The sequence below is a fragment of the Ammospiza nelsoni genome, chromosome 22, assembly GCF_027579445.1.
Source record: "Ammospiza nelsoni isolate bAmmNel1 chromosome 22, bAmmNel1.pri, whole genome shotgun sequence".
NCBI classification, from domain to species: Eukaryota; Metazoa; Chordata; class Aves; order Passeriformes; family Passerellidae; genus Ammospiza; species Ammospiza nelsoni.
This window is the reverse complement of record NC_080654.1, coordinates 2,475,687-2,546,324: the sequence shown is the minus strand read 5'-3', so window position 1 is coordinate 2,546,324 and position 70,638 is coordinate 2,475,687. Positions and strand designations below refer to the sequence as shown.

General features: G+C 44.3%; 3 protein-coding genes across 3 annotated transcripts; 2 read left to right on the top strand and 1 right to left on the bottom strand.

Annotated features, from left to right (window-relative positions):
• The first annotated feature begins 12,957 nt into the window (after positions 1–12,957).
• On the top strand, positions 12,958–26,059 carry TTC34 (tetratricopeptide repeat domain 34). The gene is made up of 8 exons (XM_059487715.1): positions 12,958–12,988; positions 13,079–14,558; positions 14,596–14,821; positions 16,428–16,620; positions 18,026–18,192; positions 18,625–18,889; positions 19,758–19,972; positions 25,541–26,059. The coding sequence occupies exons 1-8, from the start codon at positions 12,958–12,960 to the stop codon at positions 26,057–26,059; spliced, it is 3,096 nt and encodes a 1,031-aa protein (XP_059343698.1).
• A 12,041-nt stretch (positions 26,060–38,100) lies between these two features.
• On the top strand, positions 38,101–62,679 carry MMEL1 (membrane metalloendopeptidase like 1). The gene is made up of 25 exons (XM_059487429.1): positions 38,101–38,287; positions 38,329–38,430; positions 38,483–38,956; positions 39,082–39,245; positions 44,781–44,840; positions 46,148–46,309; positions 46,684–46,764; positions 47,581–47,676; positions 47,922–48,040; positions 48,605–48,670; positions 51,231–51,365; positions 51,939–52,028; positions 52,262–52,398; positions 52,858–52,951; positions 54,402–54,530; positions 55,453–55,551; positions 55,924–56,007; positions 56,260–56,363; positions 57,055–57,113; positions 57,689–57,808; positions 58,762–58,895; positions 59,355–59,420; positions 60,337–60,432; positions 60,688–60,764; positions 61,712–62,679. The coding sequence occupies exons 3-25, from the start codon at positions 38,907–38,909 to the stop codon at positions 61,809–61,811; spliced, it is 2,322 nt and encodes a 773-aa protein (XP_059343412.1). The 5' UTR covers positions 38,101–38,287; positions 38,329–38,430; positions 38,483–38,906; the 3' UTR covers positions 61,812–62,679.
• Positions 62,680–67,216: 4,537 nt separating this feature from the next.
• LOC132083075 (transcription factor HES-5-like) lies at positions 67,217–68,045 on the bottom strand. Its single transcript, XM_059487606.1, has 3 exons — positions 67,983–68,045; positions 67,588–67,768; positions 67,217–67,458 (listed from the first exon to the last, which is right to left on the bottom strand). Exons 1-3 carry the CDS (start codon positions 68,043–68,045, stop codon positions 67,217–67,219), a joined length of 486 nt encoding a protein of 161 aa, XP_059343589.1.
• Between the last annotated feature and the right edge of the window lie 2,593 nt (positions 68,046–70,638).

The window sequence follows — 70,638 nt, the reverse complement described above, 5'->3', positions numbered from 1 at the left end:
AAAAAGGGACGCACAGAACCAAACCTGCATGGAAATATTTGTTTCCCATGTTCTCTCCTCTAAGTGGATCTGAGGTTTTATGGCTTTGTCAGCCACACAGATATTTTGTCCCGACTTTCAGCACTTTGCATCAAGCCAGAGCTGTGTTTACAAGTTAATTGAATTTTCCTTTACAGCAAGTTGTGGACCACAGGTTGAACATAAGAAATACAAACCTTCAAAACCCCGAATTTTAAAACAATCTTTCAGCAGTAATTTGTGGGTTGAAGCCAATCCCATCAGCTGGGGGATGGATGATTCCCTTTTTAAGCCTCCTTGGTGAGGCTGGGCCATCTCTAGGAAGAGCAAAGCACAAAATTTTGAGATTTTGCTCCCTGCAGAAGCACAAGGAGAAAGGACACAAGGAAAAAGGTGAAAAAGATCTTTTTTTTTTCCATATTTCAGTCCTGCATGGAACCCCCACTCCCCCAGGGGCTGTCAGGACAGGTAACAGCCAAACTGTTGTGTGGGACAGTAAAATTTCCTTTTCTCTTCCTCAGTTATTTCTTTTTAGGGATGTCCAAACTTCTCCATCCTCCCCATGCCATGACTGAGCACAGACACCTCAGTAACAGCCTCCAAAACAGCTGCACCCTCTCTCTCATCTAAATTCCCTACAAATATGGGCTCAGAAGGAAAACTTTCCAGAACAGAAACAACCCCAGCAGACAAAATAAGAGGACACATTCCCTGCTTGCCATTTTTGCCACCTGCCAACAAAATTCCCAGCAACAAAAACACCTTTGCCACCCCCAATAGCCTGGGAAGAGTTAAATCCTCTCCTGTTCAAGCTCCTGGAGCTTTTGGAGTGCAGATATGTCCAGAATAATATTCAGGTTGCCATTAAGTATGTTATAATAATACTCAGTATTAAATTTTAATATAGTGATTATAGAGGAGAAAAATTGTCCTTCAGATTAGGAAGGTATTAAAGAGTTTGGAGGGAAAAAAAATCTTTCTTTTGAAAGAAACATTTATCAGGCAGCTCCCAGGACATTGGTTATTCCTCAGAGCACTTCACTGGGATGTTCAGAACCACATTAATAAAAATGGGAGATTCAGCAGCATCTCTTCACTTCAGTTCCTCTAACATGAACTGGAAGTGTGCTCCCAAACCCAAAAAAAATACCTAATTCCAAGGGCCTGGTGATGGTTCCTCCCAGTTTTAATTATCAGTAAAGCACAGTGAGCCCATTGATTGGAGATTTTCTTTACCTGACCCCATCCTTTCAGATACTGAGGAAAAATAAACAAACAAAATAAAAACCAAACCCAACTTTTGGCAAGTCCTCTGCAAATCAGACTCAAGGCAGAGTTCGGCTGGATCTCAAAATCTCAGCTCCTTTGCCTCCATGGGGATTTTTATGGTGTCCAGTTCTCCTCCAGACTACCTGGAAGGCTTCAAATTTTCCAAAGGGAGGAAAATGCTTGTGCAGGGACAGCACTGGAACCACTGATCCCAGAGGCCCAGATCCTCCAGCAGCAGGGGGAAACAATGGAGGCAGTGTTTTCTGGGAATGAAATGGAAGAAAAATAATTTTGGCTGAAGCAGCACTTAGCAATGAAAACCCTTTTTGTCAGAAAATTCCCAGCTAAATCTGCTGGTGGGAAAAATATAAATATCATGCTCCATTGCTGTGAATCACCCTGATCGAAGACACAGCTGATCACAGGTATCACAGGGAAGGTTTTTCCTTGGAAAGCCTCATGATATCAGCAGAAGAGTTTGTAAGGAAAAGCTCTTCCCAATTACCAACACCAGCAGAAGATTTTGTAAGGAAAAGCTCAAACACTAGCAGAAGAGTTTGTAAGGAAGAGCTCTTCACAATTACAAACACTGTTCCTTAGATATATTTCAGGAGAAGGAGAAGAGCAGATTACAATTTTTTTCTCAATTTACTTCTTGAGTTTTGTATGACCAGCATGAAGATGAAATGGAATGAAGCAGATTTTCAGCCTCACAGGAAGATGCAGGAGGCATCTGGATACTGAGCTTTGTTTCATGGAAAGTTTCACATTTTCTTTATCCTATTTTCAAACAGAAAAGACTGAACATTTCCCAAAGTGACAATTCCAAGCACTGCTCTGGCTTCCTTATATGCACAGGCATTGATAAAAGGCAGAAAATAATGGTCAGTGCTAATTGCCAAGAGTTGCCTTAACTTCTTGTTTCCTTCAGGTGCACCTTGAAGACACATCAAACACACCCAGAGCCAGCAGAGAGCCTGAATGAGTTCAGTGTCTCTGCACTTTCATTAGCAGAAAAGCCACAGTTCATTTCCTAAAGAAAAAAAAAAAAAAAAGGAAATTGAAGGGTTGGTTTTAATCTTGTCCCGGCCTGAGTGAATCCAAGAGCTGGAGCAAATGGGATCCCCGTAAATCTAACGGGTGAAACCTTATCCAGGCCTGCTTTAGGAAGTACTTAGTGTAAGAAGTAGCAGAACTGGTTAGTGGAAACAGACCCTCTCCTCCTGCTGCTGTGACCCTGCCAGATGTGGCACCAGGGCCAGGGAGGGACCCTGGCCATGGAATTAATCAGTTCCCATTTATTTAACCCCTCCCATGCCCGTGCTGGGCGACTCTCCACAAGCCTGGAGGTTTCTGTGGCCGCTCAAGGCTGAGAAAGGCACAGAAAAACCTTTGCTGGCCACTGAGAGAACAGAAATCTGAGATTCTGAGAAATTCCAGGTGGCCAAGGCTGGTGCTTGGAGCTGAGGAAAGGAGGAGGAGGAGAAGGAGGAGGAGGAGGAGGAGGAGGAGGAGGAGGAGGAGGAGGAGGAGGAGGAGGAGGAGAAGGAGAAGGAGAAGGAGAAGGAGAAGGAGAAGGAGAAGGAGAAGGAGAAGGAGAAGGAGAAGGAGAAGGAGAAGGAGAAGGAGAAGGAGAAGGAGAAGGAGAAGGAGAAGGAGAAGGAGAAGGAGAAGGAGAAGGAGAAGGAGAAGGAGAAGGAGAAGGAGAAGGAGAAGGAGAAGAAGGAGAAGGAGAAGGAGGAGGAGAAGAAGGAGGAGAAGGAGAAGGAGATCCTGGGCTGTGCCTTCACCTGGGCAGTGTTTGCAGAGCTCTGTAGCAGTTCCCAACCCCAGGACCCCTCTTAGATGTTCTTCACAGCCTGGAATTCATTTTACACGCACCCTCCTCCTGCTCTGCCCCTGGAATAACTCCTGCAGTGGCTCTAATTCCCTCTCCAAGCTGAATTCCCTGCCTGGCTTCTCCCAGACTCACACATGGGGATTTCAGGGCTTGGGCAGCACAGCCCTGCCGTGGCCTGGGCTGGTCCCCACACCTCCTGCTAACATTCCAGCCATGCCTGCTGATCCCAGAGATCCCAGAGATCCCAGTTATCCCAGAGATCCCAATGGTCCCCGTGCCTGAACTGGCCAGGAATCTCAGGGATACAGGCAAAAACTGCTGCCATGGATGGAGGCAGAGGGGAAATCTAACCCTGCAAAAAGGGCTGAGCTTACATGGGCAGCATGGTGGATGGGAAACTGGAAAACCAAGGGATGTCCTGGAAATGGAAATGAAATATTAAATTTAATTGAAAGGAAAGCTTAGGAAGCAAAAATGCACTTTTTGGGCGTAAGAGGAAGCTCTGGTATCTGCACTTATAGCAAGCAGGAAAACTGCTGTGCTGCCTCTTCCCACCTGTGCCTGAGCAGCGTTATTTCAAACTTCCTCATGTTGTGTTTTTTATTTAATTTTCCAGCGAACGCACTCTTTTATCATCCAGAACCGTGAAAGTAAATTAAGAAGAAATGGTTTTCTTTCAATTAGACTCACAGTTGCTTTGAGTAACTGCCTATAATTCTATTTAATGAAAAAATAAAATCATTATTCCAGCTCTCCCTGTGCCCTGACAAGCACACAGACGGGCCCCATTAGCAAGCACTGTAGATTTACTTAATTAGAAAAATATTTTGTTTTCTCCAATTTTTAAAAAAGGAGAAAGAAAGGGAAGAAAAAAAAAGAAGCAAAAAAGAAACCTCCAGGCTCAATATTAATCTAACCTGTTACCTGGTGCTTAATAACTTATAAACTAAAGGCATCTATCAATCTATAATTTAGTTTTGCCTTTGATCTGCTCCAGCCTTTGGCTCCCAGTCTGGCAGCTGCTGCTGTCTTATCCTTCCTGCTTTGCTTCCAAGCACGAGGTCCCACACCCTGCCTGGGCTTTAATGGGATTTTTGGACACAGAACCCTGAATTTGGAGGGTGCAGAAGAGCAGAATTTACACCTTGAGCTTGGGGAAATAAGAGAACAAAAGGAGGGAGCCCAGTGCCCACCCTGGACCAACCACCCACCCTCTGTGCCCTTCCCTTGGGGTGATGCTCCCATCCCACTCTTGGCTGAGGGGTGGGAGATTTTCAGAACGTGATCTGCAGTTGTCAGTGACTGCCTGGTCTGGTTTCAACACTTTGAGAACAAATATTCTGCTTTTGGTGAGCGTTTCCACAGCAGGACAATGAAATGACACAACCACGACTTGGGCCTGGCTGTGCCCAGCCCTGGTGCTCCCCAGGGAGTGACAATGCAAACGAGGGCATTCTCCAGGAGAAAAAGACCAAACCCCACATTTCTGACAACAAATCTCATGCAGCTTCTACTGCACTGCTGGTAAAATCCAACAGAAAGTCCAGTGGGCATTCTGGAGCTGGGCACTGAGTGCAAGAGTTTCCCTGGCACTTCTCCTGGGAACAATGCCCTCTCATTTTATCTGCATCTCCCTTTCTTTCCTGATGATTATTATTCCTCTGGAGCAGAATGAATGCCTCCAAGAAGAGGAAGTTTCAATTAGGACGCCGAAACCCTAAGCTGCAGTTTTATGGCTTTAAATTAACATATAGAGATTCGCTCCAGGTACCGTAACAAAATCAACATCCAGCCACGCTCTCTGATTACAGAGCTGATAAAGAATTTATGGAACATAGCACAGGAAGCTCTGTCTTTGCTGGCTGCCATTCCAGGGGCAGTGCCCCTCGCTAGGAAATGATGGGGGCAGTGGCAGAGCACATAAAACACACGGGGCTGCCCCTCAGCTGCTGTAAATCACCCCCTTCACCCCCTTCCCAGCCATGCAGGGCTCTGGGGCTGCCTGGAGCACTCCACCCTTGTCTCATGCAACAATTCCTTCCCCTTTCAGCGTTCGCTGTCTTTTCTTTGCTAAAATTACACATTAACCTCCAAGGATTGCAGCTTTGCACGGTACCCTTCATAGCCACTCTCTGCCTGCCTGAGCTGGGGGGATTTCAGATTTTCCCTTGCCCTTAAAGACACTCTTGAATTAATAAAGGCCAGTGATGTGCCAGCAGGTAAATTCAAAAATCAAAATCTTTCTGTCTAAGGGGAAAAAAAAAATTCAAAAAGGAAGAAGCAAAGACATTTAAGGCATTTGAGCCCCCCAGAATTAACTCCTTCATTCTGGATAGAAAAGTCAGAATTTTGCAAGCAGCCTTTTGGGGCGAGTTCCCTGCGCTGAACCCACACGGCAGCGGCAGCTTTCCTGCTCGTGTGTTAATAAAAAATAAAAATAAATAATAATTTAGGGGCGATTCCCAAACGGGCCCGTCGCTGCCCTTTCCGGCGGTGCGCTGGCCCCCCCTGCTGGCCAGGCCCCGCCATGGCAGCGGTGGCGCTGAGGGACCGGCGGCGACAATCGCGGCGGTGCCACCTCTGCAGCACAATTTGGGCACAAACCTCTGTTTATTTACGAGCCACGACCACGGGAATCGTCATCTTGCTGTAAAGAATCCCTGGGTTCCCGTGGAATGGGGATTCAGCCCTGGTTTGGGGTGAAAGCTGCGGTGAAAGGGGTTTTGTGGGATGCTCTGCTGCCGCATCCCAGGGAGTGTCTGCAGCCAGGCTCTAGGGTCACCCCGCTGTCAAAAATCAGCATCAAAAATGCCCAAACCTTCTCCTACAAATGTTTATCTGACCCATTCCCAAAATCCCCGGTGACAGACCCCACAACCTCCTCGGATAATGTGTTCCCATCCAAGGACAAAATTCCGGCTGCTTTCCATCAGATTATTGACTCCTGATCCAGTGAGAAGCGCTCTTGGCAGGGAAATGTGGGATAATTCCCAGAATTACATTTTATCTAAGGGATAAGAACAGAGTGAGCCTCACCTGCAGATTTTACTCATCCAGGATCTTGGGAAAATCTCCTGAATCCAAATCCACACAGGTGCCTGCACCTGACATCAGGCAGAGTGGGCAGCACCACCTACAAACCACAGCTTGCATTTCTCCTTCTTATTTGGAATTGTCTTCCTTTACTTATTATATCCTTAAGACAAAATTCCAGCTCCCTGTTTAACTTTTGACTGTAATTTTTAAAAATCTTAAAAACAAGAAAAAATTCTTTGAAATGCATGTGAGCTGGCTATTATTTATATTGGAATATAAATAAAATAATTATTATTTATAATGTAGTTGTGGGATGGAAGTATAACCACCTGCAAAAAAAACCCCAAAAAATGAACAAAAATACAAAATACAACCAAATAATCAAATTATATGTCAATAAACAAACTATATTTAAATTTTCCATTAAATCAACAGAAAATTTCTCACAAAAAGGAAACAAAATAGCGGTAAAACTAAAGTAAATTAGTTTTCATTAGGAAGTTCAGGATTTCTTAAGTAGATACCAGTCAAGAAGGCTGAGAGAGCCTTGTGCAAGGGTGCCCAGAGCCTCAGTGTGCACAGGGGTGTGTAAGGGCACATCTGGGGACCCCAAATTGCCCAAAACAAACCCAAAACAAGCCCAGCCCTGCAGCAGGACCAGCACAGGGAGAACTCCCTCGTCTGACTTCATTAATCCAACTCTTGCTCGTGTATCAAAGTGCAGCACGTTTTCTTGTAAAAATGATTAAGCTGCTAATTAAGCTGTTTATAACTTGTTTCCCTGGTTGCTAATGATAATTAACATGCAAATTAGCTGAGGGAAGAGAGGCACAGGGGTCCTCAGTTCATTACCAAGTTAATTACTGTTTGCATACTTAAACATAACAGTTATAAATGGTGGCATTTAATGTAATGGCCAGGATGATAATTATACCAACGACATTTTGAAAAGTCATTTCACTCTGTGCTATTTTTCTGGGTGATTGATGTTGCCATGGCTGCTTGATAAACTTACTGCAGGCCCAGATGACTTGGAAACAGCAGAACCAAACAAGTTATCCCTTAACAACATCCTCTTATCCCTGGTTGTTTGGAAAGCAGGGAAGGAATGAGGGGAAATAAAAGCAGAAAGATTCAATATGAACAGAGGAGGGATGAAGTGGGATGGTTAAAAGTGTTTAATTTCAGCTGGCAACATTAACAGCTTCCCATTTTTATCCCTCATTTATTCCAAGTTTTAGCGGTGCTGGGAGTCCCCTCTGAGGCTCAGCCCACCAAACTCATCACTGTCCTCAGCCTCAAATAAACATGGAAAATCACACATCACACCAGAAATGTGGTGACTTTGTCACTTTGCACAGGGAAGAACAGAAGCAGAGGGCACAGCTATTCTTTTGGAATGCCCCTTGCTTGGCACATGGAGGAATTTGTTCAAACCAACCTGTTCCAATGTCCCTCACTGGCCACAGAGGTGCTGAGCCAGCTGGAAAATCAGCCCGATTATGAGGGTGGGAAGTCTGGGATTTTGGAGTGTTTGGATATCCAGAGGTTGGTCTTGGTCCCCAGTCACACATGGCCCAACTGCTCCTGATTTCAGCACTTTCCATTTGGAAAATCCTGGATTTGCAAAGCCAGGCTGGGAAATTCCAGTGGAATAACAGAGCAGGAAAGGACAAGATTACAGGGGGTGAATTTTGAACTACTCAGCTAGATCCTGACTGACTGGGTCAGATTAGAAAATCATAAAGGATAAAACTTCTCTGGCCTGGGCCACCTCCCACCCACATGTTTGAGAGTTTTCCTAAACACCAATTTAATCACTGGACAAGGACTCAGAGCTCTGGTCTGGGTGACAAGGTGGTCACAGGTTGGATTTGATGATCTTGGAAGCCTTTTCCAACCTCACAATTCTCTGACTTCAGCTGGAAATTTCTACCCTCGAGCCTCTGTGTCAGAGGATGCAGCATCAGAGGGGAAGGCAGGTGTGTGACCATCCTAAGGGAACACCATGAACGTCAGAGGGGAACCTCCTTCATTCACCCCACAGATTTTTACTCCTGGTCAAGCACAACCATTGTGCCCGTGGAATAGGCAGAGCCACTTCCCTGCCTCACATGGAGCCTCTGCAGAGCTCCCAGCACAAAAAGAACAGATTAAATTAAATTCTGCAACTGCTGAATCACAGAGCCACTGCCCAGCCAGGCACTGAGACAGCAAAGTCTGTGTGTGGTGACCTCTGGGTGCTTTCTGCTGTCACTGCTTTAATCTCCAGAACATAAACAAAGGGATTATTCCTTTTTTCTAATGGAACAACCACGCTTTTCTTGTAATCTCACTCAAGTGCATCTTAATCCTGCTCCTTAAGGAGGATCCCTGCAATCCTTTGCCTTGTCATTCTTATTGGGTGGGCAGAGATGAAATAATCCAGTGCATGGAGAGATCATCTTGGCTTTCTGTGCCCACACACCTTCATGCACCCACGAGGTTGTGAATACCTGGTGAGCAGAAAAGTTCGACTGAGGATCTGTCTAACATATCCTATAACAGGATTTTAGTCCTATTATAGAATCTAGGACTGGAATATAGAATATAAGTCCTGGAGGAAAGGAGGTTCAAATGGGAGCTTCTATCTCCACAACTGCCTGACAGGAGGAGTGTGAGGCTCTGCTCTCAGGGAAAAAGGGTCAAGATGAGGGTAAACTGCCCCAAGGTGGCCAGGGCAGGCTCAGCTTGGACATCAGCAGGAATTTCTCCATGGAAAGGGTGGTCAGGCCTTGGCAGGGGCTCCCCAGGGAGGTTTGGAGTGCCCATCCCTGGAGATGTGCAAGGAAGGGCTGGACATGGCAATCAGTGCCCTGGGCTGGTGATAAGGTGGGGATAAAGCACAGGATGGGCTCTGATCCTGGAGATCTTTCCCAACCTCAATGATTCTGTGATAAAATCCACTCTTAAAAGACTGAAAACATCCTGAAAATGAATAATTCCTACCAGACTGCATTAGGAAGCAGATCTGTCACCAAGAACCCTTAAGAGGTCTCTATTAGACCTCTGCTGGGACCCAAAGGAACAGCAGCAGCTCTGGGGACATGGGGACGGACACAGTGCCAGGGCTGCAAATTCCCTCCACAGAAGAAGGAGATCCTGCTTCAGGATCTGACAACAGAGCTCCCAGCTCTCCCAACAGACTGAGGGCATGGAAATAAAGATGCCTTGGGATGAAATTTCATCCTGTGGCTTCACACACCAGCAGAGCTCCTCTGGCTTCTGTGGGGAGGGCACCCAGCCTGGACCATTTAGAAGAAACATCTTCATTCCCCAGCCTGAATGTTCACACCAGCCTAAAGAGAGCAGAATTTGGTGTTGTTTACACCATCCTAAAGAGAGAAGAATTTGCTGTCTGCTCTCCAGCCCAGGTACGGCTCAGAGTGAAAAATGGTCATCAGATAAATACAAGATTTTTTTACTTTATTAATACCGAACCCCATTATGCTCCTTTCTGTCAAAGAAAGGTCATCCTCCTTTTAAGGCAAATTTTCAGCCCCAAAGTGCTGGTTTCTCAGCCTCAGCCAGAGCTACACGTGGCATTTAACAGCTGTAAGAGAAGGGACTTGTTACACTGCAGGAATTGAGAGCCTTTAAAAGAAAGAAGTGCAGGATTTCTCAGCCCTGACTCTGAGCAGGGCTGTTGCAGATGTGTTTGTGCACCTCCTGCTCTGCAAAGCAAGAAAAACAAAGTTTACAAACTTGTTCTGTGTTTACTCCCTCCCCACCCACCTTCCTTTAAAAATTCATCAGTAATCGGAGACATCCCGAGGAGCTGTTGTAGTAGAGTTACTATTTAATGAGTGTGTGGCAGACTTAATATTTAATGTTTAGATAAACATCTCCACCATTTCCCTCCCCTGCCCTGTGTTTTTATGACCCTTTTAGGAAAGGAGCTGGTCTTATCTGCCCCACAGGCCACGCAGCAAATTGTCTGGGGGCTTGAGAAGAACCTGTAAGTCTTTAAGAGACATTGCTGGTTCCACCTCTTAGACAACAGGTTTAAACACTCACACTCTCAGGGATCACACCAGGGCACAGAGAAATATTCTCATTTCCCACTGAGCTCCTTAGATGTTGCTCCTCTTATTCCTTCAAGCTCCAAAGTTAGGAACCTAAATTGATTTAAGTTTATACACAACGTCAAATTTTGTGGACCTTAAGCCAACAAAACAACATTTCATGAGGCTGCTGCCTTTTTGGCCAAGCACATCATCCCCTAAACCATCCGTGTACAGCAGGGAGCACAGGGCATCCTTACCCAAACCAGCCTTTTCCAGCTGGAAATGATGGGTGGAGGACAATACCATCCTCACATTCTCTGTATCTACAGGGCAAAACATGGCTGGAAGCAACTTCCAGCCCACTCAGTCATGCAGCAAAGTCAGATGATGGGTAATGATTTCTGCAGCCTGGGCCAGGCTCTGTTGGAGGCTCCAGTCCCAATTTTATTCCCACAAGCTCTGCCTGAGCCTCCAAGGAGGGGCAGAGGCATTTGATCAAGCCAGCTCCCCTTAATGTGATTTCTATTTCGGAACTGCTTCTGTTGTGCCCTTGAGTCTTTTCCTGGCAATATCACCTGTGGCCCAATGTGACAGCAATGCTAAATTATATCTTGATGGCTAATTAGGGTAATTAAAGTGAAAGTAATCAAATCAACGTAATGGGCAAACTCTTAATAAAATGTCAAAAAATCTCTATTCATCATAGAGAGGTTTTTTTACTCTTTTGAATGTCAAAGAATGAGGAGAAAGAAAGAATTGGGCTTCAGAGTGGCCCTGGCTTAAAGGGGCACCATCAGGCTAAACACACCTAAAAACAGAGTTGATCTATTGCTAAAAACACTCTAATTGTTAAAAAATAAGGGCTATGATTTAAAAATAAGGGTTATTATTTAAAACATAAGGGTTACTATTTAAAAAGTAGGAGTAGTTATTTAAAAATGAGGATTACTATTAAAAATAATGTTTATTATGAAAATACAAGGCTTATTAATAAAAAATAAGGTTAAAAGTTTAGGCCGCATCACAGAGTTTGCTGTTTCATGTAATTCCCTGTATCGTGTCCTGCTGAGGGTCATGACCTGGATTAGTTTCCTGAAGATGATGGGGAACATTTCTCCAAAGTGAGGAGGATCTTTATCCCAAAGGTGAGGAGGATCCTTTCCCAAAAGTGATGGGGATCCTTTCCCCAAGGTGAGGAGAATCCTTTCCCTGAGGTGATAGGTATCCTTTCCCCAAAATGAGGAGGATTCTTTCCCCAAGGTGAGATGGATCCTTTCCCTAAAGCGATGGAGGATCCTTGCCCCAGGGTGAGGAGGATCCTATCCCAAAAGTGACGAAGATCCTTTCCCCCAAGTGAGTGGAATCCTTTCCCTGAGGTGAGTGGGATCCTTTCCCCAAAGCAGTGGAGATTCTTTCCCCGAGGTGCGGGGTATCATTTCTGTCAGATGAAGGGGATCATGCCCTGGCCATGCCCTGAGCATCCCTCCCGGTCCCTCGGGATAAGGAGGGAGAAGCCCTGGCTGGGTTCCCCCCGCCCCGCAGGACACCGGGGCCGGGCAGTGTTTGCTGTCTCCAGGCAACACAGCTCCTGCCCTGTGCTCCCTCCCTCCTTTCTCCTTCCTTTCCTCCATCCCTCCCGTCCTAGCCCCGTCTCATCCCCTCTCAGGTATCTGCAGGGACAGGCTCAGGTGTGCGGGATGAGGGGCAGGAGCCTCCTCCTGTCCGCTGGCTGGAAAAAAACCCAAATTTGTCCTCCTTCCTCCAGGCCAAGAGAAAAGGTAAGGGGTGGGTGATGCATCGAGGTGTGGCTCTGTCTCCTCCGTGTCCCCACCAGCGGCGACATTGATGATTAAAAATTTATCAAATGGTTGTCCCAGCCTCATTCCACGGGCAGGGAACACTGACCAAGGGGGGTGGGTGCTTTCCAACCTCTGTGATGTTTCTCCTCGTGGCTTTACTCCCCCAGAAACCTGGCAGTGACCAAACCCTGGCTTTTCATAGCGCCTGGGCTTGCTGGCATCTGGAATTTGAAAACCTGCTCCCTCCAAATGGAAAAACTTGTGTTCCAGAGCCCCTCACGGCTGATTTTCTGCTAAAATTCTGCTCCATGGTCCCCCATTGCTGATTTTCTCTCAAAATTGTGGTCCACAGCCCCTCAGTGATGATTTTCTGTCAAAACTCAGCTCCACAGCACCTCGTTGCTGTTTTTCTACTAAAATTCTGCTTCACAGCCCCTCATTGATTATTTTCTATTGAAACTCTGCTCCACAGCCCCTCACGGCTGTTTTTCTGATAAAATTCTACTCCACAGCCCCTCATTACTGATTTTCTGCTCAAACCTCTGCTCCACATCCCCCTTGTTGCTGATATCCTGCTAAAATTCTGCTCCACAGCCCCTCACTGCTAATTTTCTGCTCAAATTCTGCTCCACAACCCCTCATTTCTGATTTTTGGATAAAACTGTGCTCCACAGTCCCTCATTACTGATTTTCTGCTAAAATTTTGCTCCACATCTCCTTATGGCTGACTTTCTGCTCAAACCCTGCTCCACAGCACCTCATGGCTGATTTCCTGCTCAAACCCTGCCCCACAGCCCCTCATTTCTGATTTTCTGCTCAAACCCTGCCCCACATCCCCTCATTCGAAATTTTTTGCCCAAACCCTGTTCCACATCCCCTCATTTCTGTTTTCCAGGCCCCGGCCATGTCCGGCCCGTGACGCCGCTCGGTGAAGGCCCAAGGCCCGGCCATGTCCCCTGAGGAGCTCGCCGCCCTGCTCTGTGGGGAAGGGGATGAGCGCCTCTTCCTGCAGGAATTTCCAGCAGCCACAGCTTTTTACCTGGCTGCCTTCAGCTGCTGTGCCCCCACAGCAGTGCAGAGAGTGAACTCCATGGCCCATGCGCTCTGGGAGAGAGTGGTGGCCACCTTGGAGGCCTGGTGCCAAGGCAAGGCTCAGATCCCCAAAATCCAGAGCAGGAACTTGGCCGTGGTGTCCCTCAGCGTGGGAATAGCTGCGATTTTCCTCTCCACCCTCATCCCAAACAACATGGTGGCCTCAGTGTACGAGCTGGAGGCCCTGCTGAGGCGAGGCTGCTCGGAGGAGGTGGTGAGGAAATGCAATCTCCTGCTGGAGGGTAACCCAAGGGGTTCCATGGAGCTGCTGCTGCTGAGGGCGCTGGCACGGGTGCTCTCAGGGACACAGGTTGGGAAGGGAATTGTGGATTATATCCAAGCCTTTGTGCTGCACCAAGCTGAGGCAGCAGCCTACGTGTGCAGCAGGCAAAGGGAGCACCTGCCCCAGGTTGTCCAGGCTTTTTCTGATCATCTCTCCACGTGCCATGAGGAAAGCCCAAGCTGCAGCTCCTCAGAGCAGTGGCTGGGTGAGTGCTACAGATTCCTGGCTGCGGTGGCACCAGGGCATGCCTGGGTGTGCAGGGCACGGGCAGCCCACCTGCGAAAAAAAGGAGAGTTTCAGGAGTGTGTGGTTGTTTGCACCAAGGCTCTTGAGGGAATCTCAGCTGAGAATCTCAAAGGTGAGGACGTTCTGGCTCTGCTCCTTGAACGAGCTGCTGGGTATTTCTTCCTGGGAGGATGCACGCAGGAAATGATGCAGGATTTAGCAGCAGCCTTTGCAGGAGACCCTGCCCAGGCAATGAAATGCTTTGAAGAGCTTTTCTCAGCCTGTGATGCTGAGAAAATCGAGGAGCAGGCCAGAGCTGCCCTGGAGGGGAGGTTTGCAGCCTACAGGGAGGCTGTGCGTGCTCGGGCTGAGCTCAGGGGCACCTGTGGCACTGAGCTGCTCCCTCCTGTCATCCAGACAATCCAGCTGCTCCTGCACATCTGCCCAGCGTCCAGCCGGGAGCTCAGGGTCCGGCTGGCAGACTGTCACCTCCTGCAGGGACACCCCAGGGCTGCCCTGGACATGTGTGAGCAGCTGCTGGCAGCAGAGCAGAGCACTTACCACAACACGCTGCTGGCACTGCGAGGCTTCTGCTCCCTCCACGCCCAGGACCACCATGGAGCCCTGCAGGACTTCCAGAGGGTCATCGAGCACGAGTCCCCACACCCCAGCAGCTGCATCAAAGCCCTGTGTGGGCGTGGGCTGATCCGCATTTCTGGTGGCAGCAATTACTTGACAGCTCTGGATTATATCACAGCTTGCCAGCTAAAGCTGGATGAAACCATCTTCACCATCAAGTCCTACGTGCCATGGAACCAGAGGGGATTGCTGCTGAAGGTGCTCCAGGAGGAAGGACAGATGATGCTCCAGAAGAAGAGGTACCCAGGAGGCAGCTCAGTTTCCTTTCACAAAAATCAAACAGAGCTGTGCACATCCCTAACCTTGAAGGTGTTTTGTTTTGTTGGCTTTTTTTTTTTCCCACTCCAGAGATGCCCCTGGGGTTTTCCAGCTGGCTTCTCTCTTGGTGGAGCTGGACAGCTCTGACGAGGCATCCCGGATCCTGTGTGCTGATGCCCTGTACCAGATGGGCCGTGGGGAGGAAGCCCACGAGATGCTGTCACTGGCCCTGTCCAGAAACCCCCAGAGGGCTCCTGTGCTGGCCAGGCTGGCCCTGTTGCAGCTCAAGAGGGGCTCTGTGTACGATGGCAACCAGGTAAGGAGCACCTGGAAAGCCTCATCCTCGGGGTCATTCCCTCCTCAACAGCTGATTAGCCAGATTTTTCACATTAAATTACAGATTAATCCCTGTGTTCAGTGGTTTCGGTGCATTTTCCCTTTATATTTCCCCTTTATAACTAAACTTTGCTGTTAGGAGCTCCCTGAATAGCAGCAGGAACAGAGCTGTGACACAGTGAAACTTGGAGCCCACGTGCAGAACCTCTAGCAGAACTTAAAGGTGTAAATACAGGGCTGGTATTGCTATAAAATCATAGAATCAGGAATTTGTGTTGAAAAAGGCCACACAAGGAGTCCCAGTTAAATCCAGCTCATTCCTCATGTGATTTTTAATGGGATTTCTCAGCACTTTAATCAGGCAGAGCATCCTGTCCCTGGGGACAACATTATGGGTTTGGGAATGTTCCTTTAGAGAAAAGAAGGCACAAGTGCCACCTCCCCATTGTTAGAAAAAAAGACACAAATGCAGAAATTCCAATATCAGTCTGCAGTTTTCTTTCTCCAATGTTGATAAATTGTGCTGGAAACCCTGAAAGCCATTCCAGCAAAGTTGCTTCTCCTAGCCAGGATTACAAAGCTGAAATCCCAGGCTCTGCCATAAGAGGGAACTGTTGTATTCTTTTTAAAATGCCATATAATTTCTGCTAACCCATAAGGAGAAAGGTTTTGTTGTCAGCACTTCACTACTGCCTATGAAAAATTAAAGTTTTCTGTAATTTGCTGCTTTTAGGATGGCTGTTAATGAAGGGTGTGGCTTTATTACAGTGCTCTCTTTGGACGTTGGATTTCCATCTATAGCTTCTGCTTCAAGTTCTGCATGAAACATCTGAAAATTTCTCTTCACAATATTTTATCTCACCTGCCTGTCAGATGCCAATCACTTTTATCTATCAATAAAATAGAGAAAGTTATGAGTTCAAGGGATGTGTCTGGTACATCAGGATAACTTTATTCTTGTCCAGACTTCTCTGGCTCAGATTTGAATATTCAGTCTCTGCTGAGCACTGCAAAACCATCTTTTGATTCATTTTCATTGGAAATTATGTTTAAAAAGTGCTTTTTGAGGCAAAGATACCAAAGGTCAGACAGGATTCTTTTCCAGCAGGACTTTGTAGGTTTGAATCCATGCTTTTCCCAGATTACCAATAACAATACTAAAAATAACTTACAGCACTTCTCTAATTTTCCATTAGTACAGTGTTTTTGATTTTGCAGTCAAAAATGTCACTGGAATCCTTGTGTTCCACAGGAATATTCTCTTTTTTGGGCAATCATCCTTTATTTATAAAAACACTCCACTGCCAATGTGGATGCTGCCCAAAACAAAGCAGGCAGCACCAGGTACTTGCCCAGAATTATTTCCACAGCTGCAGTGGTGGTGAGAAAAGATAAGAATTCCTGTTTTCTCCAACCTGCATTCACAGCATGGCTGTCTGAGGAGATAAATCAGAGATTTGTGATCCTGGGCTGGCTGAAGCCCCAGGGAGAGGCGGGGATGCTGAGGAAGGACACAAATCTCTCACACACAACCTCACACCCCATTCAACTCTTTCTCTGCTGCCTTTTCCTCTCCCATCCTTAAGCTGCTGAGGAGGCTGATCAGAATTGGAGACTCCTCCTGCCTCCTGCCAGTGCTGGACATTTTCCAGGACGAGGACAGAAAGCTGCTGCAGAGCCACTGCCGCTGGCGAGCCCTGGCCATCCTGAAGGGCAAACAGGAGGCTGCTGCCATCAGAGAGGCCATTGCCCACCTGTCCTTTGCCATCCTTGCTGCAGGTAGGACACCAGGATGCCCGTGGGGATTTGTTCCTAAGCAAATCAGGGTGGGACAGGATGTCCAGATGTCCTCTGTCACCTCCCCAGTGAGGGCTGACACAGCACGCGCACCTGGGCCATGAATTTTAAATTTTAAATTTCAAAACTTTTAAATTTCAAAACTTTTAAATTTTAAATTTCAAGGAATTTAAATGGCTTCAGCACAATTCTACAGGGACATCACCCCCTCTTCTTCACCCTGTGCAAAGAAGTGAATGCAGGCCCTCACACATTTCACCATCCCAGCTTTCCCTCAGGAGAGAGACCAGGCTGACAAGGAAATTCTTCCAAGTAAAACCATGTTTGTGTGGAAATCTGCCTTTCACTCTGAGCAAATGTTATGACAGCAGCACTGAGAAGAAGAGAGACTGGCTGGTGGAAATGGAATAAAAACCCTGTTAATTGCTTGGAGATGGTTCCATTTCACAGCCCGTGCATTCCAGCTTATCAGCTCCCCACCTGCTAGAACAGATGCTTGTTAAGAAATAGATATTGTCTTTAGAGGAGCCAACTGGTAGAGCTCCAGAGTGATAATAACCTTTGGTGCAGAAGTTTTGGAGCAAATCAGGAGGGAATAAAAGCCTCATTACTGCAGAGGAATTGCTTGGAGCCTGTCTGCTGGCTGATCCCTGCAGGCAGCTGCATTTGCTGACCTCCCTATGAAAACATATTTCCAGTGGCACTGATGATTTATCATCCAATATTGGATGCCACAGTTATTGATTGCAACCCTGGGCATGTTAAGATCCTTATCGAAATTGCCTTGGAAGGAAGGGATGTGTGGATGGCAGGCACAGAAATGCTCTGCAGGCAGGGAATGGAGGGACCAGGATTTTCTCTGAAAACTCTATGTGTTTATTTGGGCAGCACTTGTGTGAAAACAGAGGGGGAAAAAGGGGAAAAAAAGCAGCTCAGTATCACAAATCCCAGTGCATATTAATTCTGGCAGGGAATTAGTCAGTCCCATCTGGATAACTCATTTTTCCAAAACAATGTGTACCTTCCCTGCCCGTGGGAGGGGGCTGGGGACTCTTTAAGGTCCCTTCCAACCCAAACTATTCTGTGATTCTGACCCCACTTTATTAAAACAGCCTAATGGCTTCATGCCTCCACTCTCAATAATCCCAGATCTCCCTCTTGGGGCTTTCTCCTCTCATTCCTGCTGCTCCCACTCCAACCTGACACAGATTCTTCTTTCCTCTCAACACGTGGCAGGAATTCCACTTGCAACAACAATAAAGGAAACTTCCACTTCAGCAAACTCTCATTGTACTTCATCCTGAGGTATCCTCAGGCCAAGTGGAGCCTTTTTGGAGCTTCCTGTGAGTATCCTTGTAGTAACCATGGCTGCATCCCTGTCCTCCAGGTGGTTATGCTGAGGATTGCCTCCTCACCAGGGCTCGATGCTACGGGCGCCTTGGGCAGATGAAAACTGCAATTTTTGATTTTAATGCTGTCCTGAAGGAGGATCCCAGCAATGTGCAAGCTCTGAGTGGCCGAGGGTTTGTTCACCTCGCTCTGAAGCAGCAGAAGGTACAGTCCATGTGGGGCTTTGCTGGTTTTTCTGAACAACAGGAGTGTAAACATCACAGAATTTGTTGTGGAATCACTGGAATCAGGAGTTTCTCACAGAATTTGGACAGTGAAATGCTCTGGGTTTGGCTGGGTGTATGAACAGCTCATCTGGCTTTACTTATTTTCTTTCCCAAGCCTGGGGAGAGGAGGGCTAAGCCTTGGTCATGATTTTCTGTGATAACCCAAAGAGTTTAAAGCACTTTGCAACACTGATTCAAACCTGCCTTTATGACCTCCTATCAGCTTTGCAAATGGAAAAATTGCAGCACAAGGACAGGGAAGAGCAAAGTTTTTCCATGGTTCAGCAGAGAGCTTAAAGCAGCTGAAAGAACAAATTATCAATACTTAATTATTGCTTCCATTTCTTTCCTTGGTGTTGTTTTTCCACAGGAGGCAGTGCAAGATCTGATCTCAGCACTGAAGGTGGAGGCAGGAGCAGTGATCCCAGCAATCCTGTCCTTGAAGCCTGAAGCCCAGGGCTTGGTCACTGGGTGGCTCCTCCAGCATGGCAGGGCCACTCTCAGCGAGCTCATGGCCACCAAAGATGTCCCAGAAGAAACCCTCAGGGACCTTCTCACGATGGCAAAAGCACTGACCAAAGTCTGCAGGGCTGCACAACATCACATCTTCTACACTGATGTTCTGATGGCAAATGGTGAGTCCCAGTCCTTCAGCACAGCTGGTGAGGGAGCAGAAAATGGACAGAAGTGAATATGAAATGTCAGGGGTGTTGCTGGATGGTTCTGGATGGTGCTGGATAATGGTGGATAATGCTGGACAATGCTGGACAGTGCTGGATGGTGCTGGATGGTGCTGGATGGTGCTTCTCAAGAGAAGTTTCAAAACATTTTGGGACAGGGTATTCTTGGGACTTTAACTGATCAGAGTGACCCTGAGATGTGTCACAAAGTCTCTTTTCCCAGCCTGGTGGTCGAAGAAGGAGTCAGAGCTCTTCAGTTCTCGTTCTCAAGGTTGTTTATTTTCTTATCTATAAAATTCTTTCTCCTGTCCTGCCTAGGTCCATTCAGCAGGTCAGACAGAGGCACTCTGGTGTTATCTTTTATACTAAAAACTACCTGTACAATATTTACAATTACTTTCCAATACCTATCACCTATGTCAGACAGTGAGCTTCTACTCTAAACCAATCCAAAAGTGCCAACATCACCCTGAAGATGGAGGCCAACAAGAAGAAGGAGAAAGGTTGGACATGCCCAGATTCCTCCTTTTTGCCCCGTGAACCCCCATTCTAAAAACCCCAAAAATCTATTTTCCACCCTGTGACAAACTGATTATTATTCTAGTTAGACTTTTTGGCTTGCAGATGCTCATATAAGGTTGGTAACTTGCTCCATGGGTCATAATAAAAACCACAGGCATCTTGGGCTGAATTCCAACAGGATATGACAAAATTAACGCCTTTAGACATGGACTGGCTGCCTGACCCCTGCCTCTCTGTGGTTTCTGGGTTCCTTTCTCCCCATGGGATGGGTTATGGAGTTTGTGCTGATGTTCCCCAACAGGAAGGCACCAGGAGGCCCTCAAGCACCTGCAGGAAGCCTTTGGCCACTGTCCTGCTGAGGACACAGCCAGGGCTCGCCTGGCTGTGCTGCAGCTGCAGGGCAGGAACGTGGCAGGAGCAGCTGCCCCGCTCAGTGCCCTGGCCAGGAGAGATGAGAAGGATTTGGTCTTTCTCCTCAACTTTGTAGACACCAAGAAACAGCAGCATCTCGCTCAGGTACAGCCCTTTTTGTTCGGTTCCACATCTGTGGGTTCAGTGGGGAAAGAATTGGGAAGCAAAACTGGGATTTTGCAGGGATTTCTCCCTGCCTTGAGACGTGTGTGGGGAGTTTCAGCAGATTGTCAGGGCACAAATTGGCTTTTCCTCCAGCCAGGTCAGGAAGAAATTTGGAGCCAAATTTCTTCCACTGCAGTGACCTTGATCAGTCTCTAATAATCCATCATTGCCACATCTGAGAAATTAGGATTCCTTTTTGTTCTCCCTGGCACAAGAGCTGGTGATGCTCACACTGAAATTCAGGGGGTGTGAGGGTGTCAGGTAGGGATTTAACAGATCATTGCTAATTGTTGCACTCTGGGGGATACATGGGGCTCATGAATGGCTCCTGGTGAAGGAGGATTTATGCTTTGTTCATTTTCTTGGTGAAAAGAGCTGAATATTTCAATTCAGTGACATTAAATTCTTCCATCCTTCTTTTGTGCAACATTTAGAATTTCTAATATGATCTCATCTTTACAAAATTTAAGGCTTTGAGGCTGGTTTTCTTAGCTAAAACTGACACAACAATGCCACAAAGCTCTGATCCCCCCCCAAGCATTTATTATTCAGCATTTTTCCTATTTCTCCCCCAAAGTACACCCAGAAATCATCCCCAATAATAAGACAAGAGAAGGTCAGATTGATGGTGAAGAGTTTTAACACTCAGCCAAGCATCTGCAATTCTGATTACCCAGAAGCTCTGCGTTCTGAGAATCAGTTTGCTTCCTTTTATTCAATTTGTTGCTGGTGTGCACCCTGGTGAGAAGCTATATTGTTATGCTCTCTCCCAGGTTATAAAACAAACAACATGCTGATATCCTTAATGCAGCAAGAGGAGCCCTTGGAATGTATTTGAACAGAACAGCAGGAGGATATAAGTAAACAAGTATTAATTTACCAGTCCCCAGACATGGCCCATTACAGAGAAAAGAGCCCCTCTCTTCTAAATAATGTAAAAAGTTCAGTCTTAGAGGGAAGAGTTGGAAGATTTCAGAGGCAATTTGCAATCTTCCACTTTAGAAAGTTGGTAAAGGAACAATTGAGGCTGTGACTAGGGAGGCCCTAAGGAGGTGTCTATAAATGAAGACACATTTTAGAGCTGAATTTCCCCTGCTTCACATCACTCCTTCTGTGGGGGTCTCACAGCCCAGTCCATCCACACTGCTTTCCTTCTGAAGCAGCACAGGAGGATGTTCTTTGCTGTCAGGAAGAAAAGAAAAATGAAATGAAAAAAATCAAACTAACATTTGTATCATTTATACTGCTGTGACAAGTGAGAACTCACCGGTGCCACAGATGAGTGAAGCCTTTAAAGTGGGAGAGAAACTTATTTCTGTCTCTTTTTGGCAGCTGTGTCTGAAATAAAACCCCTCACTGTGGCTTATTTATCATGAGAGATTGAGACAAAAGGTGTGACCAGGCTGATTTCAAAACTGGAGCCCAATACCAGGGCTGGCAGTTTAAAAAGAAAACATTACTCCCTTTCATCTCATGCTTTTAAATGTTTGAACTTGAGGACCTGGGTGTTTTTAGATGTATTTTGTGACCAGGGGATGAGTGTGTGCTCTCTGGGGTGTGGAAGGAATTGTTTCATCCACCTGCCTAGTGTCTCAAAGGATTTCCCAGCAGCACTTCCTTTTGTGAAAAGATCTCAATAAAAAGAAAAGTTTTAAAAGCTTTCATACAGAATTAATGCTAAAATTCCTCATGATGGCCTGACTTTGCCAAGGTTCCTACCCTGGGAGAGGGAGTTTGCCCTGTTCCTGAATTTTCCAGGTAGGAGAAGAAGAGTTCAGAGCTCACACCCAGTCTCAGCACTCCAGCACAAAAGCATTTCTGCCACATTGTTTTTCTGAGAATTTGGAATTACAGGCATTTTAAAAACGTGTCATCATTATCCTGGAGCCAGGTCTGAAGACCTAAAAATAGTTCTCCATAAGCTGAATAGGAAAGGGTGGAGGAAGGAGAGAGCTCCTGGATGTACTCTTTCTTATTTCATGGAAAACAAAGCCATAAAATTCTCCCATTATTTATAGCAAAAGGGGTCCCATGTTGAGAAATTTGTAAACAACTGGGAGAGCCCCATGGGAGCAGGAATCTGAAAGATTTATCAAGCTGCAAAAGGTCAGAGGAAGGGAGGAAGGGAGTTTGCTTTGCTGCTCGTGCAGCTTCAACCCTTGGCTCTCCTGAGTCAGGGGTAAATGCACGACTGATTCCCAACCCCTCACACAGATCCTCAGGGCTGCAGCTGCTGTGGAGATCCAAATTCCTACAAAAAAGGTCTCCACAACTACATGGTCTATGCCAGAATTAGGTGAAGTTGCCATTCCTCATGTCCTTCATGGCATGTGCAGGTGGAGAAGGAAAGATTTGCTCCAAACTCTTCTGGAAGCACCCAACCCTCTGCCAAAGCTCAGAGTTTATCGTTCCATCTGCTGGGATTTGCTGCTCAGGGTCTGACCCTTGGCCATAATTCCATGCCCAGTAAACTCCTCACTCTTTTTCTCTCTAAGGAATTAAGCCTTGGTCATGTCATAAGATTGGTCCCTAGGGACTGGAACCAAAAATGCCACAAAAATATGTGTGTGTTCAGTGCTTTACACTCAGTGAGGTAAATAAATGGAAAAAAGGGACACAGAGACCCAATCCAGGGATCCACTCATGGACCTTTCCAGGTGGCACCTGAATTATTTCAGTCTGGAAGCCAAAATCAAAATTTTAATGACAAGTAGGACTCCAGTTCCCCTGGAATGCACTCTGAGGATTTTCCTGCCCTTCCAGGTCACCTGCAATGAGGCTGATGACAAAAATGCTCCTCCAAGGCCACGTGCAGGGAGCAGCTGAACTCAGCCATGGCCATCCCCTTCTGCCTTCCCTTGCCTTCTCTCCCTCAGCCTGGTTTTCATCTTTATCTCTGTTAGGAGACAATGTGCAAGCTGTTGATTAATCCTTCCCTGTTACACCCCAAAAATGTCCCAGCTCAGGTCCGGGAGAGCCAAAAGAGAATCCAGATTCCAGCTGCCCAACCTTGCTCCATCTGCAAGGGTGAAAGGGAATCCTTGATTTTCAGATGGGATTTTTCCTCCAAGTGTGGCAGGAAAGGCAGAATCTCATGGCTTGATGTGGGGACTCTCAGGGAAATGTGAAAAAATGCGACATTGAAATATTGCTCAGTGAAGAAATGCAATATTGTGGTGCAATAACCCCAAATGCCCCAGGTTAGAGCACGAAAACCTCCAACATCAGATTTAGCATTCAGCACAACAACAACCATTGTGTTTTCTTCTGCCTCCGAGACAACAAATGCGCCTTAGAGGCTGAAAATGACAATTTAACTACACAAACACAAAGCTATCTTGAGGAACTGCACTGAGTTCCTTGGAACAATGTGATCCAGAACTCTGGAATTTCTAGGGGGGAAAAAAAACCACCTTCTCTTGCCAAGATGCTCCTCAGGCAGCTGCAATTCCACCTTGATCCCTGTTAAATTCCTGCCACTGAGGGGACACTGAGGAGTTGTCTTAAAAACATTTCAAAGCACAAAGCAAATGTGCTGCTCTTTAAATGTACAAAGACATCTGAAATGAAAATTTATGGCCAGAATTGTTAAAGCCAGGGGTTGACACTATTTGGGGAGAAGTCCTATTGCTATTTCTCTGTGAGGAAGCTGAGAGACTCTTTAATAAATATGATTAGGTCATATTTATTTATCAAGAAAGTATATGTCATATATATTTATCAAGAAAAATAGCAATATGCATATATTTCATATATTTTATATATATATATATGATATTTATTTAGCAATATATATTATATAGAGATATATGTTGCTGTATATAAAAATAGCAAATATATATATATATATATATATATATATATATATATATATGGTTTTTTTGTTGGTTTGGTTTTTTTTTTTGGTGCATTATAATGTAATAACTGGGGCAGAATTCCTCCTAAACCATGAGGACAGGCTAAATTATTTCCTGGCACTGCTCTCAGATGAGGTGCTGGGACTTGCCCTGCAGTGTTGATCCCTTTCCTGCAGAACCTGTTTTCAGTCCTGGCAGACAGAAATCAATCCCAGCCTCAGTCAGGCAAAATAAAAGGGGCACACAAAGAAACTGGAGAACCTGACCTGGCTCTCAGGTGTGGCTACAAAAACAGTGGCTGGGCTAACTGGATTTCTGCCTCCACAAACAGGAATTACCCCTGAAATGAGGAGGATGCAAATATTTATCCTTTGCTTGAGCCTTGTTTGACCCAGCCTTTTGTAAGCCCTCAGCTGCTGATGGCAGCCTTGTTTATAACCTGAATATTCTCTCTGCTGCAGCACGTTAAAAGCTTTATTTATTACCAATGAAGGGGAATAATGAGAAATCCATTTCAGGCAAATACTTCTAATGGACTTTTCTTCATTGACCTCCATGAACCTAAAAATTATGAGGCTTTTTCAGCCTTCTCTATTTCTCTTGTTGTTGTTTTTCCCTTCAGATGAGGGCAGAGAGTTCAAATTGTACTCAAGATTAACAATTAGCAAAGCCACCAGTTGGCCTTTTTTTTTTTCCAACAGCTTAGGTAGGCTCCAGTAGAGAGAAAAATTTCATTTTTACCTCTTGCATTTGTGGGACAGCACCTGGAGATGTTGGTCCAGGCACCTATTTGTTCATTATTCCTAAGTAATTTAAACAAATTCAGAAGAAATTCTGTGCAGAAACAAAAGACTTCAGAAGCTCCTGAGATAACAGCAAGTACCCAGTGAGCCAAGAGTTTTATATCTTGGTCATATCATAAGATTGAATAGATGGAAAAAAGGGACACAGAGACCCAATCCAGGGATCCACTCATGGACCTTTCCAGGTGGCACCTGGATTATTTCAGTCTGGAAGCCAAAATTAAAATTTTAATGACAAGCTGGACTCCCATTGCCCTTGGATGCACTCTGAGGATTTTCCTGCCCTTCCAGGTCACCTGCAATGAGGCTGATGACAAAAATGCTCCTCCAAGGCCACGTGCAGGGAGCAGCTGAACCCTTATCTGTATGCGAAAATACACCAATTTTTATTTCTCCAGCTAGATGCAATTATTTCAGTCTGGAAGCCAAAATCAAACTTTTAGTGACGTGATAAAACAACTAACATTTCTTAGTGTCTGTGTGTGTTACCAATCCAGATTAGATTTTTTTCTTTCCCCAAATTTTTTCCCTTTATGTCACTATAGAATACAAACCAACACAAGTGCACACTGCTGCTCTGAAGGTGAAAAAAGGGAAGTTTATTTTTTGACTATAGCATTTATAGTTTTCTAAAAGTGACAGTGGATTGGAGGGTGACAGTGCCACCTCTCCAATGACACTGGACAAACTAACAATCTATCCAAATTTTTTTCTTCCATAAAAGAATGCAAAATAAGAAGTTATTTACAGAAAGTGCCTGACAAAGTTCGTAAACATCAGAAAGCTTAGAAAATCTTAAAAAATCTGGGCATTTTTATTAACTAACATGGATTCCTCTGTCCCCACAGGCAGCAGCCCAGGAAGGGAAGATGCTGATGAAGGGCCACAACCACCAGCAGGCTCTGGGCTACCACAGCCTGGCTGTGCTGGCCAGCAGGGCCAACCCCAGGTACCTGAGGCACAGAGCTGCCTGCCTGATGCACCTGAAAAAATACGAAAAAGCTCTGAAAGACATGGAGAAAGTGATCCAAGGGCATGGCTGCAACAGCCCAAAAACCCAGGCTGGGGATCACTGCTGCCAGGGCTTCCTGCTGCTGGCCCTGGCTCAGGAGGAGGCAGCAGTGCAGCACTACATGCAAGCCCTGCAGCTGGACGAGCCCCTGGCCCTGGGCACCATCACTGAGTGCCCTGGCAGGGAATCTTTGACCCAAACTTTTCACAAAATTGCACAATATAACTTTGAGAAGCGGCGTTATGAAGAGGCCTGGAAAATCACGGACTATGGGCTTAAAATTGATAAAAGTTCTGAGCTCCAGAAGCTGAAAGCGAGACTGAAAAGGGAGGCATCGAGCTGCAGCATACATTGATTGCTCTGTTTGGGGATTTCCCAGTCTGATTGCTTTCTGGGAGGCTGCAAGAATGAAGGAAAGATGAGGAAGATAAGAAGGATGAGATGCTGATGATAAATATGCAACAGACACTGGACACGGAGCAGCAAAACAAAACTGATCAAGAGAGCAATGAGGAAAAAAAAAGCAAATTGCAGCATTCAGGATTCCTTAAAATTATTGTGGATTATGTAAACTCCCCATTGTGAAAAAAACCTTTTTTTCTGTTTAAACAACAAATTCTAACACAGGGGTTCCAGTTCTACAGAAAACATTCAAATCACTTGCAGCCCATGAATAATAATAATGTATTTCCTAGCTAGCATTTTATGAGCTTTAACACTTACTGTTCCATCAATTTGCTTTATTTTTATGGGCCAGTCAAAAGGATCAGTCAAAATAACTCCCGTAAGGTGTTTGTGAAGGGTCTTTCTGTTGGTTACCACTGGAAGAAAATTGATCCAATTTTATTTTTCAGCTTGCAAATGGAGCCAACAATTAAGAATATAATTTCATGCTTGGAAAGAAGCCCTCCCACAGCATCTTGATGCCCATTATGGGGGAAAAGCCTCATCAATGTCACTAGGATTAAAATATAATTTGAAGAGGTGTCTTACACCCTTCTCCTGCCCCTCCGGGATGAAGGATCTGCCCTGGTGGGAATGCAGTGGATTTGTCAGGATCAGCACCAATATCAGGGATGGGGCAGCAGAAGTCCCAAATAAACTGTTCTACTGCCCCAGAGAACAAAGAAATAACAGATAAACTGTTCTGCTACCCCAGAATACTGAAATAACATAAACAGAAGCAGAAAGGTCCCAAGTGGGGCCCAGAGCTGCAGCTCCTTCCTTTGTTTTGGCTGCTCCAAAGGAGTTGTCCCAATGTTTTTGGAGTGTAGTAGCACAACCATGGAGAAAAACAGAATCTGCTGCTGAAAACAAAGATGAAAGCAATGCTGAGGAGTGCCCTGCTGCTTTGATTAGGATGAAAGGGAAGAGGGAGCATTCTCTTTTTTTGTTGTGCTGTTGTCTCAAAGGCAACATTCCAGGGTGGAACCTCATTCAGCAGCCATGGGATCAGCCCACAGCAAAGACACAACCTGGAACCTTCCACCTTTTCCTCTTTGCATGCTCCTTTTCTCTGCCCTAAGAGCACAGGTAAGACTGAGCTTCTTGCCCTTCAAATTCAATTTTAATCCTTGTGACACTGGTGAGGCTTTTCCCCCATAATGGGCATCGAGATGATGTGGGAGAGCTTCTTTCCAAGCATGAAATTATGTCCTTAAACAACTGTTGGCTTCATTTGCAAGCTGAGGATATATCCTCAAGGAATTCTGCTGGAAATGTCACACAGCTGTGAAGAACTCAAATATATTTATATTAATCAAGATTAATGTAATCAAGAAGAAAATACAGCCCAATAAAAGATGAAACTGGATACCTCTTTGTAATCCAGCTTGAAGTCATTAATTAATTACAACTTAAATATCAGCGTCAAGGGAGATGCAAGTTAGAATTAAGAAGGAAGTATTTTACAGAAAGAGTGGTCAGATACTGGAATCATCTACCCAGTGAGGTGGTGGAGTCATCATCCCTTGAAGAGTTCAAAAAAAGGCTGGATGTGGCACTTGCTGCCATGATCTAGTTGAATTGTTAGAACTTGGGTTGGACTTGATGATCTTACAGGTCTCTTCCAGCCTTGAATTTCTGTGATTCTGTGATTCTGTGTTTATTCAGCTCTGAGCTCTGTACAGACATTACCAACTATTTCCTTGCTTTCCATAAATTTTGTTCCTTCAAAATATTCTGCTAACTGTGTTGCACATCATCACCAGGTAATGAATGCTGAAAGAAAATGTGAAATCATGGTTGAGAATGTTCCTGCACAAACAGCACCCTGCCAGGCTTGCCCCCCTCTGAAATATTCAACATTCCTTCAAAGCATGTGAAAGGAAAATCAGATGTGAGAATATTTGCATTATTGCAAGCAGAGTTAGACAAGGGAAGTTTCCTGACCTCAGTGCTCTGCAGTCCAGCAGGCAAAGAACAGCTTAGAAATGATGGCAATGTGTTTGGAATTAAGTATTCCACTGGATGCTTTTCCTCAGGGTTCAGGCAGAGCTAAACTTTGAGCTTTTGTGATCTCAGAAGGTTTCATTTCCTTTCAAACCCCATCACTCCCATTAATATTTCCTCTTTCACTTCGCTGTGCACTCCCAGGTACTGAGGGAACCCAAACACAGGAACCAACTTCTGCAGCTGCTCTGGAAGCTGACACATCTCCAGGGAATTCTTTTTCCTGCCTTTGAGCCCAGGTCATTGTCCTTCCCAGCTCCAGAGCTGGTGGAAGTATGGCTCTGGCCCAGAGCTGTGCAAACCCAGGAATTTAACGAGTCTCCTTGTGCCCAAGTGAGGACAGTCCCCTCGGCTTGCAGGGGCAGATGTTCCCCTCTAATGACAGCTAATCTAAAAGCCATTTCTCTCACCATCATGCCCCTGCAGAAGATAAACTGTTATCATTGTGCTGCTGCTGCATCCAGCAGTTTCCAATTTGCCAGGGCTCCGAGGAGCTGCTGCCACCAGAAATTGGATGTGGTACATGAAATGATCTCTGGCACTGCAGCCTCCCTTTGGAGCCTTGGCTGCTTCCCTTGGATTTCAGCCACGCTGATCTGGGCTGGGATCTGCTGCTTCTCTCAGCCATTACTCAGTGGCACCTCAAGAAAAGGCAGGTCATTGTTGAGAGTCCAAAGCTGGGGGATTCAGGAGATTCCTTCCCCTCCTGCTCCTGCTGTGCATTTCAGGAATGAATTTTCCATATCAGGAATGAATTTTCCATATCAGGAATGACTTTTCCAGAGACTGCACCTGCCCACAGGTGTGTACACACAACCCTGAGCACAGGAGCAGTGGTTTCTTGGCTCCCAGAGGTTCCTGGAGGGCAGAAAACAAACACAGCTGATATTGCTGATATTCCTGATGTGGCTGATACTGCTGATATTCCTGATACTGCTGATATTGCTGGTTGTAGTTCTCAGCTGAGAATATCTGAGGATGGGTGGGGAGCAAATTTCCACCCCAAATGGGAGGCTGGAGAACATGAGCCAGTCCCAAAGATGTCAGCTGAGAGTGGAAACCACTCATGATCACAGTGATGCTGTTTTAATGCCTCACTAATGAACCAGCAATTGAGAAAAGAGAGAAAACAGCTCCAGTCCTGGCCCTCCCTGAAGTCACAGCCCGGTGCCACTGACACTCTGGGTCCCACACCTCAATACAAGTGTGGAACCTTCACCTCTAAGGTGTGCAACCAGGCAATTTTCAATTTATTCACTTCCAAAGTCTACCTCGGGCACAACATGTATGGCCAAAACCTCCTGGAAACCTTGGCAAGGCTCCCTTGTGTCCCTGAGAGCCACTGGGGACACGTTCTGTGCCAGAGCAGCTGTGGTTTAGGTGTGCCACCAGCCAACCTGATAATTTCTGTGTTTCTGTGCTCCCTACACAACCCCAAAGAGTCAGGAGCTGCAGAGAATGAACGAGAACAAGAATTTCCCCCTGGACTCCAAAGAAAATTAAGAGCAGTAGCTCATAATCAGTTTGCATGCCTCATTCCTGAACTGCATCAGCAAATGAGAAAATTTAGCTGTAAAGCCAGGGGAGGATTGTAGGAGGGAGCAGGAGGATGTTAATGATTCCATTCCACCCTGGTTTGCATTTTGTTATCCCCTTCATTTGTGCTTTCATCTCCAGGTGGGTCCTGCCACACCAAAAACCTCCTTGGGGTAACCCAGAGTGAGGGACCTGGAGTCCCCACAGGGCCCCAGGCTCAGATCCAGATCAGTAGTGGATGAAATGGAAAACTGACAGGGATTAACATTTCCCCACTTGAAATGACCACCTCAGAGAGCTTCTTGATTGCTTGGAAAGCTCAGATGTGCTGTTAGAAGACATTCCAACACTGGTAATGTGCTCCATCTGTTCTCTGCAAGTCACAAATTTCAAATCTGAAATTATTGGGAACACCTCTGAGTGCCTGTCACGGTGCAGGGTTTATTCTCCCTCTGTAGATTTTAACAATGGGAACAATTATACCTTGCCTTGTGCTAATTTTTGCAGCCTTGCCAAGAGGATTTTTTGCAATGCTATTTCTTTTCTTCTCGTGCATCATTTGGCCATTCTTGATCAGCTTCCTGAAGTAAGCAGGTAATTAATTAGCCATCTACAGAAATTGCCCTGTGTCCACAGCAATAATGTGCTTGGATGTTTTAATTGATTGCATTCTCAAACGGCTTGGACGCCTTAAATGCCAGCTAATGCAATCCAATTAAGACTCCTAATAAACCTGCCTGATGAACTGCAGGATAATCACACATCAAGCACAGATGCAGAGGAAAATGCCACTGGAGTGACAGTTCAGAGTAGGCTGTGTCATTTGGGAAGATCCAAACCATTCTCAACAGGGAAACTGGGAACATTCCCTCTGGCTGGTGTTGGGTTTGGGGCCCAGGACCTGATCCAACACAACTTTTAAACACACATTTACACCAGTTTTCCTATGTACAAAACCTTTTACACAGAGTCATGGAACAGCCCAGGTTGGAAGGGACACCAAAATGTCATGTGAGCCAACCTGAGTGGAAAAAGGGGTCCTACATAAAATTATCCAGCACGCTGCCCAGCCTGGGAAATCTTATAAAATTCCACTGAGCTGGACCTTGTCATGTCCCTGGGGTGGCTCTTCCAGTGATTGATTATTCTCACTGGCAAAAAAATAATTCTTTTATCAAGATTAAGTCAAGATTAAACTTTTCCCACTCCAACATCCTTTTGGCCCTCGTCTCCCACGTGAAAATAACTCAATAATCACCCTGAGAGAGCACAAATGCAAAGGAGATTTCAGATGATATGGAGGGGGGAGGCTCTTCAAAATATAATTCAAAGAAAATTAGCTGAGACAGCAAGAAATTGAATAAACTCCTACTGGGACAGGATGTGAAATTCCAGTAGTGCCCCACAAGTAACTTATCTGAAGATGGTGCAGTGTCTTTGTGGCAGCTCTGGAGGTCTTTCCTCAGCCCAAACAGAGATTGGGGACTTAATGGAGCAATCTGTGTGAAATTCTCTGCTCTGTTCTGCCAGATGCCAGACAAGACATAATAGCTCCTCTGGCATCAATGTCTATTAATCTAATGCTGACTTTGATTCTCTGTGTGACTCCCTTTCATCTGTAAAATGGGGATAATTCTCTCTTTCAGATGCCTGTCAGTACCTCTTCGTTCTGGGTACATGGTGCTTTGAAGATGACATTATTTGTACATTTTCTATTATTGTCAAAAAGCTGCACCTTGTCCCTGTCCCCAGCCCCAGCCCCTTGAAAATAGGAATTATCTCCTTTCCATTTTTAAAAGCAGTACATTTAATGGAACAGCTGAAACTTGCATGTGCTCTGTTAACTGAAAATAATTTAAGGTAAAATATCTGAGGTTTATTTTGTTTGGAATCTGTCTTCCTATACTGCAAAACAAGGTAAAAAAAATACCTTTATGCCTTTCTAGTTATGTACATGGAATTTTGAAGTGTTTTTTTTTTCATTAAGAATATAATTGCAATACTGAAATAATGACAATACTGAAAATTATTGTGAAAATGAGAGACCTGCATTCCAGAAGTCTTGAAAAACCTCTTGAGGAATAAACCTCTGAAACTTGCATGTGCTCTGTAACTGAAAATAATTTAAGATAAAATACCTGAGATTTGGTTTGTTTGGAATCTGTCTTCCTATACAGCAAAACAAGATAAAAAAATACCTTTGTACCTTTCAAGTCATGGGCATTTAATTTTGAAATGCTTTTTTCATTGAGAATATAATTGCAATACTGAAATCATTACAATACTGAAATAATTACAATACTGAAATTGGGTGTGAAAATGAGACACCTGCATTCCAGAAGTCTTGAAAAACCTCTTGAGGAAAAAAGGTAAAGCACCTTATGGAAAATGAGAACTTTCCTAAGAATTAATTACTGGAATAAAGAGAATTCTCCAAATGCTGAGAAGCCAGGAAATCACCTTGTCCTCTTAAAGGCAGCCCTGCTACACAGGGCTAATTTCCTAATTTCCAGTCTAGACATCAAACCAAGTGATTTCAGACATGTTGGAAGGGGTTAAATCCCTGAGAAGTCTCAGAGCATTTAATTCATTGGGCACTGGGAGCCCCCTGCGTGTGAGAGAGGGGGAGAGAGGGAGATTTGGGCACAGCACTGTGCAAGGACCATTCCTGGGGAGAGCCTCAGTGCTGGGAACGTCAATAAAAGAAATAAAATTTCTTTCTGACTGCCAGGAGACACGACCAGCCCGGTTCCACCCCACAGACTGCTCCAGGCACCTCTGCAGCTGAAAATCCTCCTCCACAAGAGCCAGGTAAGGCACCTTCACCTTTTTACCTGCTTGTCTCTGCAGTGAATGCAGCCAGAAACTCAGGGCAGGAGCTGCTGGACCTTTCCTGCATAACAACACTGGTATCTGATCGTTTTTAATTCTGGGGGTGCTCCAAGGATGCTCATCCCAAAAGGAGAGCAAGAGAAGAGTTTTGAAACTTCGAGGTTTTCCCAATTCTAAATGTTTGAGCTGTGCCTCTACCAGGACTTATTTCAGCTGGCAGCCAACCTGCTCCAAGGAGATATTTCAGTGCTGAGCTTTATTTCTTTTCTGCTGGCTGACAGATGACAGGGTTCTGCTGGCTCTCAGAGACAAACCCATTATTTCTGAGCACAATGAGTTCTCCTCTGTGGGCAGCATCCCTGCCACAATAAATCACAGGCTACATCCAGTCATTGTCCTGGAGCCAGGCATCTGCTGATTCACCAGGGAGAGGCTGCTGGGTTGGGCTCTTTTTTTGTTTTAATGTCGCCCTATAGCTTCAGATTTAAGTAAAAAGTGTATCATAATCTCATTTGTTGGCATTTTGACTGGAATAATGGACACTGTTCTGGTTACTAAACTGACCATTTCACACATGCATTATAAATCTTGGTTCAGGTCAGTTTTCCTGTTTAGGTTAATTTATACACACAGAAGAAATAGATTTTATATCTGTGTAAGCTGAACATTGAAACTCAGATGACACCAGGTAACAGCTCTCTTTCCAGACTCATGGTTCTTTATTGCATTAAAGCCAAAAAAGTAAAAAATAAAAGAGATTTTAAGCAGTCTTGGAGGAGTTTTGGAGCTGCTCCTCACACAGAGGAGCTGATCATTTCTAACCTGCATTTCACACACTACAGGTGATTCCAGATCTGGAATTCCACTGACACAGAACTGCCTCAAATATTTTATTTTACGCACAGGCAAAGGATTCGGGGCAAACTACAAACCCTGACAGCCAGAGGGAAGAGAATTTTCCTCCCATCCCAGATAGATGTGGATGTAGAAATATATATATTTACATAGATATCTATAAGGATGTACCAGATAGAGATGGAGACCTTGTTTCCATGGCAACAACTCTTAAGACAAATCCCTCTAAAGATGCTGCCACGTCCTGCTTGGCTCAGATTGCTTTAGGACGTGGAGTTGTTTTCACATTTCACATTTGGTGGAGCTGTTTAATTCCTGCAGGAGAGCCCCAGAGCTCCAGCTGGGAAATCACTGCTCCACTGCACATCCACTCCCTGGATTTCTGGGAGCAGCAACCATGGGATCATCCATTCAGGTGACCCAGAGCATTCAATCCCATCCATATCAACATTAAAAACTGTGCAAAAATTGGGCAGGCAACTAAAGTAGGTAATATGTTCTCATATAATACTATCAGGTGCATATATATATAATTTTAGGTTATATATTCTCATGTATTCTTATAAGCACAAAGTTTTTGAGGTTCACATCATTGGTGACAAAACAAACACAGGAAGAGAGGAAAAAATACAATTTCTGATAATTTTTATCTTCAGAATCAATTCCTTCAGAAGGAGGAGCTGAAGGTCAACTTGACATTATGGCAACTATGACACAGCAACCAAACTTCTGAGCAAGATAAAAAAGTCCTCAAAGAGTCTCATCCCAGGTATTTATTCCAGGTTCTCCAGGGGAAATATGAAGACAAAAATATTCAAGTGCTGTCTCCCAGACAGGTGAAGCACCAGCTCAAATGTTTCCTGTCCAGGGCTGGAATCTCTGCCCTAAATTCCCCCCCAGAAATGAGAATTTTTCCCAAAGAGAAAAGCACTGCATAAAACCCCAGAGCTGCTCCCTGTCTGCGTTCAGGAGTTCTGTGCAGTTTGGGATGTTTCATGTCTGAGGAAGCATCTTTGGAGTAAATATTCACATGTGGGGTGAATATTCCCACTAAACACACCCCACAAAGAGGCTTGGCTGCTCAAACCCCATCCCTGCAGGATCCAAGGGTAAAATTCCCTGATTTGAGGTTTTTTCCAAGCTGTAACCCTGCCACACTGTGAGCTCTTTACACTTCCAAGTTCCAGTAACAGGAGAGCCTCCTTTGCAAAGTTCCAAAGTAAGCAAAAAGCAAAAAAATCCTTTCAAAATGGCCCAACCCAAACAGAAAATGCCTCATTGCTTCATCTGGTTTGTGTCTACGTTGCTCTGGGGAGAGAGGATGTTTTCCAAGAACTGAAAACCCCCACAGTTCCTCAATCTCTGGAAGAAGAAACCCCCAGAGCTGTGTTCACCTTCCCAGGATTGCAAAGAGGAATTAAGCTTTTTAAAAAAGCTCTTTTGTAAAATGAAGGGCTGATAGAAGGTGGGGTGAACCAGCAGATGAGAATTTCTGCGGGTACTGATTAAATGATGAATAATTTAATTGAATGTGAGATTTAGGGGGAAAATAAATAACAGAGCAACCCCGTTCCACCTCCCAGCATGGAGCTGCCTTTGCCACAGAGGCTGCAAGGTGAGAGTGAGAGTGTCAGAAATCAAAGCAGCTCTGTCCCCTCCGAAGCAGTGACCAGAACAGGGACCTTGCTGCACTGCCAGCATGATGGATTGCTCCATTCCAGTGACCAATCCAAGCTGCTCGAGATAATCAAAATTAATGATTCTGCAAATAAGTCCTTTACAGTTGCTGGTGCTGCTCACTTTCTTGAGTTTTGTTTGAGTTGGGTTGGATTTTTTTGTTGTTGTTTTTTTCACCTAGCACAGCAGAAGGAATAAAGCTCTTAGATTCTTGGCATCTTGGTTCTCCACCTCTAAAATGGGCAGAATAACAGCGTGTTATAGCCATGGTGTAAGAATAAATACATTAAATCTATGAGAAAAACTACATTAAATCTATGAGAATAGCTACATTAAATTTACCAAAAAATAACTACATTAAATCTACGAGGAAAAACTACATTAAATATATGAGAATAGCTACATTAAACCTACAAAAAGAATTACATTAAATCTATGAGAATAACCACATTAAATCTACAAAATTAACTATAATAAATCTTAAAAAAATGCCACATTAAATCTATGACAATAACCACATAAAGGTACAAAAAGAATTACATTAAATCTATAAGAATAACTACATTAAATCTGCAAAATTAACCACATTAAATCTACAAAAAATGCCAATTAAATCTATGAGAATAGCCACATTAAATCTACAAAATTAACTACATTAAATCTACAAAATTAGCTACATTCAATCTACAAAAATTGCCACATTAAGTCCTGTGAGTACCCTGCCTGTTGCAGTTTTATGGATGCCAACCAGGTAGATCCTACTCGGAGCAAGCTTAGTTGTAAAGTAAAACTACTCCACAACAAGGAAGATTCCCATAAACCAATCTTAGTTAGCTGCAGAAATTTCTGCAAACAGAAACGAGAGGCCACTTAAATCCTAATTAAATGTATAGATTTGTGCTTAGCAGTGCCCCTGCCTGCTGCAGCTCTGTTTGCCATATGGACACCCAGGAACGTTTCCCATCCCTGGGTTCTCCCGCTCCTCCTCAGCTGCTGGGATCAGAATTTCTGCCTTCACACTTGCCTGGAGACCCAGTTAACCTGAATCTGGAGAGGAAAAAATGAAAGGGAAGTTCTCCCAGGGGTTTTGAGGCAGAATGGTGACTGGGAGAAGGAATTGGTGTTTATTCTTGGAACACTGAGTGTCCAAGCAAAAAGCCACAAAGGAGCCTCTGCTCTGCCCCCAGCACCTCCTCCTGAGCTCACACACAAAACTTGGAGTGCAGAGGCACAACCTGGCATTTCTGCCGTGTGAAATCCTGCAGTGAGAGGAAAACACCTCCAGCCCACCCTTCCCTTCTCCCGGGGTCTGTCTGCAGTGGGGTGAAACAAAACCCACGGGAAACCCACCCTGCCCTCGCTTTTATGCCTGTCCCAGCTGCTCCCAGCCACATTTCCATGCAGGAATTGTGTGCACTGCCTGCACCAACCCATAAATCAGCCTGTTTGCTGGTTTACACTCTGTGAACACTTCTCCTTCATCCCACCCCAAAGCTGCCGGTGCTCAGGGAAGCCGAAGAGCTCCAGTGGGTTCCCAAATCCCTGCGAGGGCAGCGGCCAAATAATGGGGTGGCTGCAGGGGTAACAGGATCCCGAGTGGAATTCAGGGATAACAGGTTCCTAGGTGGCATTTAAGGGGTAACAGAGTCCCGGGTGGCTCCAGGGGTAACAGGATCCTGGGTGGCATCCCAGGGGTACAAGGATCCCATGTGGAATCGCAGGGATAACAGAATCCCGGGTGGAAATCCAGGGGCAACAGAATTCTGGGTGGCATTCAGGGATAACAGAGTCCCGGGCGGCATTCCGGGCTAACAGAAAAATGGGTGGCATTCTGGGGTGACAGAACAACGGGGTGGTTCCAGGGATAACAGGATCCCGGGTGGCATTCCAAGGATAAGAGAATCCAGGGTGGCATTGAGGGATTACAGAATCCCGGGTGGAAATCCAGGGATAACACAATCCCGGATGGCATTCAGGGGTAACAGAATCCTGGGGCTAACAGAATGCCGGGTGGAAACCCAGGGATAACAGGATCCCAGGTGGCATTTAAGGGGTAATAGAACCCCAGGTAACATTCTGGGATAACAGAATCCCGGGTGGCATTCAGGGATGATAGAACCCCGGGGCTAACACAATCCCGGGTGGATTCCGGGCTAACAGAACCCCGGGTGAATTCTGGGCTAACAGAACCCCGGGTGGCATTCATGAATAACAGAATCTCGGGCTGACAGAACCCCGGGGCTAACGCAATCCCGAGCTAACACAATCTCGGGTGGATTCCGGGCTGACAGAACACCGGGGCTAACACAATCCCGGGATAACACAATCTCGGGTGGATTCCGGGCTGACAGAACACCAGGGCTAACACAATCCCGGGATAACAGAACTGCAGATGGAAATCCAGGGCTAACAGAACCCCGAGGATAACACAGTCCCGGGTGGATCCCGGGCTAACAGAACCCCGGGTGGATTCAGGGCTAACAGAACCCCGGGTGGATTCCGTGCTTACACAATCCCGGGTGCATTCGGGGCTAACAGAACCTCGGGGCCAACACAATCCCGGGATAACAGAATTCCAGATGGAAATCCCGGGCTAACAGAACCGCGGGGATAACACAATCCCGGGTGGATTCCGGGCTAACAGAACCCCGGGGCTAACACAATCCCGGGCTAATAGAACCCCGGGGCTAACACAATCCCGGGCTAACAGAACTCCAGATGGAAATCCAGGGATAACAGAAACCCGGATGGATTCAGGGATAACAGAACCCCGAGGATAACACATTCCCGGGTGGATCCTGGGCTAACAGAACCCCGGGGCTAACACAATCCTGGGATAACACAATCCCGGATGGATTCCGGGCTAACAGAGCCCCGGGGATAACACAATCCCGGGCTAACAGAGCCCCGCGGATCTCGGAGCCGCCGCCGCCGCTCGGAGCGCCTCCAGCCCATCCCAGCCCATCCCTCCTCCCCTCCGGAGCATCTCCCGGCGCTGGGAAGGGCTCGGGGCTGAGCTGCCCAGCCCGAGCATGGCTCGGAGCAGCCGGGCACAGCCGCAGCCGCCCGGAGCCGCCCGCCGTGCCCATCCCGTGCCCCCGGAGCCGCTCCCGGGCACCTGCGAGGGTCCCAGCCGGGACCCCGTGAATGGTGACAGCGGTGACAGAATCTCAGCCTGGATTATTTGAATGGTGGCGGAGGTGACAGGATCCCAGCCCGGATTCCCTGAGTGGTGACAGAGCTGACAGGATCCCAGCCCGGATTCCCTGAGAGGTGACAGAGCTGACAGAGTTCCAGCCCGGATTCCCTGAGTGGTGACAGAAGTGACAGAGCCCTGCGAGGGTCCCAACCCGGATTCCCTGACTGGTGACAGAGGTGACAGAGCCCTGCAGGAGTCCCAGCCTTGATTCTCTGAGAGATGACAGAGGTGACAGAGTCCAAGCCCCGATCCCTTGAATGGTGACAGCGGTGACAGAGTCCCAACCCGGATTCCCTGAGAGGTGACAGAGCCCTGCGAGGGTCCCATCTCGGATCCCTTGAATGGTGACAGCGGTGACAGAATCTCAGCCTGGATTATTTGAATGGTGGCGGAGGTGACAGGATCCCAGCCTGGATTCTCTGAGTGGTGACAGAGGTGACCGAGTCCCAGCCCGGCTCCCCCTGCTGCTGACGGAGCCCAGCGCCACGCAGGGATTATTCCGATTATTCAGGGAGCACTTTGGAAGCGGGCAGGGGAAGCGGCTCTTTGCCCCCCTCCTTCCCTGCCTGCCAGGAAGGAGCTGCCCCAGCTGGTCATGAGACTTCTCCAGACTTCCCAAAGAGGCTCCTGAAGTTGTGGCGCTGCTCGGGAGATGGAGAATGAGCTTGGCAAATCTGTGGACAATCAAATGGACAAATACATGTAATAACTTGGAAGTTTTCTTGCTGTCTTTGCTCTTATCCTGCTTCCTTTTTATTTTTTTTTTTTTTTCCTTCTCCCTATCCTGATGTAGCCGTGCTGTTAACCCTTTCCCCTCCCTGATTTAGCGTTACAATAATGGGGAAATCAGAAAGCCAAATGGATATTGTGGAAAAATCGACCAAATCTGGGAGGAAGCCCTGGAGCTTTGTGGCCATCGGGCTGGCTGTCCTGCTGCTCCTCATGACCTGTGCTGCCGTCGCCCTGGTGATCCTCTATGCCAGCACCAGAGGTAAGAACCCGGGAATAATCTGAATTATCTTCCCCTTCCCTCTGCAAACAGCAGAAAAAGTCCTTTTTTTGTTGTTGTTGTTTTGGGGTTTTTTTCCCTTTTTTTTTTTCTCAGAGCTAAATGAAAACAAAAACACAGGGAGACCATGAGGTCACCTCTGTGTGGGACTGAGCTCTCCCTGCCTTGTGCACAGAGATTATGTTGGCTTTCACTGAAATTTTGAGTTATGCTCTGCAAAATTCTATTATTTTATTTAATTCCGTGCAGTTTGTTGTTTTCAGAGCTGTTTTGACAAAGATGATGTGCTGTTTTAGAGGGAAGGTGTGTGTCTGTGTGTAAGGACTGACATTTCCCTATTTTATCCAAGCACAAGACAAGATTCATTATTGCCAGGGTTTTTAAAGCAACAGCTGCTTTGAAACACTTCTAAAAACAATCTCCCTGAAGGGGAAATTGCTTATTACAATGTGAAAGCCTAAAAAAAAATAAAAAACCACTTGCTGCTGAGGAAAAGGAGACTTTTCAAATATTCCATCAGGCAGTTGGATCTCTAAGTGTGATTTGCTTCAGCGACTTGAATGCAAATATCTTGCCAGAAACCTGGCATTGAGGCACGTTAGTTTGAAGTGTTTTGCCTAAATATTTAAATATTTTAACTGCAGAGCACACTTGGTTAAACCAAAGTTTTCCCACTGGCACAGCAAGTGCAAAGCCCCACTTTGAAACCCTGTGAAGCATCAAATGCTGGGGAGCAGCTCGGCCTCGTGTTTGTCACTTCCATTAAAGCCTCCTGGGCTGGGAGCTTTGTTAAAACACTGGAGAGTGAAATTAAAGTGGGAGCAGCGAAACTGGAGCAAAACACAGCAGCAAAACACAGTCTCTGCCTCCCCTGCTGCAGGGAGCTGCATTTCCAGCACTTGTGAGTGAAACGCTGCACAATGCTGAGCAATAATTCATGAAAAACCATTGTTATTGTTCACTTTTTTGCTACCAGCAAAATCTGAGTGTTTGGTATTCATAAAGTTCATCAGAAAGTTGATTCTATTAGCTCAGGAGAGAAATTCCCCAGAGCCAGGTCCTGCAGGAGGAGTTTCTGTATCAAACACTGAGCTTGGCATTGGGTTTTGCTGCCTGCATGCAGAAAGGATTTGGGAAATCTGCCCCACATCCTCTGCTGGCTCCAGACAATGCAGAATTCAGGTATTAATAATATTTACCCAAGTGTTGGTCTCATCCAAACCCAGAGGCAGGGTCTGTGCTCATTACATGTGTTTAAGGAAGGCTTATCTGTGAGAAAACAGGTCTCAAACTTAAATATTTTCTCATATCTGCAATTAAACTTTCCCTGGAAGTGTTCCCCAGAGCGCAGGGCTGGTGTTCTGCTGCCCTGTGCTCCTCACACCCCACCAGATGTGTCCAGATGTGCCCTGGAGCCACTTTGTGCCTCTGTCCCCATCCCAGCCCACAGCTGGAGCAGCCACCAGTGTTAGGTGATTCCAGGTGGGAAAGGAAATTCCAGGTAGGAAGTTAAATTCCAGGTGGGAAATGAAATTCCAGGTGGGAGATAAAATTGCAGGTGGGAAATGAGATTACAGGTGGGAAAGGAAATTCTATGTGGGAAATGAGATTACATGTGGAAGATAAAATTCCAGGTGGGAAAGGAAATTCCAGGTGGGAGATAAAATTCCAGGTGGCAAATGAGATCACAGGAGGGAAAGGAAATTCCAGGTGGGAAATGAGATTACATGTGGAAGATAAAATTCCAGGTGGGAAAGGAAATTCCAGGTGGGAAATGAGATCACAGGAGGGAAAGGAAATTCCAAGTGGGAAAGGAAAATTCAGGTGGGAAAGGAAATTCCAGGTGGGAAAGGAAATTCCAGGTGGGAAATGAGATTACAGGTGGGAGATAAAATTCCATATGGGAAAGGAAAATTCAGGTGGGAAATGAGCTTCCGGGTGGGAAATGAAATTCCAAGTTGGAAAGGAGATTCCAGGTGGGAAAGGGAAATTGCAGGTGGGAAATGAGATTCCAGGTGGGAAATAAAATTCTGTGTGGGAAATGAGATTACAGGTGAGAGATAAAATTCCAGGTGGGAAAGGGAAATTCCAAGTGGGAAGGGAAAATTCAGGTAGGAAATGAAATTCCAGGTGGGAAATGAGATCCCAGGTCGGAAATGAGCAGCAGGAGCTCCATCCTCACAGACCACTGCCCACATGCCCTGCCTGGGTCAAGAACTGGAGCAGTGAGAGCTCTTCAGACTCTTCCTGCAGCAGAAATATCTATTTTTTATTTGTCTTGAAAAGTTTTGTCCCAGTGCCCCCCTTAGCTCTGTTTTTCTCAGCCCATTCCCAATGCTCAAATCCCTTTTCCCCATGGGAAAGGCACCTCTGGCTCAAAGCTGTGCCACAGAAATCCCACAGAACAACAGGAAAAAACCACAAAACAGGAAAAAATACCCAATGTGGCTGAGCACCCTTCATGTGACACAACCACCAGTGTTATCCCGGGCATCTCCTATTGCTAATTCCGCTGAAATGTTAATTTTGCAATGTGCAGGGGGCACTGCATTGCTCACCAAGAGCAGATCCACATTTCTCACTTCACCTTGATGCACCCTTGGTCACAATGACACTACCCAGGCTTCCAAAAATCATTTTGTTTCGCTTGTAATTAGGAATTAAATTAGAAAATTGAAGCACTGCCTGTCCTGCTTTGCATTCACTTTTATTTTTTTTTCATTTCTGAAGGCATGTTTAGGCTTTGTGCTTCAGGGGGAATATTTTTTTCTGCTTGTGTCCATCTTGCAGAAGAGCACTGTGGTGCATGAAATGGGCACAGCAATAATTCCTGCAGTTCTCTTAATGCTGACTGGGATTTTTATTTCTATTCCCAGCCAACAAAAACACTCAGGCTCTCACAGCAGTGCAGTTACAGAGGTCTGGACACAATTTGGGGATTTTTGACAGGAAAAGGAACTTTTCAGACCCAAAAAACCACCCTCATCTGAGGGTATTTCTGCTGAAAACTTGGGCTGTTATTCAAGAAAATTAATTCAGATAAATAGATAAATACCTGTGTTTCTTCTGAAAACTTGGGCTATTGTTCTAGAAAATTAATTCAGATAAATAGATAAATACCTGTGTTTCTTCTGAAAACTTGGGCTATTGTTCTAGAAAATTAATTCATATAAATAAATAGAGAAATACCTGTGTGTCTATTGAAAACTTGGGCTGTTGTTCTAGAAAAGTAGTTCAGATAAATAAATAGAGGAATACCTGTGATAAACATATACATGCCTAATGAAAAATAAAAATAAAAATAAAATAAAAATATAAATATAAATATAAATATAAATATAAATATAAATATAAATATAAATATAAATATAAATATAAATATAAATATAAATATAGATATAGATATAGATGTACCTATAATTATAAATATAAATGTATGTATAAATATAACTATAAATATAGCTATAAATATAACTATAACAATAAATATAACTATAGCTATAAATATAAATATAAATATATAACTGTAAATATAAATGTAAATGTAACTATAAATGTAACTATAAATATAGATATAAATATAGATATAAATATAAATATATAGATTCCTGTGATAAATATATAAATACCTATTGAAAACTTGAGCTGTTGTTCTAGAAAAGTAATTTAGATAGAGAAATGTTTGTGTTTCTGCTGAAAACTTGGGCTGTTGTTATGGAAAATCAATTCAGATAAATAAATACCTGTGTTTCTGCTGAAAATTTGGGCAGTTGGTCTAGAAAATTAATTCAGATAAACAGAGAAATACCTGTGTTTCTATTGAAAATTTGGGCTGTTCTAGAAAATTAATTGAGATAAATATATAAATACCTGTGATAAATATATAAATAGCTATTGAAAAACAAATATATAAATACAAATTAAATAGAAATAAATATAAATATATAAATACCTGTGATAAATATATATTTATATTAATACCTATTGAAAACTTGAGCTGTTGTTCTAGAAGAGTAACTGAGATAGAGAAATGACTGTGTGTCTACTGAAAACTTGGACTGTCGTTTCTAAAATAAAATTAAATAAATAAATAAATAAATGTATTAATAAATTAATTAATTTTATATATAGATATAGATATAGATAGATAGATAGATATAGATAAATCTATAAATAAATTATCCATTTCAGTCCTGCCTGGTCCCTGGGAAACAATGAGAAATTGTCTCCGCAAAACTTAACAGATTCTACCACAAAATTCTTGGAGTACAATGATTTCTTCCTCACGTTGCTCTTTGCTGTTGCTCCTTTCCTTTTTGCCCTTGAACTGCTCATTTCTTTCCCTCCAAGTATTTTATTTCCCCCTTGGAGATTCAGTGGGCTTTTAGGTTTGGTTTTCGCAAAATTGTTTAATTATGGGAGGGTTTAACAAACTCCACAAATTTGGCTTGGCTTCATCCGGCACATAAAAAAACCCCAGCAAATGCTGAAACAAACACCAAAAAAAATGAAAAAAAAAAGGGGGGGGAAAGGAAAAAAGAAAGGGAAAAAAAAAAAGAAAAAAAAAAAAAAGAGAGAAAAAAAGAGAAAAATATATAACTATCTCTATGAAGCTTCCCATTGTTCCAGGTACTTTGCTCCTCCACTGTTTGGGTTTCCAGACTCAGAATTTGGGCAGGACAGCCCAAATTCAGGGCAGGACACAGAATACACAGAATTTTGCTCTTGCAGATGTGCTCCCACCCAGCACAGCCAGGCTCAGCTGAGCCCTGAACATTCCCCAGCACAGTGGGGGCTTTTTATGTCATTTCCAGTGATGAACTTCAAAGCCCTCTTTTCTCCCCCACTGTTTTATTTCCCTCTGAATTGCTGTAATCTTGTTTTCTCTCATGTAAAGCACTTTTACTTGCAATGAAAGTGATTATTTGGTAACTCTTTTCTGCAAACAAGGATCAAAAACAAAGCTTAAAAATGGCTGAATCTGCTGGAAAGGACCAAGATTTTGTTTTTCAGAGTGGAACCACATTGTTGCCTATTTGATATAAGTAGTAAAGCATTTGATATAAGGGTAGCAAAGCAAGGCATCCAGTTTTTTAAATGGGAAATTAAAGCAGCAAAATCAATTTCCATCTCCCAGGCCAAGGAGATCCCCCAGATCCCTCAGCCTCAGCGGCTTTGAAGATGCTCAGAGCATTTTAATAATTATCTAAAAAAGGATCCCACACTTTGAGCAGACTGTGGAGGCAGTTAGCAGGTAGAAAAGATGGTCTCGTTCTCCTTCCAGGAGAGATAAAACTCACTGTCAAGGCTGTTGAAGTGCTGCTGCCAATAAATTTCCCTCAAAAATCCCCAGATTTCTTCACAGTTGTCATCTGATGTCTTTGACAGGCACCAACATTTCACTCTCCTGCTCTCAAAGCGACGAGCTGTCACCGGGATTGGGCTCTGGTGAGTGATTTTGGGAGGAATTCCCTTCCCAAACAAGTGATTCCATCTGCTTTCCTCCTCTCCCTGCAGGTTCCCACTATGGCACCAACTCGGGCAGCATCTGCACCACCCCTGGGTGTGTGACAGCAGGTAATGGGGTGTTGGGGATTCCTGCTGCACTGGGGAGGCTGTGAGGGCTGGCACCGAACCTGAAAAAAAGAGATATTCAGAGTTTAAGGTGAAAAGGAGTGAGATTTCCCCTTGGGTAAGGAATATCATTCATGAGAGGCACAGGAAAATTGCCAGGATGGCCAAGGCCATGGACTCACCAACACAATCTGTGTCTGTAAGCAGAATAAAACTCCCTTTAGACTGAATTTTCTCTCTCATGGGGCATTCACCTTTTTATTTGTGGTATCTGCACTCAAGAGACGTGAGGGTAAAGCATAGAGGCTCACAACACCCCCATGGGAACACTGGATTTTTGGGCAGTGCCTAAACGGGAGCCCAGGGGAGCACTGGGCACTGTTCCCTGCAAGGTCTTGTGCTCTGGGACAACTCTTCTGCCATCCAGATGTGCTATTCTACACCTGCCATTCACATCTGCAGTTCTGCATCTGCCATTCCACACCTGCCATTCTACATCTGCCATTACACACTTGTCATTCACATCTGTAATTCTACACCTGCCATTCCACAGATGTATTTCTACATCTCCATTCTGCATCTGCAATTCTCCAGACCTGCCATTCTGCATCTGCCATTCTGCATCTGAAATTCCACATCTGCCATTCTCCACCTGCCATTCCACATCTGCAATTCTCCTTCTGCAATTCCACATCTACAATTCCACATCTTCAATTCTCCTTCTGCCATTCCACATCTGCAATTCCACATCTGCAATTCTCCTTCTGCCATTCCACATCTGCAATTCTCCTTCTGCCATTCCACATCTGCAATTCCACATCTGCCATTCCACATCTGCCATTCCACATCTGCAATTCTCCTTCTGCCATTCCACATCTGCCATTCCACATCTGCCATTCCACATCTGCAATTCTCCTTCTGCCATTCCACATCTGCCATTCCACATCTGCAATTCTCCTTCTGCCATTCCACATCTGCCATTCCACATCTGCAATTCTTCATCTGCCATTCCACATCCGCAATTCAGATCTTCCATTCCACACCTGCCATTCTCCACCTGCCATTCCACACCTGCCATTCTCCACCTGCCATTCCACATCTGCCATTCCACATCTGCAATTCCACATCTGCAATTCCACACCTGCCATTCCACACCTGCCATTCAGATCCCTTTCTAAGCAGAAAACAGGATTTCTCAAGTCATAACATGCAGGGATTGAGTCTTGCCAAGCAGCTCCCTGAGTGTCCCCAGCAGTCCCAGGGGTTCCTGGGCATTCTGTAGAATTCAGCTCTCCACTTTTGCTGCCCAGCTGCCAGAATCATCCAGAACATGGACCCCACAGCTGACCCATGCCAGGATTTCTACCAGTATGCCTGTGGGGGCTGGCTGAACAGGCATGTCATCCCAGAGACCAGCTCCAGATACAGCATCTTTGACATCCTGAGGGATGAGCTGGAGATCATCCTCAAAGGTAGGCATGGAGCTGCTCCATCCCCAGAAACCTGTGCTCATTTCAGAGCTTCCTCACTGCACACCAGACAGAGAATTAAATTTGCACAGAAGTGTTCATTGGGATTTTTTTCCCTCTGGTGCTTTTTTCTCTCCCATTTTGTGGGGACATCCTGTTCCCACTAAAAATTATCCAGAGGTGCTGACTCCAAAAGGAGCAGGACAAGCTGTCTGCAGGTCCTTCACCTGACACTTTATTCCACTAATAGCATGAAGAGCTCTCTGGTTTGACAGTAATTGCAGCCCACACTTCACAGCCCTGAGTCCTCAGGGATTTCTGTAAAATGATCAAAGGTCCCCAGGGCACAAATCTCACTGCAATGGTTCCTTCCCCAGGTGTGCTGGAGACTTCAGACCAAGGGGACAGAGAAGCATTTCAGAAAGCCAAAATCCTTTACAAGTCCTGCATGAATGAGAGTGAGTGTCTTGTTCCAGCAATTCCCCTGTTCAAAACCAGCTGTACAGAAAAACCAAAGCATTTTAAGCAAAATCCAGTCAATATCTGTCTAATCCACGTGGCCTTGCCTGGAAAATTCATTTTCAGATGGATGAAAATGCCTTGGTTTTTCATTAAACCTCAAAATACCCCTTTGGGATGTGTAAAGGGTGGATGTTGGTACCCAGCCCTGGCATGGATGCAAAGCCTTTCCTTTAGAAGGCACAAACCTGGCCCAGCTCATCCTTCCCAAACCAACCCACTCCAAATCAGCCCTGGAAGTATTGCAGAAGTTATAATTAGAATTATAATTATAATTATACATTATATTATATTATATTATATTATATTATATTATATTATATTATATTATATTATATTATATATTATATATTATATATTACATATTACATATTACATATTGTATATTATATACTATATATTTTATATCATATTCATATATCATATATAATATATCGTATATCATACATTATATATTATATAGCATATATTATATTAATATATTACATTTATTTTATTTTTATTTTATTTTATTTTATTTTATTTTATTTTATTTTATTTTATTTTATTTTATTTTATTTTATTTTATTTTTATGCAGAAGTATGTTCATTCCTTTTCTGAAGACTCATAAAGAATGGCTTCAGGATATCTCTTATTTTTTGCTGTCTTATTTATGACACATTCAGTTGCAAATTCAAGCTGTTAGGCCGTTACCTATTTTTCCTAATTTTATTTTTGTATGAAAACAATGCAGAATTTGTCTTTGCTCCCTCAGGTCTTATAGAGCAAAGAGATTCCCTGCCCCTGCTGGAGGCCTTGAGGATGGTTGGAGATTGGCCAGTGGCTTCTGCAGACTGGAGTAGGACCAAAGGTATTGCTGGGCCTGGGAGGGCTTATCAGAATTATTTACTGAAGCAGGGAAGCCATTGTCACCAAAATAAATCATTCCATTTTCAGTTCTCTTCCCAAACACAAGTCAGGCTATCACATATTTAACACTCATTGATCCATTTAAATAGATCTCCAAAATTTCAGCGTGTGAACTGCACAGCTTCAATCAGTCTGACACAGATTGACAAATTAACTCTGTTTTATTTTTTCCCTTTTATCTCCCAGAGCCAAGCTGGAGCATGGAGGAAACCCTTTCCATCATGAACTCCAGGTTTAACAAACGTGTCCTCATCGACATGTTCGTGTGGAATGATGACAGGGATTCCAGCAGACACATCATTTATGTAAGGAAAAAAAAAAAGGACAGGGAATTTTTTATACGCCAGAAAATCCTAATGGATCATTATTTACACTGCAGGGAGATGAGTTTCTCATTGAACAATAGTGGTAAAATGTAGGTAATTTGTATAAAACTCTGTACCTTGAGAGTCAGATCTGTCTCAAAGACATATTGGGAAATGTTTTACGGCAGCAGAATTTTTGTTTCAGCAAAAAAAATAAGGATCAATGGAGCTTTTGCTGATTTACAGCATTTAAGGGCTGTAAATTCTTGTGACTTAAAAAAAAATGAGGACGAGGTTTAAGATATAGCAGGAAACCATGGGTTTAAAACACATAAAGGGTATTTCAGAGCTTGTTGATGGATGGTTGTGCAAGAAGTTCAGCCTTAAAGTCAAGCAATGTAGAAAAGTTACTTAAATTTGTTCTTGGGTCTTCATGGTTAGTGAAAAATTTTGCTTTTTAACCCACACTAAGATCCACCCTGTTGTTACCTGGAAACCCAGAGATAAGAGCTGCACCCTCCAGTTCCTGCTCACCACTAACCAGAGAAATGCATTTTCCTTCAGATTGACCAGCCAAGTTTGGGGATGCCATCCAGGGACTATTACTTTAATGGGGGTAACTATCAGAGAGTAAGTATCCCTTGTTTTGATTTACTCTGTGCACTAAAACAACTTTATTCCTTATCCCTGTTCCTTCAAAAACCCCAATACATGAATTTTCACACTATGCAACAACCACAACTAGGCTGTGACATTCATTGCTATGTTTTTTTCCTAATTAAACCAACATTTTGTAAAGTTTACAAAAAGACTGAACAACAGTATAAATACTAAGCTGGGCAACTCATGAAGAAGGTTATGAGAAAATAAAATTGTGTTTTGTAGCTTAGGCAGTGTCTCATTTTGAAGAAAAGCTTCACATTTTCAGCGCAGATTTGCTTGGATCTCCCTCTGAATCCCTGATGCTCAACAAGCAGGAATCTGCTGCCACTTACCCTCCCCTTCCCCCAAAATTACACGAAATTGTGAGAGATTATTTTCTAGCTGCTTTCCCCTGCCAATGCTCGGGGCAAAACCACTGATTCTGCAAAAACAGTTTCTGTAAATACACAGAAAGCTCTTGCAAACAGAGCCAGATAATTTGTCTGTTTCCAAGATGAAAATACTGCTTTAGTGCATTTTATTTTCCTCAATTATGCCTTGCTAACAAAGAGCATTTGCAGCCCAACATCAAACCAATTTTCCTAACAAGAATGGAAGGGAATACAGAGGGACAACAATCAGCATTTGAGTCTCTTTTGTCTTGTGGCTGTAAAGGCAGATGAAAACATCAGTGGGAAGAGTTTTCTTCTCACTTCAGTGTGTTTGGCTACATTTTATAGAGAATTTAGCTAAAATATAGCCCTGTGAGCATAACAAGGGATTGTCCCCACACCTTCTGGGCACCTTTAGGTGCTGCCAGGTTTTGGGACAAAACAATCTGGAAATGGAAAAGTGTGGAAAGCTGCTGAATCTCCCCTGCAAGCGTCACCTCCACAGCAGCACCCACAGCAGAAAAAAGGGATATTTATGCATTGGGGCATGAAGGTAGGACACAGATTGACTTGGAGGAGGTAGGAAACCAGGTAGAGTGCAGAGACAATCCTAAATTAGAGAAAGAAAACCAGTTCTGCTCAATACAGCTTTAATTTGAAGGCACAAAGCAGAGGGGCTGAGGCTGTGCTTTTAATCCTAATGACCAAGGAGGAGACACAACCCCTTTTTATTTGTATTTACCAGCTCGCTGCCCCCAGACAATGAGCCCAGCTCTGATGACCCAAACTCCCCCTGTGCTTAGTCCAGCATCTTTTGGCAAAACTCCTCCTGAGGCCTGGGGGAGTCTGGCCTGATTAAGGCTCAGCATTCAGCCTAAAACCACAAATCATCATCTGTAAGTGCCCAGACTCAGTTTCACCACAGCCACTGTGTTTATCTGGCTTCCAGGCTCTACAGAGGGAGAAAAATATGTGAGGAGAAGAACAGGTAGCATGGAGTTTTCCTGCATCAGGGATCAGCACTCCCTCAGCAGCCAAATGTCTTTTCAAGGCCCTTTCTGAGGCATAAATCAGTCAGAGCCTCCCCATCAGGAATAAAGCAAAGGTGCCACTGGGAACTGTCTGGAACAGAGCTCTCCTTTCAGACACTAAAACCAGACCTGAGCAGATTTGTGGTATTACTTTCAGAGAACTCAAACCTTCCCTGTTCACCCTGGAATTTTGGATCGCTGTTCCCATAGTGTAACTCAAAGCACAGAGCCTCCTCTTTGCCCAAGCAGTAATTCTAACCCAGAGTGCCAGGCTTGCATGGCACAGAGAAGGAGAATTTTTGTTTTGAGGCTGGCAAGTGCCCTGTAAGGTATTCATGACAAAGAGAATGCTTTGCTGGATCAGAAATGTGAAGATGAACCACAGAAATAGTGAAGAGTGATGTGCTGGTGTTCACAGGGGTCTCAGGTTGAGGGAAGAGATGAGGATCTGACTTCATGTTTCAGAAGGCTTGATTTATTATTTTATGGTATATATTACATTAAAACTATACTAAAAGAATAGAAGAAAAGGTTTCATCAGAAGGCTAGCTAAGAATAGAATAAGAATGATAACAAAGGTTTGTGGCTCGGCTCTGTGTCGGAGCCAGCTGAGTGTGATTGGCCATTAAATACAAATATCCAACATGGGCCAATCACAGATGCACCTGTTGCATTCCACAGCAGCAGATAATCAATGTTTACATTTTGTTCCTGAAGCCTCTCAGCTTCTCAGGAGGAAAAATCCTAAAGAAAGAATTTTTCATAAAAGATGTCTGCGACAAAGAGATTGTTTACAAGGGCCTGGAGTGACAGGGCAAGGGGGAATGGGTTCAAACTGACAGAGGGTAGAGTTAGAGGGGAAATAGGGATGAAATTCCTCCCTGTTAGGGTGGGGAGGCCCTGGCACAGGGTGCCCAGAGAAGCTGTGGCTGCCCCTGGATCCCTGCAAGCATCCAAGGCTGGGTTGGACAAAGCTTGGAGCCGCCTGGAATAGTGAAAGGTGTCCCTGCCATGGCAGGGGTGGCGCTGGATGGGCTTTAATGTCCCTTCCAACCCCAACCATTCTGGGATTCTATGAAATGATGGACAGCAAACCTTTCCTGCCTGTTCTGTGTCCGAGTGCAGGTGAGGGAGTCTTACCTGCAGTTCATGATCACCATCGCCAAAATGATCCGCGAGGACAAGAACGTGTCCAGGGATGATTCCTTTGTCCAGGAGGAGATGGCAAAGGTCATGGAGCTTGAAACAGAGATTGCAAATGTGAGTAGAGAGCTCAGGAAATCCTCAGGAAGCTGTGTGGACAAGGGGTGAGGGGGAAGAGTCTCCTGCTGGTTTGTGCAGGAGCTTTCAATGCAGAAGAAAAGCCACAGACCAGAACAAGTGGGGGAAGAAGATTTTCTGTGCCATGAGCAGCCCAAAAATCAGAGCCCCTGTGTCTCTAATTCTGCCTGCTGTGCTGCTCCAGTCCCAGCCTTATTTCTATTTGGAGCTGTTCTAAAGCAGGCTAATTCACCTTCTGCTAGCCATGCATTGGGATAACACCAGGGCAGGCTCCCTTGTATCCGTAATAACCCACAGCACCCTAAAAATCCCCCAGAAATCCTTCCACTCTAAAGGGAACAGAAGGAACCATATCAGGTTCAACATATCCCTGAAACATTATTGGTTCCTGTACTGAATTTTTGGAAGCAGCACTGGGCACAACCAAATGATTTTCCTTTTCCCCAAAACGAACTGGTTAATCTGAATATTGTTAGAGCGCGTGTGTGTGTGTGTGCACCTGCATGTGATTTCAGCCATTGATTCCTGTAATAACCTTGTGAATGTCCTCAGGCCACCACCCCAGCAGAGGAAAGGCACGATGTGACCCTGTTGTACAACAAAATGACCTTAGGAGAGCTGCAGGAAAAGTTTGCATTCAATGTAAGTGTTTCATGAGCAGTCTCATCCTTCAGGTAATTGGTAATTACTTGCCAGTTGGAAATTGCTTTGTGAACTGGTCAGTGCTTCCACAAAGAGGTATAAAATCATTCCCATTCCTGATTTTACCCTCAGAATCTCTTTAAAAGCTGCATTCAAGGCCATAAGACTGTCAAAAGTTACTGACGTATTTAATCATCCAACACTGGAATGTCTCTCTGTTAAATTCTGCCTAGGAATTTAACTGGACCTTCTTCATCCAACGTGTCATGTCTTCAGTGAGTGTTCAGGTGGACCCAGAGGAGGAGGTGGTTGTGTATGGGATGCCTTATCTGCAAGAGCTGAAAGCAATTATCTCCAAGTACTCAGCCAGGTAAAGAAACTGCAGGATAGATAAAACAAAAGTCACAGAAGGATTGCTGAAATGTCAATTATCGGACCCCCTTTGCTAGTTCTGAGCTTCTGAGGGAAAATTGCTCTCCTGTAAAATACAGAAAATGCCTTTGGAGGTTTCAAATTCCAAATACTGCAGCACAAGGTGCCTCACTTGCTGCTTGCTTAGAAAAGGTTAAATGGGAAGGAAAAAACACATGACAGGCTTAGCTCTTGTTACATTCCAGAAGGAAGAAAAATAAGAAATGAATCCCAGAACAGACACGGCAGCCCAATCCTCAGGCTGGATAACTGCAGTTAAATGAGATGCTGTGACACCCAGCACTGGCAGCAATGATTTCCTTCATTGTCTCCATCCAAAATTCAGATTCCCCTCTGTCTGCCTGCCCTAGGGCTGGTTTTTAGAGGGGGTTAAGCTCAGCTTTGCTTTCCCACACAGCACCATCCAGAACTACCTCATCTGGCGGCTGGTGATCGACCGCGTCAGCAGCTTGAGCCGGCGCTTCAAGGACGCTCGGGCCAGCTACAGGAAGGTATTTCCTCTCTTCACCAAGAGGAGAGCACCACTGCCCCTTTATCATCACCAAACCCAGCCTGCCCGGCACAAAAACCCAGCCAGGGCTTTGGAAAGAGATGAACTTTAGGCTCCCTCCCAGCCCAAACCATTCTAGACACTGGGATTACATTGTGGAATGCTCAAACACGCCCAATCGCAGCAGTGGGAAACTTTGGGTTAATTTTGGCAGTGGTTTGAAAGCTTTGGGTTAATTTAGGCGGTGCTTTGAAAGCTTTGGGTTCATTTGGGTGGGTTAATTTAGGCAGTGGTTTGGAATTTTTAGGTTAATTTAGGCGGTGCTTGGGTTAATTTAGGCAGTGGTTTGAAAGCTTTGGGTTAATTTAGGTGGTAGGTTTAAACCTTTGGGTTAATTTAGGCGGTGGTTTGAAAGATTTGGGTTAATTTAGCTGGTGGTTTGAAACCCTTGGGTTAATTTAGGCAGTGGTTTGAAACCTTTGGGTTAATTTAGGCTGTGGTTTGAAAGCTTCAGATTAATTTAGGAAGCAGTTTGAAAGCTTTAGGCTAATTTAGGTAGTGGTTTGAAAGCTTTGGGTTCATTTGGGCAGTGTTTGAGTTATTTTAGGCAGTGGTTTGAAAGCTTTGGGTTAATTTAGGCAGTGTTTGGGTTAATTTAGGCAGTGGTTTGAAAGCTTTGGGTTAATTTAGGTGGCGGTTTGAAACCTTTAGGTTAATTAGGTGGTGGTTTGAAACCTTTGGGTTAATTTAGGCAGTGTTTGAGTTAATTTAGGCAGCGGTTTGAAAGCTTTGGGTTGATTTAGGCAGTGCTTTGAAACATTTGAGTTAATTTAGGCAGTGGTTTGAAACAACTGGGTCAATTTAGGTGGTGCTTTGAAAGCTTTGGGTTAAGTTAGGCAGTGGTTTGGAACCTTTGGGTTAATTTAGGTGGTACTTTGAAACCCTTGGATTAATTTAGGCAGTGGTTTGAAAGCTTTGAAAGCGTTGGGTTAATTTAGTCAGTGGTTTGAAAGCTTTAGCTTAATTTAAGCAGTGCTTTGGAACCTTTCCGTTAATTTAGGCAGTGTTTGGGTTAATTTAGGCGGTGGTTTGGAATCTCTGGGTTAATTTAGGCAGTGTTTGGGTTAATTTAGGCAGTGTTTGGGTTAATTTAGGCGGTGGTTTGGAACCTTTGGGTTAATTTAGGCAGTGTTTGGGTTAATTTAGGCGGTGGTTTGGAACCTCTGGGTTAATTTAGGCAGTGTTTGGGTTAATTTAGGCAGTGTTTGGGTTAGTTTAGGCGGTGGTTTGGAACCTTTGGGTTAATTTAGGCAGTGTTTGGGTTAATTTAGGCAGTGTTTGGGTTAGTTTAGGCGGTGGTTTGGAACCTTTGGGTTAATTTAGGCAGTGTTTGGGTTAGTTTAGTCGGTGTTTGGAAGAGCTTTGGGTGGATGTGGGCTGTGTTGCTGCAGGCCCTGTACGGGACGACGCTGGAGGAGGCGCGCTGGCGGGAGTGCGTGAGCTACGTCAACAACAACCTGGAGAACGCGGTGGGAGCCATGTATGTCCGGGAGACTTTTGCTGGTGAGAGCAAGAGGATGGTATGTAGTTTACCCTTCATACTACTGTACATCCACTCTGCTGGCAGCTCTCTGGTCAGAGAGAGGGAGGAAGCCAAATAATCTTTGCCATGAGTCGCCCTGGGAAGGTTTAGGGAGCTGGAGAGAAAGAATTCTGAACAATCTGCACCTGGTGTTTTGTAATAAGCTCTTTACAGCCCATAAGGTTGTTTGCAAATGGGTGTCTTCTTAATTAGCTAATGGTGTTTTGATTAAGGGACCAATCAGGTCCACCTGTAGTGGACTAGAATATAAAAAGGAATGGGTTTTCTGATAAAGTGAATTAGCCTTCTGAATGGGAGGCTGTGTCGTTCATGACTCAACAGCAACGCATCCACAATGCCCACAGTGCCCATTCCCTCTGGTGCCTGGGAGAGTTATCCACCAGTCAGGAAGGTGCAAGGACTCATTTGTGATGCTCTTTTATGTCACTGTTGTATTAAGAACAACATTTCACTCCAAAATCTCAGAAGGCATAAAGCAAAACTTTATTACCAAATTTCCCATATTTATAGGCAAGATTGTTCACTCAGAACCTGATTGGTTCTCAAACAATATTTCTCATGCCATTGGATAGTTAGGAACAACACTTTCTTGTACATTTCTCTCTATAAAGTAACGTACAACATTCCACATGTTCCTAAATACCAGGTGCACAGACCAAGATAAGAATTGTTTTAATTCTTTTCTCTGAGCTTCTCACAGCTTTTCCCAGAACAATGCCAGGGAAAGTTATCTGTTTGACTCCCTGACAAAAACTGTCACATCCACACTTTGAGGTGCTCAGTACCATGGTTCAGAGCACAGAATTTGGAGACATGGCCTTCCAGCAGGAAGCTTTTCATCCCTCCCTAGCTGGGAATAGGGCATGGCAATGATGAGTGTCTCCCTGGCTCTCTTTCAGGTCCGAGATTTAATAGAGAAGATCCGCGAAGTGTTCGTGGAGACCTTGGATGAGTTACAGTGGATGGATGAGGCATCCAAGGAGAAAGCTCGTGAGAAGGTCAGACACAACAAAGAACTTCAGTTTTCCCTCATGAACATGAAATATTTGGAATTTTGTAGTATCACCATATCCAGTTTCTCCACAAACAAGAGGCAAAGAGGACATTATGATCCTGTTACATTCTCCTTTCCTTTCAGTCCTTTGTTAGCCCACATCAATAAAAATGCCAACTGGATGTGACGCAATTCCCCCCAAAAAAACCTTTTCCAACTTTTAATTGACCTCAGGACCATCAGCACCATTCCAAAGCCAAGAAAAAACCAAAACATTTCACTATTCTTTGTATTGAAACTTTGGTAAAAACAACCCAACAACAGCACACCAACAAAAACCACAATTAAGAGGAAACATTCAACTCTTTTCTTCCAGGCAATGGCAATCAAAGAACAAATTGGCTACCCAGATTACATTTTGGAAGATCACAATGAGAAACTGGACCTGGAATATGCCAATGTAAGTGTTTTGTGCATATCTCACTAAATCCCTCAAAATAAACCCCTGCCTTTGCTTTCTTCCCACTGGAATATTTATACCTGTGCAACTGCCCTTTCCAAGGACATTGAAATAAACACATTAATAAATAAATGGTGCAAAGAACCAACTATTCAGTGAAACCATGCAACCAAAACGTCCTTTAGAGGACACTCAGTGGGACGAGGAGTTCCTCTTCCTGCTCAGCTGACCAATGGATCCCTGTTTGTGCAGTTAAACTTCAGTGAGCACAGCTACTTTGAAAACATCCTGGAAAACCTGCGAGCTGGAGCCCAGAAGAGCCTGAAAAAGCTGAGAGAGAGAGTTGACCAAGACATGTGAGTTTCCAGACAGAGCCACGGACACAACCTAAATTCTGGGTTCATGGTGGGGGTGTTCAGCTCATGCTGTGGGTACCTGGGAATGCCTGGGGCTGAGATAATCAAGGAGTTAAACAATTCTAAGATGAAGTGAAAAATGCTTTTCCCTTTGAATGTTGTTTGTTTGGGATGAAAGCTGCCCATAAAGAAGCCACCAACAATTTCCTAGTATCAGGAATTCTTCACAGCTGTGATCAGTGCACCCTTTTTCCTACATGAATTCTTGCCTATATAATCTCTTTATAAGGGATTTTTCCTTCTTGTTACAAGGTTCTTCCCTCTCCTAACAAGGAAATTATATTTCTTCATATATCCACCCATACATTCCTGAGAATATATATATATATATTACATATATATAGATATATAGTACAAATATGTGTATGTATATATGTATACATATGTATATACACATACATATATACATATATATAGAGATATATAAAGATAGATATAGATATATATACAGATATCAATATAGATATAGATATCGATTATATAGATTATAGAAATAAATAATCCCTGAAAGGATTATATCCTTACAATTCTTTCCTATATACCTTGCACTTTTTAACCAGAATTAAATTTCAAAAAATGTCTGGGGGAAAAAAACCCATCATGACTGACTATATGCAACATTTATTTTCAGATGGATAATTGGAGCTGCAGTGGTCAATGCATTCTATTCCCCCAACAGGAACCAGATAGGTAGGTTTAAACACTTTTAACCAGCTGGTTTTTTCCACAAAACAGTTCAGGTTTGCATCCAGAGGCAAACCTGCCTGTGCCCATCCAGGAATTGTGGGCAAGGCTGCCTGGCTGTTCAGCTTAAGCACTTTATTGATGAATATTAAACTCCTCAGTTTTATCCCCTGTCACTGAGCAGCCTTGGGTTTGAAAGCCAAGTGCCAGCACCCAGAGAATGCCCCCAGTGTGTCCTGGGCTGCTCCTGCTGCTGAGTTTTCAGCCCATGGGGCAGCTCTGCATTTGCCCTGTGCAATGACACTGCTAAGAGCCACCCAGTCTGCAGAAATTAGGCTGAGCTTAATGTAAATGCTGCTTGGGTCTCAAACAGGGAGATACTGCAGCTGCAGATGTGCTAAATTAAACCTTTATTAACTTGTCATTTTCCATTTAGCAAGAGAGAAACGATTTCGCATGAGGCATGAGCTTGTTTCTAATCATTTTATATTTTCTGTTCCTTCCTGACCCTTACACCAAGCAAACAATCTGCAAAATTAAGCCACTTTACAGCATTTCCCTCCTTCTCCCTGTCTTTGCAGTTTTTCCTGCTGGGATTCTCCAGCCCCCCTTCTTCAGCAAGCACCAGCCCCAGGCCCTGAATTTTGGAGGGATTGGGATGGTTATTGGGCACGAGATCACACATGGCTTTGATGACAACGGTGAGGAGATGACTGAAAAAATGGTTTTATTTCAGCTAAAACTCGTGGCAGGAATGGCAGGGATTAAAGTGCCCTGGGATTGAAATCCCTGCACAGCCACATCCAGCTCAGCAGCAATAGGAGCACACTGGGAGCACTCCATGGAAGGTTTTGCAGGGAGTGTTTCCTGAACAAAGCACTGGAATTAATCAGATGTTAAAAAAAATTGAGGAAATTACAATTCTCAGGGGAAAAAAAAGTTATTTTTACAGCATCATCACATCAGGAACACAAAGCAAGCAGATCCATGGGCTCCTGAATACAGTGAAATCTGTGAACAACATTTTTGGGATAGAACAAATGTCAGCAGAGTCTTGAAATCCCAGGAGACTTTGTTTTTTTGACCCAAATGCTTGAAATAAATTGGCTTTTTTAAGTTTCTCAAATGTCATGTAAAAGAATTTGGGGGAAAAGCTCACTTCTGACTCTATAGGTCAGGAGTTTCTTCCACGTGGTTTTTTTGTGCTCAATAAGTTTGTGCAGATGAGAGAAACTGCCTCAGACACTGAGTTCCAGAGCAAAGAAAAGCCTTTTTCTAGCCAGAAAACCAAGAACACAAACTCCAGAACTTCAATTCCAGCTTTTAATTCTCTATAAACCTCAGTTCTGACATGTGGCCGCACAGAACCAGCACCTCAGAGCTGAGAGAAGGTTTTGTTACACCATATCTGCAAAATCCATTTGGAAATAAAACCAGGCCTTGGAGCTATACCTGGGCTGCAGACTGAACAGGAAATCAGGGAATTACAGGGCCCACAATTCCACGCCTTTGTGACAAAGAGAATAAACTGTGCCCAGAATATTTAAATTCAAGGAGGAAAGAGGGAGTGCAGCTTCAACATCCCGGCTGCTACACTGCAAGAGTTTTAAAATCCTGCTCAAAACTTTCCTTTTGTCCCTGGGTTTTCCTTCAGGAAGGAATTTTGACAAGGATGGGAACATGCTGGACTGGTGGAGCAATTTCTCAGCACTGCATTTCAAGGAGCAGTCCCTGTGCATGGTGCACCAGTATGGGAATTACACCTGGGAGCTGGCAGGGGGACAGAACGTGAGTGACAACAACAGCCACAGCTCTGGCTATGCACAAATATTGAATTTAACAGGGGATAAGCATAAACCCCAGCTACTATAGGACTGGGATGAACTGGGGACTCTGGTGTGGCCCAGAAAGCCCAGGGTCTGTGTGCAGTGGTGTTCTGTCTATATTATATTATATTTGTGTTATATATTATATTATATTATATTATATTATATTATATTATATTATATTATATTAGTGTCATATTCGTGTCATATTTGTGTCATATTCATGTCATATTCGTGTCATATTTGTGTGTGTTCTGTTCCAACCTACAGCTCTTACCCTGTGATTTCTCTAATTTCATTCTCTCCTTTCTTGTCCCAGCACAAAGTCACAGCTTCTCTCTGTTCCAGGCATGTCAGGCTGTTGTATAACTGACCTGTCATTCTTTTTTATTTTATTTTATTTTAATTATTATTTTTACAGGTCAGTGGCATAAGCACATTAGGAGAAAATATTGCAGATAACGGCGGAGTCCGACAGGCTTATAAGGTAATCCCCACCTTTAAAACCTTAACTTTACCTGTTTTGTGAACTATTCTATGCTAAAATTTGACAATTGTCATGCTATTAGCATATTCCAAAAAGCTAAAACCCCAGCTGCACACCTGGAAGCTCATGAGCCCATGGTTTGCTGCCATTCTTGTACCCAGAAGCAGCCCAAAGGTGGAGCTGAGAGGATGTCCTTCCTTACAAAGAACCCTAATAGATATCACAGTAAAACCTTTTATCTGTGGTGTTTTGAGTGTGGTGTTTATAGAACACCCAGAATTTTCAGAAATTTCAATTCCAGCCCTAAGGGACACCATTCCAATTAATTATTTCATTAGGATTGTTCTAAAAGCCATGACAGATGTGGAGGGGATGTGCCTGCACACAGAATCCATGGATGTTCTGTGGTGCTGGATCTCTTCTTACCCTCATTCTCCCTTCTGTTTCATGCTTTGGGATTGTCTCAGCACCTGGGAGGCTGCAGAAACCAGAATGTTGGGAATTAACCAGCATGAGGGCACATTAACTTGTCTCCATCATGTCAATATACCTAAAAAAAGCAAATTGGCCAATTAATGTGCAACAATAACAGGTAATGGATTTAACATTGAGCAAGGTTGTTATCTGCTATTTAATGAGCAGTTACCTGAAGAGAGAAAATCATCACTATAGAGAAGCAGAGAGATTTAACACTTTATTTACAGATACAAATTCCTGTAGAAAGAGACCATGAAGTCAACAGTGCTTATGCTGACAGCTTTTTCATAAAATTCTCTGCACTGTTTGTATTAGAGACAGAAAATGTATACAAATACAGAAGGGAAGCATACTGGTTAATGCATATGGTGAATAAAATCGCTCCTCCCATTCAAAATCCTCCTGCTGCTGCTCTGAGTTGCTCTGTGATCATTTCCAGGCCTATTTGAAGTGGCTGGAACAGGAAGGGAAGGAGCCAAAGCTGCCTGGACTGAACATGTCCCACAAACAGCTTTTCTTCCTCAACTTTGCCCAGGTGAGAACACACAGGGCTGTGCCTCAGGCCCTTGGAGCAAACCCCTGGAGGAAATCAAGGGCAGATAGATCTGTCCCAGAGCACCAGACCTTGATAAAACAAAAGCTGATTAATAAATAATTACATCTATTCTACCTCTCTATAAAACATACCCCAGTGTTATCACAGCAAACTGGGATGGTTCTAAGGAAAGCTGAGAGGTTCCCAACATGAATTCCCAATACTGACCCACTAATGATGAATCTCCCTGTGCAGGTTTGGTGTGGTTCCTACAGACCAGAATATGCCAGCCAGTCCATAAAGACAGATGTGCACAGCCCTCTGAAGTACAGGTGCGTTTTTATTCATTGTCCATATTACCTGCATTTCCTAAAGCATCCCATATTCTGAACTGCAATCAAGTTCTGAGGTGTGGGTGGGATGGATGGAGATGGGAGATTTTTGAATCCAGGGCTTGGAATTTGGGGTTTATTGCAAAGGGCCTGGGTGCAGGGCCCTGCTGGGAGCCGCCAGCCACAGCTCAGAGCAGGCCCAAAAGGGGGAGAGAGAGATAAAGAGAGTGGGAAAGAGAGAATGAGAGAGTAAAAGAGAGGATCAGAGGGTGAGGTTCCCGTTACAATACAATAAATCTTCTTCTGGTCTTGGAATTTGGGGTTTATTGCAAAGGGCCTGGGTGCAGGGCCCTGCTGGGAGATGCCAGCCACAGCTCAGAGCAGGCCCAAAAAGAGAGAGAGGTAAAGAGCAAGAAGGCAAGAGTGTGGTAAAGAGGATGAGAGAGTGAGGAAGATTAAAAGAGAGAGAAGTTCTCATTACAATACCATAAATCCTCTTCTCTGTTGAATATTCTAGTTCTCACTAACCAATCTAATCCAAGATACAAATCCTATAGCATTTGCATACAGCCTATAAGAATCATTACATTACCATACTGTGTTACATTTTAAACCCTAAAAACTCCTCTTTGGACCCCTTCTGCCAAGCTGTAGGGTCTGCTGGGACCCTTGGACCTGTCTGCAAGCAGAGGGTGTTGTTTGATCAAAAGGGGATTACCTTCAGCTGACCACACCATTGTTTTCCAGTTGTTCAGTAACTAAAGGATCTCAAAGCTTGCTTTCATTTCAATCTCGCTTATAGTTTCCATATTCTCAAAATCTTTTGCCAGGCAATCCCATTTATATGGCTTTCCTGCTTCATCTTCCCCAACATGAGGCCCCAAACCACTTTCTATCCCCCAGAGCAGCATTTTCCATGTAAATGAGAGTCCCTTCTCTTTGTTTAGGGTGATGGGCTCCCTGCAGAACTTTGAGGCCTTCTCAGAGGTGTTCCACTGCAAGAAGGGCTCGGCCATGCACCCCGCGGGGACGTGCCGCGTGTGGTAACCCGCGATGGCACTCTGGTGCCACCACAACCAGCTGCTGGCAGGGATGTGCCCGGCGTCCCGCTCAGCCCCAGGGGCAGCAGCAGGGGCAGCTGCTGCAGGGAGAGCCAGGGAAGCCCTCAGCTGTCCCAGAGCCGCTGGGAACCTCACAGGGATGACGGGGATGGAGCCCGGGGCTGGCAAAGCCGCGCTGTGTCCCCGGGCTCAAGGACTGTTTCCAAGGACATCCTGACTGTTACTGAGACTCTGCTTCAGGGTTACAAGGACTCGTTCTCACACAAGGAAACAAAACCAACAAGCAGCCACGAATCTATTTTTCAGGAAGGAATAATAATTTTAATACGCCGGCCCCGCTTTCTGGGGGCTCAGCAATGCTGTCCGAGACTGTTCCACTGCCCCGTTTCCAGTGTTCTGCTTCTGGTTCTGGTGCATTTTTCCCCCAGAGCAGGTTAGGGCTGGTGTAAACTCTCATGCTGTCTGTGCCCCTGCACTTTGATCACTGCTTTGTGGTTCATGGATTGCTATTTGTGGTGACAGCGAGCTCTGTGTCAAGATGCCTGTCGCACTCTCCTCCTGCACTTGAGTTCCTCTGCTCCAAAGAACCCCCTTCAAGTGAGGCATCACTACACTTATCACATTGTAGGAGTACAAATTCTGTCTTTCTGGTTAAATTACAGGGTCCCACCCTTCAGAGATATATTTAAAATGATGCTTTTTCTTGTAGAAAGTGTATAAAATACCTTTTGCCAAATAGCAGACATGTATCCATGGAAACAGTTAAGCTGGTTTTAATCCTGTGCCTTTTTATTTTGCCATAGGCTATTTTTCAGTATTTACACTTGAAAATGTAACATGTATTAATTTTTAATAAAATTTAAAAGGAAAAAAAATCATGGTGGTGAATTCAGCAAGGATTTCCATATGGGGGGCTTTCCTTGGTAAGCATCCTGCTATAATGAGAATATCTTAAACCTCCAGCATTTATTAGTGAGTTTTCAATATTATTCCAGCAAATGCTTTTCTTTTTAGCATAGGAATCATTTGACAGCAAGGGAGTAACTGCCTGTGTGACTGGAGATGGGCTATTAAAGGTTCTGGCACATGCAACTGTTAAAGGATAACTAAAATATGCCTGGAAGGGTTAATTCCAAGTGAATCAACACTTGCACATACAGCACATGGAAGTTCCTCTATTTTTTCATGTAAGTTTATCCCATCCTGAAAGAGCCTGAATGAGAGATGTGGGACTCCAGGCAGCTCTTCAAAATGCATTTTATTGTATACAAAACGCAGTTTATTGCATACAAAATGCAGTTTATTCTATCCAAGATGTCACAGCAGTCCAGCTGTGCCCACACACAAACTGGAGATGAGAGAAATGGCCCTGAATCCCTGCCGACCACTGTGTTACCTCCCCACAATCACAAAATGCTTCAGCCCTATGGGAAGTTGTGCACCCAGAGGTGTTTTGCTGCACTTTAAATCGTGGACAGCGAGAAGAAGCTTTATTAGATGCTGAGGAAAAGAAGATCCTGATGTTTCCCAGAAGGAAATGAAGCTTTTCCCTCTCCCATGCTGCCACCTGGTGACAAATCCTGCTCCAGCTCCTAAAAGACCAAAATTCACATCCAACAGGAGCAGCTTTCAGCTCCATCGAACCACAGCTGGTGCTGACATCAAATCCTGCAAAATAATTCATTTTTAGTTGGTGGATTGCTGATCCTGGTGGATGCTGCACCTCAGTCCCCGGCTGTGCAGATATCCCTACAGCAGCTGGGATTTTGCACAGGCATTCCTATAAACCAGAGTGTCTGAAACACCTTACTCTGAAAAACCACCCAGAACTAATTCTGCTGAAAAAACTAACACAGTAAAATTAAAAAAAAAAAATTAGAAAAAATTAAGAGGTTGTCTATCATATTTTCCTTGAGAAAAAAAGCCAATATTTCCCATTTTTTCCACTCCTCATGGTCATGTGGATGTCACCTCCCAGATGTCCCAGCACATCCACTCAGGGCTTTCTTCTGTGCCTCTCCAGATTCTTCCACATCTCATTTTACAGACAATTCAGATACCCAAAGCATTTCTATCCTCACCAAATTCTTCCTTAAAAACATTCAGAATAATCCTTTTCCTTGAGGTAAAGCCAACAGCCACATAACTCAGAGTTTTCCCTTCTGCAGGTACCAGGAAATTTCTTCAGTAAGAATTTGCATTCTCTCCATAAAGAGAATGTGTTTTCTTCAGTAAAAACTTTATTTTTAGACACAGTGGACACAGAGGATGTTAACTTTCTTTACTAAAAGCTACATGGTTTGCTTGGCACAATGGATTATTTTTTTTTTAATTTGTTTTACATGGAATTGCTGTGTACAATTCCTTTCTTTTCTCCTAAAAACTGAAAAAATCTGTACAAAAATCCATTTGGAAACTGCATTGTGTATTATGCAGAATGTTTAAAATGGAAAAAAAAAAAAAAAAAAAGCCAGTTTTTCCCATCAACAAGCAACAAGTGGAATAATTAATGCATACCAAGTGTCAACTGTCCATGGGGAAAAGAAGAAAAATCCAGGCATTCCACACAGCCCAGTGCTCCTGAAGGGGATGTGAAAAGGAAGAATTTCCAGCCCCTGTGACACTCCCATGCCTTGATCACTCAGCTATTGCCACTTTGATGCTTCACAAGATGCCACTGGGCTGTTTCATGAACTCCTTTGCAAACCCTCCTTTTCATTTTCAAGCTGCCTTTCTCTTCATGATGATTTAGGAGGGAAAAAAAAAAAAATAAGAAAAAAAAAGGGGTTGTGTTTGGGTATTTTAACCATCCCCATTGTGTGTCACAGTTCAAACCATGTCCAATTCAGGCCTGGTTTCTTTGGGGTAGGCACCAAGTTCCTGCACAGGAGAAGTTGTTTGATCTCCTTTCTCCTCATTAACACCAAAACCATGTCAAAAGGAAACACAGAGTATGAAGAGTCAGCTTTTATCAGCTTTTATCAGCAAATCCTGCTCTTTCCACTCCAACAGCCAGGATTCTACTGCTCTCTTAAGAGCAAGAATCACTGTTGGGTCACTCTCAAAGCAGATTTGAATGTATTACCCAAAAAAGAGAGACACTTCTGACTCCTGCACTGCTGCAAAGGAAAGGAAACAGCCCCACCAACAAGCAGGGAGGGGAATTTTCAGCTGGAGAAATAAGACCATTATTCAGGATATTATTACAAAGCTACCCCTTTACAGTGATGTTCTTCATATTTATGGGGCACATAACTTTTCCTTCTTTGCCAGATATTTGTGAGGGCAGCTGCACCAGCCTGCAGAACCACAGAGACGAGAATTTCCATGATTGCTGGCAGAGGTGGAGCTGGGGAAGTGCTCTTCTCCTCAGGTGTGATGGGAGAAAACCCCTCAAAGCCTGACAAACACCTTAAATCATGGCAAAACCTTCAAAACCTGACAAACCCCTTAAATTGTGGCAACCCCCTCAAAACCTGACAAATATCTGGAATCCCAGCAAGCCAACCGTTCTAAGCATGGTACAAACGACTTAGGAAAATTAAATTGCCCTCAAAACCTGGCAAACCAAGCCCTTAAATCAGGGTAAAAACCCCTCTAAACCTGGCATGAACTCACCCCTCAAAACCTGGCAAACCAAGCCCTCAAATCCTGGTAAAAACCCCTCTAAACCTGACACAGGTCCACCCCTCAAAACCTGGCAAACCAACCCCTCAAATCCTGGTAAAAACCCCACTAAACCTGGCATAAACTCACCCCTCTAAACCTGGCAAACCAAGCCCTCAAATCCTGATAGAAGCCCCTCAAAACCTGGCCCAAACTCATCCCTCAAAGTCTAGAAAACCAAGCCCTTAAATCCTGGTACAAATCCCTCAAATCCTGGTACAAACCCCTCTAAACCTGGCACAGGTCCACCCCTCAAAACCTGGCAAACCAACCCCTCAAATCCTGGTACAAGTCCCACTAAACCTGGCAAAAACCATCCCTCAAAACCTGGTGAAAACCTGCCCCTTAAACCCTGGTACAAACCTGACTAAACCTGACACAAACCCACCCCTCAAAACCTGGCCAACCCAGCCCTCAAATCCTGGTAAAAACCAACCCCTTAAATCCTGATAGAAGCCCCTCAAATCCTGGTACAAACCCCACTAAACCTGGCACAAACTCACCCCTCAAAACCTGGCAAACCAAGCCCGCAAACCCTGGTAAAAACCAACCCCTTAAATCTTGGTAGAAACCCCACTAAATCTGGCACAAACCCACCCCTCAAAACTCAGCTTAGTGGGCTGAGTTTGTGAACAAATGGTGTGGAAATAGGAGTCAGGTTCTGGGCAGGTGTAGGAGGACATTGCTGCTCAGGTGAGGGATTTGGGACAGGACTGAGGGAATGATCAGTAGGATTCTGCAGGAATCTGTGGGATTCTCAAGAATATGCAGAGTAAACATGAATGGGAGTTCTTTGAGCTTTACAAAAAAACCCATTTCTTCAGAATGACAACTTTACCCAGGGGTGCAGGCAGCTGCACATCCTTCAGATGGAGAGACCCACACAGGAGTTGCACACAAATGCATTTTATTGCTCTCTACACACACAGAGATGCATACACAGTATGCAGGTGAGCCATAGGGCAGTCCCAGCACTGGGAGAAACATCATCCACCAGGAATTCGACCACTCAATACAGATAAAAATCATTATTATAATGAAAATGCTAAAAAAAGCATAGCTTACACCCAGAATGTATAACATTGACAAATCAAGCCTGTTACCTACTACTTCTCTTTAACATAAAGCAATAACATACTCTTTTTCTAAATTGAAAAAAGCATCAAATAGTAGAAATATTCCACATAACTTCCTAACTCCTGGTCATCCCTCACACTGTATGTACAGGACTATGAAAGGGCCATGGGGGAGAAATCCAAACCAAAACTCCAAACCTGTTTTTGGTGCTGCACAACTGATGAGCAAACAGAGGGAAATACTTTAACCAAGTGGAAATAAATTTATCCTCCAGAGTGACTGGGCCAACCAGAGTTGTCAGTCAAGCCAGAGCAAAGCTGATGGCTCTTACTGGGAATAGTAGAGAAAATCTCCTACAGCAATTCCTGTCCATCACAAATGTAACATTTACAAACACCCTCCTTCATTCTGAAGACATTGCCCCTGCCTGGGCAGCACTGCACCAGTGCCTACACAGCTTCAACACTAAACAGAACACCTCAGCTTTTGCCAGAGCATCCCAAAAAAAGCCAAAAGCACGGCATTCTCTCACACATAAATAAAACAAAGGGGGGGAAATAAAATTCCCTACAGGAGAGAGGATCAGAGCTGGACTATCAGATGCAGTCAGATCCTTCCTCTGGACTGGCACAGCGAGGATTCCTCTGACTACCAGGGCCTCCAGAGAGGGCTGCTGTCCTTTGGAGACACTTGTTTCAGGGCACTGGCATTCCCAGGGCAGAAGGAGACCTCTGGAGCAGCCGCCTGGCTCTTCTGGAAGTGGCTTAAAAGTTTGGTCTGAGTTTCAGTTCGGACTTTGTGGAGAGAGAGGAAATAGAAAGCTTCTTGCAAACACCTGGAGTAGCCCTCCCTGAAGTCAAACTGGGAGCTTTTATGGAAGGATCCTGCAGCTGGAGAAGGGAAGAAAGGAGGGAGAAGGGAAGAAAGAATAGTTTAGAACAGTTGTCCATGGCTCGAGATTCATACAACAGTCACAGAATTGTGGTAAAATGGGGACTGAAAGAAAACCCAACACTTACTCTTCATCTGCAGCTGGCTCTGCTGCTTCAGGTAGCTGACAGTCATCTCCAGGATGTCGGCTTTCTCCAGCTTGGAGTTGGGCTGGTGCCTCTGGAACTCCTTCTCCAGGAGCAGCTTCAGCTGCTCGATGCTGCTGTTAATGCGGTCCCGGCGCATCTTCTCCACCACCGGCTTCCTCAGCTGCAAAAAGCAAAGGGAGAGAGCCCTGTGATTAAAGGATCCTCTCCCTGACCCTCCATTGGATTCCTCAGGTGCAAAAAGCAGAGGAAAAGAGCCCTGTGATTAAAGGATCCTCTCCCTGGCCCTCCCCAGGGCTGTTTGCTGCCCAATGCTCCTCAGCAGAACCAGGCAAGGTCTCACCCAGTGCAAACTGCTCTGCTGTGCTTGCACTTACTTTATTTTTCTCCTTTGGCGTCAGCATGTTGTCAGACTCCAGGAAAAGAGCGCTGGGAGCCATCTGTCCTGAGCAGAGAGAGGATTTGGAGTGGGATCCAGGAGGAACGTGCTGCTGGGGGCTGCCTGTGGCCGATATTTATACGCGCTGAGCGTGTGGGTCTGCGGCTCGGCGGCGTTTCCCACACTCCAGAGCCAATCCCCGCCACGGGGCAGCACAAAGGGGACAAGCAGCTATTCTTGCATGCTCCAGTGGCACTGAATGGCCGGGGGATAATGACCTCCTTCTCCCAGATGAGCAGGTGGGGAGTGCGCGCTCCCCGAAAAGCCACGGGCGCGGTTCTGCGCGTATCAGGGGATGGGAAGGGCTGCTGAGTAATGCCAAGGATCCATGGCATCCCAGGGGCAGCACGGGGGTCACAGGAGGGAGGAGGAGGAGGAGGAGGAGGAGGAGGAGGAGGAGGAGGAGGAGGAGGAGGAGGAGGAAGGTCAGCTGCCCATGGCGGGATTGATGCTCCAGGAGCGCGCCCAGGCGCACCAGGCACGCACCAGCAGCTCCTGCCTCTGGAAAATGTGCATTTTGTGATTGGGTTTTGGCAAATAATAAAGTGAATACTGTGAAAAATGCCTATTTTGTGATTGGCTTTTTGCAAATATTAAAGTGAATATTGTGAAAAAAATGCGTATTTGATGGTTGGCTCTTTGCTAATATTAAAGTGAATATTGCGGAAAATGCGTATTTTATAATTGGATTTTTGCAAATATTAAAGTGAATGTTGTCAGAAATGTATATTTTATAATTGGATTTTTGCAAGTAATAAAGTAAATATTGTGGAAAAATGTGTACTTTATGATTGGGTTTTCACAAATATTAAAGTGAATGTTGTGAAAAATGCCTATTTTATGATTGGCTTTTCGCAAATATTAAAGTGAATGTTGTGAAAAATGCGTATTTTATGATTGGCTTTTCGCAAATATCAAAGTGAATATTGGGGAAAAAATGTGTATTTTTTGATTGGCTTTATGCAAATATCAAAGTGAATATTGTCAAAATTGCGTATTTTATTATTGGCTTTTCGCAAATATTAAAATGAATATTATATGTGTTGTGTTAGAAAGTTATGTTATATTAATTTTCTTAAGTAGTGTGTTAAATACAGTTTTAAGTTATGCAAAAAATGCGTATTTTATTATTGGCTTTTTGCAAATATTAAAATGAATATTATATGTGTTACGTTAGAAAGTTATGTTATATCAATTTTCTTAAGTAGTGTGTTAAATACAGTTTTAAGTTATGCAAAAAATGTGTATTTTATGATTAGCTTTTCGCAAACATTAACGTGAATATTGTGGAAAATGTGTATTTTATGATTGGTTTTTCACAAATATTAAAATGAATATTATATGTGTTATGTTAGGAAGTTATGTTGTATTCATTTTCTTAAGTAATGTGTTAAATATAGTTTTGGGTGATAGCTGTTAGGAAAATTAATCCACAAACACCAGAGGTTTATGTCCATAAAGGAGACAGAGGGGTCATTTTATGGTATTCCAATAAAGGGAAACAATGGGGAAAACCCCTAAATTCCATAAAAATTAAAAATTAAAAGGGATGGGCTATACATTAAAGGGAAATCTTTGGGATCAGGTGTATCAGGAAGTCTGAACCTCTCAAGTGCCTCAGCCAATGTGGAAAGAGAGAAGGGAAATGTGGCTGGGAAACTGGGATAAAAAGGAGGCTGCATCTTCCAAAAATTGGAGACACCCCAGGAGATGCCCCATGGCCTCTCCCTTTATTGGAATAAAGTCAAAGGGACTCCTCTGTTTCCTTTTTGGACATAAACCTCTGATGTTTGTGGATTAATTTTCCTAACATTCCCTTCCCTCAGAACCTTATGCAGCCATTTAGAAAACTCTCATAAGCACTTTATATTTCTGTTTCCAAATACCTGCAAGACAAATACTTGTGGAGAAGGGTCTTGGGATTGTTTCAGAATCAGTTCTGTATCACTTGCTTCCCCCCCAAATCACATTTCACTCTAATTATTTTCATTTAGTCTATAAACAAAGGAAAACTGGGTGCAGAAGAGATTTATATCTCATAAACGTGTTAGAAATCAAATTCCTGATTCCTCATTATTCTCCCCGGGGCCAGTTGCTGTGTTTGTGCTCAGGAGGTGCCTGCGGCTGGGAGAGCTGATAAAAACACAGCCAGGGATTCCTGCTGGAAAACTTGGTTAAATCTGCCAGCAATTTATCCAATAGGTAATGTCAGGGTTTATGTTTGTGGAGCTCTTACTGCAGTGAGTAAACACCAGTTTATTATTTATTATACCACTTGTATTCGCATTAATACATCTGTAGGTGTGCTCACCTTTACATTAACGCGCGTGCGGCCACATTAATGTGAGCACACACCCCCAGAGAGCACAGGGACATTTCTCCCTCCCTCTGCAGCTCATTAGTGGTGCACCAGGTAAGGCTCCAGTGGCCTCTTCCAGGCTCTGCTTTTCCATCCCCATTGTGCTGCCCTGAATGGGCTCCCCTCTCCCAGCACAGAGCAGCAGCTGTTGAGCTCAGGGTCTTTTATGTCAACTTGTGGGAAAGCTTTTGTGACACCGTTTCACATGTTCTCCTCAAAGCCTGTGGATTATCTC

Excerpts from the sequence above, each read along its gene's own strand:
- TTC34 (XM_059487715.1), top strand. The coding sequence starts at position 12,958 with ATGTCCCCTGAGGAGCTCGCCGCCCTGCTCT. Across the intron at positions 14,559-14,595 it reads ACATCCCTAACCTTGAAGGT|AGATGCCCCTGGGGTTTTCC; the intron begins GTTTTGTTTTGT and ends TTCCCACTCCAG. Across the intron at positions 16,621-18,025 it reads CTTTGCCATCCTTGCTGCAG|GTGGTTATGCTGAGGATTGC; the intron begins GTAGGACACCAG and ends CCTGTCCTCCAG.
- MMEL1 (XM_059487429.1), top strand. The coding sequence starts at position 38,907 with ATGGAGAATGAGCTTGGCAAATCTGTGGACAATCAAATGGACAAATAC. Across the intron at positions 46,765-47,580 it reads CAAGTCCTGCATGAATGAGA|GTCTTATAGAGCAAAGAGAT; the intron begins GTGAGTGTCTTG and ends TTGCTCCCTCAG. Across the intron at positions 47,677-47,921 it reads AGACTGGAGTAGGACCAAAG|AGCCAAGCTGGAGCATGGAG; the intron begins GTATTGCTGGGC and ends TTTATCTCCCAG.
- LOC132083075 (XM_059487606.1), bottom strand. The coding sequence starts at position 68,045 with ATGGCTCCCAGCGCTCTTTTCCTGGAGTCTGACAACATGCTGACGCCA. Across the intron at positions 67,769-67,982 it reads CGCCAAAGGAGAAAAATAAA|CTGAGGAAGCCGGTGGTGGA; the intron begins GTAAGTGCAAGC and ends TGCTTTTTGCAG. Across the intron at positions 67,459-67,587 it reads GAGCCAGCTGCAGATGAAGA|CTGCAGGATCCTTCCATAAA; the intron begins GTAAGTGTTGGG and ends TCCCTTCTCCAG.